General features: G+C 33.8%; 2 protein-coding genes, 3 non-coding genes and 1 pseudogene across 13 annotated transcripts; 2 read left to right on the top strand and 4 right to left on the bottom strand.

The window, feature by feature from the left end:
* Window positions 1–5442: 5442 nt before the first annotated feature.
* LOC145955369 (small nucleolar RNA R71) lies at window positions 5443–5549 on the bottom strand. The gene has a single exon (XR_014431983.1). It is a non-coding gene; the product is annotated as a small nucleolar RNA R71 (small nucleolar RNA).
* A 20169-nt stretch (window positions 5550–25718) lies between these two features.
* On the top strand, window positions 25719–26099 carry LOC145955030 (secreted RxLR effector protein 161 pseudogene; annotated as a pseudogene).
* A 2737-nt stretch (window positions 26100–28836) lies between these two features.
* On the bottom strand, window positions 28837–28915 carry LOC114917051 (small nucleolar RNA Z105). Its single transcript, XR_003805779.1, has one exon. It is a non-coding gene; the product is annotated as a small nucleolar RNA Z105 (small nucleolar RNA).
* Window positions 28916–28987: 72 nt separating this feature from the next.
* On the bottom strand, window positions 28988–29074 carry LOC114917052 (small nucleolar RNA SNOR75). The gene has a single exon (XR_003805780.1). It is a non-coding gene; the product is annotated as a small nucleolar RNA SNOR75 (small nucleolar RNA).
* Window positions 29075–30743: 1669 nt separating this feature from the next.
* Window positions 30744–36922, bottom strand: COR413-PM2 (cold-regulated 413-plasma membrane 2). Its single transcript, XM_020381065.3, has 4 exons — window positions 36664–36922; window positions 31784–31891; window positions 31467–31537; window positions 30744–31249 (listed from the first exon to the last, which is right to left on the bottom strand). The coding sequence occupies exons 1-4, from the start codon at window positions 36846–36848 to the stop codon at window positions 31002–31004; spliced, it is 612 nt and encodes a 203-aa protein (XP_020236654.1). The 5' UTR covers window positions 36849–36922; the 3' UTR covers window positions 30744–31001.
* An 11548-nt stretch (window positions 36923–48470) lies between these two features.
* Window positions 48471–53997, top strand: LOC109791951 (zinc finger CCCH domain-containing protein 25). 9 transcript variants are annotated; one of them, XM_083068414.1, is made up of 4 exons: window positions 49063–49181; window positions 49262–49322; window positions 49650–50138; window positions 52879–53997. In XM_083068414.1, exons 3-4 carry the CDS (start codon window positions 50095–50097, stop codon window positions 53279–53281), a joined length of 447 nt encoding a protein of 148 aa, XP_082924540.1. In that variant the 5' UTR covers window positions 49063–49181; window positions 49262–49322; window positions 49650–50094; the 3' UTR covers window positions 53282–53997. The 9 variants fall into 9 exon arrangements, 6 of the variants coding, with proteins under 6 accessions (XP_082924539.1, XP_082924540.1, XP_082924538.1 ...); XM_083068412.1 differs by having other exon boundaries at window positions 49262–49385; XR_014431559.1 differs by lacking the exon at window positions 49650–50138 and having other exon boundaries at window positions 48471–49181.
* The last annotated feature ends 18092 nt before the right edge of the window (window positions 53998–72089 follow it).

The following is a 72089-nucleotide window of genomic DNA, read 5'->3' as shown; positions in this document are numbered from 1 at the left end:
TGTTCATAAGAATAGAGAGAATAAAATATAAAACAAAATATATAGTTAATTTGAAGATAACATGAAGTATATAACGAGAACATCCAGAGAAGGTATGTAGTGATGGGACTGAGATCCCAAACGAAAAGTGTCTGAAATAATTAAATCAAGCAACCGTTCATGTAATTGAGAGTCACATGTTGCTTTCATGCTCTAACCACAATCCTTCAACATTAAGGTAGTGTTTGTTTCCGCTGATTTATTGTTCACGACAAACGAAAGGCGAGGAAATTGTACGTTTGTTTTTACTGATTTACGAGGAAAGAAAGGCGAAGAAAAGTGGGAGAAGGGGCGTTGGCGTCTTCACATTTTTGCGAAGAAAAGAGATGAAAGCCACGTAAGATTTGAGAAAACTCGATAATACCCCTATTCCATGCATGCAGAGACTGTGCCATTACGAAGCATAATCGATTATCGCAGCCCATAATCGATTATGGGGCATACATAATCGATTATGGTGGCACATAATCGATTATGGGCCAGCATAATCGGTTATGCATGGTACATAATCGATTATGTGTCATACATAATCGATTATGTGGCATATTTTCGCTTCCAGGCGTGCCCAGAACGTGCCGTTCCAAACTACCAAAACAAGAGTAGTTTAGTAGCCTAGAATAGGCCGTTCCGAAACTGGAACGGGCCGTTCCAAACTAGTAAATTGGCTTAAAAACCCTAGTTAAGAACGGACCGTTCCAAATTGGCATAAAATGCAACCCCAAATTTGTAATTTAAAAAATTTCTTAATTTTTTAATTGATAAAAATTAACTTGTACAATTAACAAATGTATATTCATTTCATTCTAATTTATGTCAATCATTTATCAATTTTTTTAATTTATTAATTAACTTTCAAAAAATTTATTGTACATTTTTTTTATATTAAGAAAATTTTATTATTTAAATATTGACATCAAAAAGTAGAAATATAAAAATAAAATAAAATAATACATGTTTATAAAATTAAAATAATAACACTTTCATAAACATTAATAAAATAATGTTAGAAAATATAATTATCATAATATATTTTGTTATTATTATTTATTATTATAAATATTATTATTATTATCATTATTATTAATATTATTATTATTTATTATAATTAGTATCATTATTATTTATTATGATTCTTATTATTTTTCTAATATTTATTATTATTATTATCATTATTTATTATTTTTTTAATAAATTATACCTATTAATATATTTTTATTGTAATTATTATTATTTACAATAAATAATATTATACTCATTTTTAATCCAAGGGTAAAAGTGTAAATTACATATTCATCTATTAAATTTTTAATTTTTATCTATCATTAAATTTAAAGCAAATATTTAAATTAAATTATTTTTAAATTAAGATTTTATATTTATTTTTTTAGTTAAAATTTTTATATTTTATTTTAATTATAATAATTATAAACTTTTTTTAACCTAAGGGCAAAATAGTAATCTTACAAAATCATCAATTAAAAATTTATTTTTATCTATCACATCAATCAATTCACTCACAAACTTTCTCTACACTTTCCACTCACTTTCCCTTAATCCAAACAACCTCACTTTCCACTCACTTTCCCTTCAAATCCCTCCTTTTCCACTCTTCCTTTTCCATCCTCAAATCCAAACAAAGCCTAAGGAAGTAACAAACGTTTTTGATTGGCTAAAATGAAGGCAACATCAATAATATGGGTGATTTCTCTGCACAAGAAATTGATACACAACTATACGGATACGATACACATATCGGATACGATACGTATCCGATATAGTGATACGTCAAATTAAAAAAATATAGGATACGAAATGTTTAGGATACTTATTAAAAAAATTAAATTAATATATATAAAATAGTAATTGCAAATAAATATTCAAAAATCAAAATTAAGAATACATTTCTTGCTTTTTAATTTTTAAACATTACTAAAAAAATTATAAATTATTTTTTATTGTCAAGAAATAGGAATAATATCAATTTCATCCCCTCCTTGACCATTATCTGTAAATAAGACAGCTTTCATTTCTGGTTCATCAAGAGATAATGATGTCACTTCAAGATTTTCAACACCATCAAAGCTACCCAATGCATCTCCACCAATGTCTCACATTCTAGTACTCCATTGCATATATATTCTTCACTTTTCTTAGACAAGAGTCGCAAATTAGTATGTACATAAACCAAGTCTTCTGCTCTTTTAGGATTCAACCTATTTCTTTTCAGGGAGTGAATGAAGGTATAAGTACTCCAATTCCTTTCGCAACAAGATGAAGAACTAGGTTGTACAAGAAGATTTAAAGAAAGCTTTTGAAGGAGAGGGGCAGAAGAACCATGCATTACCCACAAGGATTTAGCATCTAATGTCCATCTATCTTCAATTGAGTCAAAAGAAGCAAAATTATTAGCTTTTGATGAAAAATCAGCATATTCAAGAGAAACTTTTCTTCTTTCTTCAGTTGTTGTGAAAAGCTTTTTTAAACATTTATTTCTTTCCATAGAAATTTCTTCATCCTCATGTGGGAAAATTCTATATGGAGCCTCTAGAAACCATTCATCACTATAGTACCTGTGAATAAATAAAAAATTTAATAAATAAAAAAATTTAGTAACTATCAAATTATTTATAAATAAATAATAAAAAAATAAATATTTAATAGGCTAATTTTACCTAGGATTCAAAGAGTGAGCCATGCAGTGGAGAGGGGTGCAACTCTTAGTCCACCTATCAATTAGTATAGAATAAACAACTTCATAAAATGTTGATGTATCATTTAAGTCTTTTCTTTCATATTTATATATAGACATCTTTACTTTTTCTATCATACTAGCCCACATCTCATAAACCAAATGAAGTGTGGGACTATCTGTGTCACAAGCCCTAAGCATACTATAAATAGGCTTGATGAAATTAAGAATATATGTAATTTTGTCCCACCACACATCATTCAAAATAAATTATTTTGCAGCTTGGGCCTTACCCACATCATCTTCTCTATAAGAGTTCTATTCTTCACTAATAACCATCGATTGCAAAGCACTTTTCAAAAGTTTAAATCTCTTTAACATCACTAGAATAGATGCAAAGCGTGTTTTAGCTATAGCAAGCAATTTTAGAGGTGAAAAGTGATTAAAAATTTCCAATCTCATTGAGTGATTCATGATAAAGTTCCTAACAAAAGAAACATCATCAACAACTTGAGTAATCCAATTACATTCAACATAAGCTACCTCATTCCTTTTAGTGTTTTTGGCAGCACATATATTCTTCAACGCAAGGTTCAATGTGTGAACAACACAAGGAGTCCAAAAAATTTTAGGAAAAGAAATTTCAACAATCATTCCAGCAACTTTGCATATAGGAGCATTATCTGTTATAATTTGGACAACATTTTGTTTTCTGATGTTGTGTATTTTACTCGTATTTTAGCACTTTAATTCACAAGAATTCATAGCATAATCATGCATATCTTTCATGTTTTTAATAAATTTTTATATCATTTTCCTATTTTATGCTTTTCTTGGTATGTGTTGTGTTTTCTCTGAGCAGGATCAAGATTTAAGAATTAAAGAGGAAATGCTGAGCTACAGGGAAAATCACGGCCGTGATTCTAAATCACGCCCGTGATTCACCAGAGAAAATCACGGCCGTGACTCCCAATCACACCCGTGAACGCCACTGACCCTTCATAGATGTGCTCCAGAGAAGATCACGGTAGTGATTCTCAGTCACGGCCGTGATTCACTTCGCGTCCCAGCTTTTTAAGTTTTATGTTTTATTTTTATTTTATCTTTGTAATTTTTATTTTGGTAGTTTTACCTTTTTACCCTTTTAGGTTATAAATTAGATGAGGTTAGCCTAGAACGGGGACTTTTGGTTTTCGGAGACAGTTTTTTGGTTTTTGACACTTAGAGAAGGTTGGGCGCCTGTGCCATCGACTCGAAGGTTTGCTTTTCTTTTATTCTTCTTTTCTTGGAGAACTACTATGAACTCCTGTGAGTAGTTTCCCTTTTTCTGGGATCAGGGCTTAGCCTCTGAGAACCTCTTTATTAATGCATTATTCAGTTTCTTAATTTTATTCCAATTCTTGATTTGTTCTTTTATATTTTATATATGAACTTTAACATTATTGTTTTCATAATAACATTAATTAAGGATGAACTGAGAGGAGAACTTGATTATAATTATGATAAACAATTAATCTTAATTTTCATAATCATAGATAATTAGGGATGAACTGAGAGGAGAACCTAATTATCGGAACCTAAAGGAACAGACTTGAGTGTTAAATCACGAGAGTTGATTTAAGCTTTCGAGGAGTAATAGATTAACAAAGATCTTAATGGGTTTAATTGAACGTAATTACCACGAGAGTAGGGATTAATTTTAATTAAACACGTCCTCGTAGCCTGAGAAGGTGCAAGGATTAAATTAGGTTAAGACTACCTTCAAGATGGAATAGAATTAATTAATGAAAATAATAATTCAATATTGTTGGAACTCTTTGTGCGAACCCTAGATTCCCGGAAATCTCCTTATCTTATCTTAAAGTTTTATCTTATTCATTAATTGCATTACTATCTCTTTTACCAGCGAATCTGATCTTATCATCTCAAAACAAACATTCTATCTGTTTTAAAATTCAAATTAAAATACTAGTAATTCTAGGTCAAACACGTAGTCCCTGTGATTCGATATTTATTACTTGACGACAACCGTACACTTGCGGTTTTCCACACAACAAGTTTTTGGCGCCGTTGCCGGGGACTACGTCTCTTGATTTAAATTACAATTATTTTAATTCGAATTTTTTTTAAAAAAAAAAAAAAAAATTTAAATAAATAAATATTTTTTTTTAGTGTTTACTTCTCCAATTCAGATTTCACGGGTCACTTTCTTTTTTTTTTTTTTTTGCAGTGCCTTAGGGTTAATGCAAAAGAGATCTCTACGTCTTGGGAAACCAACACCACTTGATCCTGAGATTGAAAGAACTCTCCTGAGAAGGAAAAGAAACCTTTCTAGAGAATTTGACATGGCTGCACAACGAGATAATTTACCGCTTCGGGATTACTCTGCACCCGTAGCTCGTGGGATACCTGGAGGGGAGATGCAAACTGGAGCTACTGTACCAGCTTCTCTGGTGAATATGCTCAAACAGAACACCTTTGGAGGACTACCATCAGAAGATCCTAATGACCACTTAGAGGGGTTCTTGGAAATCTGTGAGACCCAGCAATTTGATGATGAAGTTTCTGATGGAATGCGACTCCGCTTATTCTCACTCACCTTGAGAGATAAGGCAAAGGTGTGGCTAAGAACAGTGCCTAGAGAAAAGATAGCAACTTGGGAATTATGTGAAAGAGCTTTTCTAGAGAAATTCTTTCCTCCTTCTAAAACTAAAGAATTGAGGAAGAAAATCACTAATTTCCAACAAGGCACTGGAGAGACTATTTATGAAGCATGGGAGCGGTTCAAAGGATATCTTCAAGCATGCCCACAACATGGCTTCAACCGTTGGCTTACCATCCAATTTTTCTTTGAAGGATTGGACCAACAAAGCACCATGATATTAGACTCAGCAGCTGGAGGATCTTTCATGGGGAAACCTATTAATGACTGCATGATTATTTTGGAAAATGTAGCCTCAAATCACAGCCAATACAGTGAAAGAGAAGTCACAGCAAGGAAAGGAACTCCGGGGCGATATGAAGTGAACAATATTGAGTTACTCTTAGCAAAATTTGATACTCTTAATCAAAGATTAGACAAGATGGAAAAAGCTAAGGTTAATTCAGTGGCTACAAATCAAGTATGTGACCTTTGTAGGGAACAAGGGCACACTGCAGTAGATTGTACCTCAATTTTTACTGGAGAAAAAGAAGATACTACTGAACAGGTGGTAGCTTCTCATAATTTCTATGACACTCCTCGAAGAGAGAAGAGTAATCCATATTCCAACACATACAACCCTGGTTGGAAGAATCATCCTAACTTTTCTTGGAAGAATAACCCAGTTCAAGGAACTAGCAATCAGCAACCTAATTTCCGTCCGTCCAATCACTTCATTAATGGGGAAGGAAATCCAGTACAGACACCCTCAATTCAACAAAGTGTTTCAAGATTAGAAAACCTTATGGAGAATTTTGTCACTAATCAAAAACAGACCAATGATTCAATGGCAAATTCTATTCAAAACCTTGCTGTCAAGGTTGAGAATATTACTCTCCACAGCAAGATGCTGGAAAATCAAATTGCACAGTTGATGCCTAGTTCAAACAATTCTCCAGGTAAGTTCCCAGGTAAAACAGTTGCAAACCCAGCTGAAAATGTTAATGCTGTTACTTTAAGGAGTGGGAAGAAATTAGACAGACCTGTGTCTAATCAAAATGATAATATTGAGATTGAGGAAGACGCTTCTCCTATGGTTGAAAAACCCGAAAAAGAGAGATTAGAAAAAGAAAAAGTATCTTCATCAAAGCCTCAAACTGTTTATCACCCCCCAATTCCTTTTCCTCAAAGGTTAGCAAGGACTAAACTTGATAGACAATTTGAAAAATTTTTAAATATGATCAAACAAGTGTATGTAAACATTCCATTTGTAGAAGCTCTACAACAGATGCCTACATATGCTAAATTTCTTAAGGATCTTTTAGCTAACCGAAGGAAATTGGATAATAGAGAGACTGTTACATTGATCCATCATAATTTGCCCAAAAAACTTAAGGATCCTGGTAATTTCTCTATACCTTGTCTCATTGGAAATCTAAGGTTTGAAAAAGCCTTATGTGACCTTGGGGCAAGTATCAGTTTAATGCCTTTATCAATTTGCAAGAAATTAGATATGGGAGAATTAAAGCCTACAGCAATGTCAATCCAGTTAGCAGATAGATCTATAAAATATCCCATAGGAATTTTAGAAGATGTTCCAGTTAAGATAGGTAAATTTTTAATTCCGGGAGATTTTGTTGTTTTAGAAATGGAAGAGGACAAACAAATACCAATCATACTAGGTAGACCATTTTTGGCTACAGCAGGCGTGATAGTAGATGTCAAACATGGAAAATTGTCCTTATCCATTAATGATGAAACAATGGAATTTAATATTGCTAAATCTGTTAGACAACCTTCTCTTGAAAATATTTGCTGCAGGGTTGATATATTGCCTAAAGACATGGAGGAAGAAGTCATGAGATCTATTTTGAGGGATCCCTTGGAGAATTTTCTAGTTGGAGGAAAGCACATAGATCTTGAGGGGATTCAACCTAATTATGCTTGCTTGATCGATTCAAGTCCCCCGTGTAAAGAAAAAGATCCTCTAGTAGAAAGTCTTCTTGAGTCTTCAACAGATTGGGGTTAGGAGGATATAGGATGTACGCATTTCATTCATTTATTCCAAAAAAAAAATAAATAATAATAATAATAATAATAAAATAAAATTTCAGAGTTCCAGAGAGAATCACGATCGTGATTATAAATCACGGGCGTTGTAGACCCCTAAAATTGTCCGGGTCGGAAATAAAACTCGAAGACCCTCAAAGATCGAAGGAAAGTCAGCCAGAAGGACTCCTAGAAGACCATAGGATGGCTATCTGTAGGTTTAGAGGTCTTAGAGTAGCTTAAAATAAGGAAGTGGAGGGAATGAAGCCCAATACGGCCGTACTAAACTTAATACGGCCGTATTGAAGCTTCAACACGGCCGCAGTGAACTCAATACGGCGTATTGAAGTTTCTGAAACTTCAATACGGCCGTACTGAAATCAATACGGCCGTATTGAAGCTTCAATACAGCCGCAGTGAACTCAATACGGGCGCATTGAAATTTCTGAATTTCAATACGGCTGTATTGAACTCAATACGGCCGTATTGAAGTTCAAAAATTTCAATACGGCCGTATTGATTCCATAGCCCGTATTGCGCCTGTTCCCTATAAATATGGCGTCATTTTGACGTCATAGGACACTTTTGGAACATAGTTTCAACCCTCTCCTTGAGTATTCTGGGGTTTTTGAGCAGTGTTCTGCCCTAGAAATCACTCGGAGAGTTGATCCGACGAAGTTCTTGAGCCCCGAGCCATTTTGCTTGAGGATCGAACCTAGTCGAAGGGAAATCCTCCGGATTTCCATAGTTAAAATTTTATAGGAGGGAGCGAGCGGGCTTGTAGAGCGAGGGAACGCCAAAAAGCTTCCCAGTTTTACTTGATATATAAAAAGCACGCTTCAAGAGGTTTCTTTTCTAAAAATCCCTTCTTTTACTGCTTTCTGTGTGCATATTAAACTGTCATCATGTAGATAGTTAATTTATAATTGCTTAGAATAAATAGGGGTAATTTAGTAATTTTGCACTATTATTTTTAGAAATAATCTGTCATAGGGAACCCGAAAGGGGCGTTGTGGGGTGCTAACACCTTCCCCACACGTAACCGACTCCCTTACCCGACTCTGGTTGTAATGGCCGAAGTCGATTTTTGAATCGATTGCCTTAAACTTCTTTTTCCAATGTTTTGAGTAAAACATTGGTGGCGACTCCATGAACCCTTCCTTTTTATGAAAACCGCTAATCCATGGAGGGTCCCGCTTGGGATTAACATGGATTGGTGAGACATTTAATAAATAAATTGGATAAGATCGACAAGGTCTCAGTTTGAGAACAAGTCGTTCTAATAATCCAATACATTTTCAAAACTAAAATAAAAGCGAGCTCGACCGTCTTCGCGACCGCCGAGGCCCGTTTGGGCCGGTGGCGACAGATGGCGACTCCGCTGGGGAAGCCTCGAGAGTCAGTCCCATTTAGTGACAGATTGTTTTTAACAAATAATAGTTAAAATTACTTCGTTACCCCTTGCTTGTATGATAACATGATTTATTATATGGCTTTAAATAACTGTTGTATGTTTAAATTCCGCAATTGTTTGAAATACAAACTGTACACAAACCTTTGCACACAACAGTTTCCTCTATACCCGGGGGCATGAGTGATTAACCATAGGGAGTGGATGTTAGTACGGCCGGTTGTCGAATGGGTCTATAGGTGCCCGTAGACCGTTGTCGGAAAGCATCACTCAAGGTGATAACCATGAACTCGAGTCCGACAGTGCGTTGGAGCTTTCCATCGACCTACGATGAGAGGAATTGGGTCCCTATAATGGGGGCACCTTGGGGGCCTCAGACCGGTGAGAACAGTTAGATCCACCTTGAATATGCACTTTTCTGCAGGATACCCCTACCTCGTGATTCGCTCGTGACTGTTCGTGGATGAGTGAATTGTTTGTGCATTGTTTATGTGAAATTGTTTGAGCATACATTGCATTTCTTTAAACATACAACATTCCTATTCTTTTAAAATAAAAATAAATAGGAATAAGGATCTTCCATTGCATGGTGTTAACATCTACCTTCATCACATTCATGTAGGTAGTTTCCCTTTTCACCCAAAAAAATACAAAAAACAAAATACCAAAAAAAAAGGAAAAAAAGGGTTATTTATCCAAACCAAGAAATATCATGCATCATCTTAGGGACATCCTAAAAACATGATAATGCTTAGTTGAATAAACACAAATGCATGCATATTCATCGCCATCATCTCATATCATGCATTCTTATCAAAGATCATGGAGGGATCTAGGTTTGCATTTCATACATCCCTCCCAATAAATCATTAATAAACATTAATAAAAAGAAAGAATTAAGCGATGCGTATGTTCAAAATGGATCGCACGCCATTTGTTATTAAGTGTAAGCCAACAACCGCGCCAAGCGAGCGCACGTCAACTCCGTTGTTGGTAATCAAGACAGACGAAGGGAAAGGTCCAACGCCATTAAGGATCATCGCTCCAAGGCCTTTTCCCTACGAATCAAATAAGGCTGTGCCATGGATATACAACATCCATTCTTCTGTCGACAGCGATATTTCCAACATCGCTGGACTTGGGGGCATGACTAGGAGTGGCAGGATCTACACTCCCGAAGATCTTCATGATAAAGCCCCCAAGAATAAAGAAAAAAGAAGAAAAGAAAACCGAGGAAAAAGAATCCGAGGAGGAGACAGACGAGCTGTTAAAATATATCTGACAGAGTGAGTACTCCATCGTGGATCAACTTCATAAGACGCCAGCAAAGATTACGCTGTTGTCTTTGATCCTAAGCTCCGAACCGCATCGGCAAGCTCTGTTAAAAGTCTTGAACGAGGCATATGTGTCACACACTATCTCCCAAGACAAGTTTGAGGGGATTGTTAGTCACATCACGGCTAGTGATCACCTCACCTTCACCGATGAAAAGATCCCCGCTGAGGGACCAAATCACAACAAGCCCTTGCACACCTCTGTAAAGTGCAAGGAGTATCACATCGTTAAAGTCTTGGTAGATAATGGATCTTCCTTGAATGTGATGCCAAAAAGAACGCTCAAGCAATGGACAATCAAGGGAGTCCAAATGCGCCCGAGCAACATGATCGTTCGAGCTTTCGACGGTTCTAAAAGAGAAGTAGTGGGAGAAATCAATCTTCCAATCCAAATTGGACCCACTATCTTCAACGTCGAATTTCAAGTGATGGACATTACTCCGGCATACAGCTGTCTCCTTGGCCGACCTTGGATTCATGATGCGAAAGCTGTACCCTCTACGCTCCACCAGAAAGTCAAGTTCATAGTGGGTGACAAACTGGTGACCGTGCAAGCTGAAGATGACATACTCATCAGCAAGCCATCCAACATACCTTATGTGGATGCAGCAGAGGAAGCTTTGGAAACCGCCTTCCAAGCATTGGAAATCGCCAATGTTGAGACATTTCCCCGAGAAATGAAGAAGGTAGCTCATATGCTCACAAAGAACGGATACTTGCCAGGACAAGGATTAGGCAAGGACTCCCAAGGAATCCCGGAGCTACCCATTATCAAGGACAATCCGGGGAAACAAGGGTTAGGATACAACCCTGTTAAAGATCAAAGAACGAAGAGGAATCAAGATCCTTCTCGACGTTCTTTAAGCCAGATCTTTAGGAATGCTGGTTCACAAACGTCAAGGCCAGCTGTCGTCATCAAGTGTCCTTTTCCTTCTAATAGGGATGTGTAAATTCAGTGACTATTAGAGATCACTCCTCGGGGACAGCCCGACCCCCGAGCCTCGATAGGGCACATGTTTCCACTGTGATTATAATAAAATCATTCATTATTATTTCTTATTGCTTCTTTTCTCGCTCGCAATAAAATTCTAAACCACGTTATTTAACCCTGTTTGAATAAACACGAATGAGGTTAAAATCGTCTTAATAAAAATAAACCCACATCATTTTGTGTGGAAGTGTGCACGACAACTTGGAGCACCTTTTCTTGGCCTCAATAAGTGCCATCATGGATAAAAAGAAATCCTAAAGATAATAAGCTCGGCAGGAAACCCAAAAAGGGGGCTGCGCAAAAATAAGAGCAAAAGACCCGCTAGGAATCCCACAAAAAGGGTAACCTAGGCAAAAGTTAGGGTTACAAAAAATAAACAAAAAGAAAAAGCCCGCTAAGACACCACAAATGGGTGTTTTAGGCAAAAGTAAGGGCCATCAAAAAGAAAAAGAATAATAATAAATCCATGATGGTACCATCAATCGAATTCAACAAGGGGGCTCAAGAAAAGCTATCCAAGTTGTCAAAGCACAATCATTAATAACAAAGATGTGCTTAACTTCATAAGTGTTTAATCAAACTAACCTAAACACTTGAGCCTACCATTGGCCAGCCATTCTTTCAAAATCCATTTTTCGAAAATAAAATAATCCCCTCTAAAACACAAACTTTTGAAAACATATATCCTTTCCTTCTTTTCTCTCTTGTCCCAACGATTTTTTAATAATCTAGTGGAAACATGGAGATATAGTGGTCAATAGGAGGGTTGACACATCTTCTAAAGGAAGGGAAGGATCATTTGGTTGATGACACCAAAATCTCAATGTAATATGCATCATTCCTCGGTTATAGAAGTCGGCAGCGCACAGTCCGTCTTGAGGAATGGCAGAATCCAAACGTAAACGCATCGGTTAGTTCTTTTGAAAAATGAATCAAATAGAATTAGGTGCATCATACATCATACATGCATACAGATGATAGGTGTACTGGAAGATCACTTATTCTCTGTTTATTGAAAAAAAACAACAAAAAAAAAAAAAAACAAAAAATATAAACTTCAGAAAAAACAATGCGCCCGTACCATGTTCAGTACACCCGTACTAAAATCAGGGTTATGAACAAAATTTCAACTCAATACGGGCGTACTGAAATGGATGCGGCCGTATTGGCCATAAAGAAATTTTCAAAGACCTCGTCATGAGGCAACCACATAAAAAAAAAAAAAAAAAAAAAAAAAAATTACTTGTGTATGACAGCAGCAAGCAAAATGCAAAGATTCAGAAAATCAACAGCATCATACAGAATAACTGAGCCTGGAGAGGCTTGCCGAAAGAATACTCTCAAAATAACTGAGCCTGGAGAGGCTTGCCGAAAGAATACCCTCAGAATAACTGAGCCTGGAGAGGCTTGCCGAAAAAATACTCTCAGAATAACTGAGCCTGGAGAGGCTTGCCGAAACAATACTCTCTCAAAATAACTGAGCCTGGAGAGGCTCGCCGAAATAATACTCTCTCAGAATAATTGAGCCTGGAGAGGCTTGCCGAAATAATACTCGTACAGAATAATTGAGCCTGGAGAGGCTTGCCGAAACAATACTCCCACAGAATAATTGAGCCTGGAGAGGCTTGTCGAAATAATACTCCTTCAGAATAATTGAGCCTGGAGAGGCTTGCCGAAATAATACTCCTACAAAATAACTGAGCCTGGAGAGGCTTGCCGAAATAATACTCTCTCATAATAACTGAATTTAATTTCTTTAGCACTTTTAATTTCTGTACAGCAAAAGCCAAAAACATAAAAAAGGCAAAATACAGAAAAAGCCAAATCAGAAGAAAAGGCAAAATACAGAAAAAGCCGAAAATGAAAAAAGGCAAGGATATAGAAAATCCAACAAACAGTTTGTACAGAATAACTAAGCCTGGAGAGGCTTACCAAAATAATACTCCACATCCTCCACAGTATGCAGAATAACTGAGCCTGGAGAGGCTCGCAGAAATAATACTCCCCAGAGGGAACCTCAGCTCAAGCTCACGGAAAAATCCCCAGCGAGAGCTATCAAAGCAAAATCGACGCAATCCCCAATGGAAGTGCGATCATCCAAACAGTATATACAAGTCAAAGGACTTAACACTTCCTCAGTGGAAGATAGCTCTCCGACTCAAAGCGCTGAGCGAGGCTAAGCCTGTAGAGGCTTCCTAAATAATACTCTGGGATACAATAAGATCCCCAAAATCCCCAATCGCCTACTCAAGAGGCATCCCTACAAAAGGAGAAAAAATAAAAAAATCTCAATAAATATTCCCCAAGCGGAATGCGGCATCCAGCCAAGCACCGAACATCAAGATTATCTGCCTAACAGAAGAGGCAGTCAAGAAATGAATGACAGAATTCCCTAGTGGATAATAGCCTACACAGAGGCTACAAAATCAGAAAATTGAAAAGAGTCACCCGAATAAGGACAACCGGGATACTCCACCAACGTCAAAGGACGTCAGCCAAACATAAGGCATCGCTCAACTCAAAGAGAGAGCATCTGTGTCCACACCCCAAGGATTCAGAAATTCCCCATGGGTACCAACAATGCAATGCAAGTTGGGGCACAGGAACCTATGAATGACTGCACATCCCCTAGACGGATCCCTGCGTTATCCAGCCCTCAGCGGCACAAAATCAGAAAAAACTGACGAAGCAGCATAGTGGACTGTGGAGACAAAAATCATCTCAAATCCCTGGAGAGGGTAAACTCGCATTGCCGAAGTGATCAGAAGACACGGACGCAGTCCCTGGAGAGGGCAAACTCAGCTGCCGATGTTAAGACGCAGTCCCTGGAGAGGGTAAACTCACCTGCTGATGTTAAGACGCAGACCCTGGAGAGGGCAAACTCAACTGCCAAATGTTAAGCGGCAGAGCCTGGAGAGGCGGTACTCAATCATCAGGGTGATGTTAACACACTGGTGTCTAGCTTCCGGCTCGGGCGTCGAGTGAGGCTAGGTCTGGAGAGACGGTACTCAACCATCAGCGTCATCAGAGGTGCGTTGATGTCCAACTTCCGGCTCGGGCGGCGAGTGAGGTTGGGCCTGGAGAGGCAATACTCAATCATCAGTGATGTTAAAACACTGGTGTCTAGCTTCCGGCTCGGGCGTCGAGTGAGGCTAGGCCTGGAGAGGCGGTACTCAATCACCAGCGTCGCCAGAGGCACGTCGGTGTTCAACTTCCGGCTCGGGCGTCGAGTGAAGTTGACCCTGGAGAGGGTAAACTCAGCTACCGAGGATGTCAGAAGCGCCGAGGTATGCACCCACCTGGAGAGGCTACTTTACAATTTTCCACCGGAAGACATTACAAGTCAGAAGGTCGGCACATCACCCGGACAATTGGGTCAACTCCTTTACTTGTCAGCCGGTACACCAAAAGGCCGTCCGACTAAGTAAAGGGGGGGGCAGCTGTAGACCCCTAAAATTGTCCGGGTCGGAAATAAAACTCGAAGACCCTCAAAGATCGAAGGAAAGTCAGCCAGAAGGACTCCTAGAAGACCATAGGATGGCTATCTGTAGGTTTAGAGGTCTTAGAGTAGCTTAAAATAAGGAAGTGGAGGGAATGAAGCCCAATACGGCCGTACTAAACTTAATACGGCCGTATTGAAGCTTCAACACGGCCGCAGTGAACTCAATACGGCGTATTGAAGTTTCTGAAACTTCAATACGGCCGTACTGAAATCAATACGGCCGTATTGAAGCTTCAATACAGCCGCAGTGAACTCAATACGGGCGCATTGAAATTTCTGAATTTCAATACGGCCGTATTGAACTCAATACGGCCGTATTGAAGTTCAAAAATTTCAATACGGCCGTATTGATTCCATAGCCCGTATTGCGCCTGTTCCCTATAAATATGGCGTCATTTTGACGTCATAGGACACTTTTGGAACATAGTTTCAACCCTCTCCTTGAGTATTCTGGGGTTTTTGAGCAGTGTTCTGCCCTAGAAATCACTCGGAGAGTTGATCCGACGAAGTTCTTGAGCCCCGAGCCATTTTGCTTGAGGATCGAACCTAGTCGAAGGGAAATCCTCCGGATTTCCATAGTTAAAATTTTATAGGAGGGAGCGAGCGGGCTTGTAGAGCGAGGGAACGCCAAAAAGCTTCCCAGTTTTACTTGATATATAAAAAGCACGCTTCAAGAGGTTTCTTTTCTAAAAATCCCTTCTTTTACTGCTTTCTGTGTGCATATTAAACTGTCATCATGTAGATAGTTAATTTATAATTGCTTAGAATAAATAGGGGTAATTTAGTAATTTTGCACTATTATTTTTAGAAATAATCTGTCATAGGGAACCCGAAAGGGGCGTTGTGGGGTGCTAACACCTTCCCCACACGTAACCGACTCCCTTACCCGACTCTGGTTGTAATGGCCGAAGTCGATTTTTGAATCGATTGCCTTAAACTTCTTTTTCCAATGTTTTGAGTAAAATATTGGTGGCGACTCCATGAACCCTTCCTTTTTATGAAAACCGCTAATCCATGGAGGGTCCCGCTTGGGATTAACATGGATTGGTGAGACATTTAATAAATAAATTGGATAAGATCGACAAGGTCTCAGTTTGAGAACAAGTCGTTCTAATAATCCAATACATTTTCAAAACTAAAATAAAAGCGAGCTCGACCGTCTTCGCGACCGCCGAGGCCCGTTTGGGCTGGTGGCGACAGGCGTGATCTTCTCTGGAAAATTTTTGGAAAACCCCAGAGAGAATCACGACCGTGATTATAAATCACGGGCGTGATCTTCTCTAGAAAATTTTTGGAAAACCCCAGAGAGAATCACGACCGTGATTTCCAATCACGCCCGTGATTCCCTGCTGACGCTCAACAGATACAACCCGTGATTTTTGAAATTCCCCTTTCCCTTATATATTTTTCCCCCTCCTTTTACATTCTCACTTCTCTCAAACTTACGAACTCTGCCCATTCTCTCTTTTCTTCTCTCCCAAACCCTAGCTTCTCACTTCTTCTTCCTCTTCTTCCCTCCTCCTCCCACATTCACTCCTTCCGTTCATCCATGGCTCCCAAGCGCACCCGTACCGTTGGTTCGTCCTCCACCGCTTCCGATACCCACAGTTACGAGGAAGAAGAAAGTGAAATTCCGCACCTTCCTCCGAGGTTCTATCGGAACGATGAACAGCGTGAGCGGAACGAGGTATTACGCTTCCGCACTATCCATCCTACCAGGTATCTCGACTTCCCATTTATTCGTAAGTTGGGTTTACGTGCTGATATCAATTTCATGTTAACTAACATTGGGTGGACAACCTTTGCTACCATGCATAATGATGTTGTTTATCCTCGACTAGTTCTTGAGTTCTTGAGCTCTCTCCACACGGAAATATTATCTGGGCCAAATTGTTCTGAAGGTTTGATTTCTTTCCGTATGTTTAACCAAGAACACGAATTAACCCTGGCTCAGTTCAATAATATTTTTGGATTTCCCACTGGAGGGAGCACGAGAACCCCAAGTTCTTTCAACCCTGGTTCTTTTTGGTATAGTTTGACAGGTACAAGTAATTGGGTCGCTGGAAAATGTAATTCCTCTGCTTTCCGCCATCCCGCCATCCGTATTATGCACCGCTTTATTGCCTCTACTGTTTTGGCCCGAGGTGATTCTGAAGGAAAGGTTCGTTTGAGCGACCTTTTACTTTTATGGGCTATGATGGAAAACAGAGAGGAGCCTATTGATTCTGGCAGTCATTTGGCACGACAGTTCCAGAGTATTTCCAATACCAGCCACGGTGCGATTGTGAATGGCGGCCTCATTACCACTATAGCCAAACACCTTGGCTATCACGCTTGGCTGGACCAGTTAGAACCACTCCCTGGAAGCCGTACTATTAATTTTGCTACCTGCTCTTCTATGAACTGCATTGCGAAAGATGAAGATGATAAATACTACTTTGTAGTAACCCAGTCGGGAGTGCACCACCAGTTACCAAATCCAACATACACCGTGAAGAACCGGGCTACACGGCAGTTTCCACTGGAGCCATTAGAGGACCTACCTCCAGCAGCTGAGGAAGCGGCTCCTGCAGATGAGGAAGCAGCTCCTGAACAACCCCCTCTACATCCTGGACCTGAGGTGGACAATGCTGCTATCCTGGCAGCTATTCAATCAATGGATAACCGGCTGAAACAAATGGATGAACGCCAGCAGCATTATAATTACATGGTTGATCAAATGTATCAATGGCACATTCAACGGTATCCAGATGATTTTCCACCACAGTGAGATCTTTCTTATTCCTTATTTTACTCTGATGCTTAGGGACAAGCATTCCTTTCTGTTGTGGGTTGGTTGCATATTCATGCATTTTATAATTTTGTCAAAATAATCTATCATGCATTCATTAGCTCTTTGCTTCGGGACAAGCAAATCTTTAAGTTTGGGGTTAGGAGGATGTACGCATTTCATTCATTCATGCAAAGTAAAAAAAAAAAAAAAAAAAAAAATCATGCATATATACATATTCAGTTAATCCCAGCTTGAATTTGTGTTTGAAAAGTAAATATTTTTAATGAAATTGTTCGTCTTTGAAAACACTGAATGTGATGAATTGAATCTTGAAGTCTCAGAACAAAAGGTTGAAAAATTAGCTGGTTTTGTGGCTAGCACTTGGTTCTTAGTATTGAGGCTTGAAATGATCGAGAATTATAAAAATAGTCTCTTGAAGATAAATTCTTTTTAATTCGTGCTTAAAAGCTTTTGGGGGGTAAAAAAAAAATAAAAAAATAAAAAAATCACCTAGCACCCCTTTGAGGTCATAGGTTAGAGGGAGAATATTCTTAACCTTAGAAAACTAAGGGAACTAATTAGCTACTGAGGAATTGTTTAGTAAAATAGCTAGACCCCCTTTGAGGCTACGTGTTCTTGAAATTATCATCCTCTCTACACTGATTGGCTACTGGGGAAATGTTTTAGGTGAGACAAAAACAAAAATAAAAATATTACCCCTATTTGTGTCACAAGCATTGAAAAATTATTTCTGTTAAATTATCTTTGTTTGACTAATGAGCTTTACAAGATTTGACATCATGAAACTCTTAGAAACTAAGAGTTGGCGCTAGTAATGAAAGATTAAGATTCTAATTGGACCTTGTGAGACTAAGAGTGAAGATTTTAAATGCTCAGTTAATTCTTGATGATTTTTTTTTTCAAAGTGCTAATTATTGTTTGAGGACAAACAAAAGTTCAAGTTTGGGGTTATTTGATGTTGTGTATTTTACTCGTATTTTAGCACTTTAATTCACAAGAATTCATAGCATAATCATGCATATCTTTCATGTTTTTAATAAATTTTTATATCATTTTCCTATTTTATGCTTTTCTTGGTATGTGTTGTGTTTTCTCTGAGCAGGATCAAGATTTAAGAATTAAAGAGGAAATGCTGAGCTACAGGGAAAATCACGGCCGTGATTCTAAATCACGCCCGTGATTCACCAGAGAAAATCACGGCCGTGACTCCCAATCACACCCGTGAACGCCACTGACCCTTCATAGATGTGCTCCAGAGAAGATCACGGTAGTGATTCTCAGTCACGGCCGTGATTCACTTCGCGTCCCAGCTTTTTAAGTTTTATGTTTTATTTTTATTTTATCTTTGTAATTTTTATTTTGGTAGTTTTACCTTTTTACCCTTTTAGGTTATAAATTAGATGAGGTTAGCCTAGAACGGGGACTTTTGGTTTTCGGAGACAGTTTTTTGGTTTTTGACACTTAGAGAAGGTTGGGCGCCTGTGCCATCGACTCGAAGGTTTGCTTTTCTTTTATTCTTCTTTTCTTGGAGAACTACTATGAACTCCTGTGAGTAGTTTCCCTTTTTCTGGGATCAGGGCTTAGCCTCTGAGAACCTCTTTATTAATGCATTATTCAGTTTCTTAATTTTATTCCAATTCTTGATTTGTTCTTTTATATTTTATATATGAACTTTAACATTATTGTTTTCATAATAACATTAATTAAGGATGAACTGAGAGGAGAACTTGATTATAATTATGATAAACAATTAATCTTAATTTTCATAATCATAGATAATTAGGGATGAACTGAGAGGAGAACCTAATTATCGGAACCTAAAGGAACAGACTTGAGTGTTAAATCACGAGAGTTGATTTAAGCTTTCGAGGAGTAATAGATTAACAAAGATCTTAATGGGTTTAATTGAACGTAATTACCACGAGAGTAGGGATTAATTTTAATTAAACACGTCCTCGTAGCCTGAGAAGGTGCAAGGATTAAATTAGGTTAAGACTACCTTCAAGATGGAATAGAATTAATTAATGAAAATAATAATTCAATATTGTTGGAACTCTTTGTGCGAACCCTAGATTCCCGGAAATCTCCTTATCTTATCTTAAAGTTTTATCTTATTCATTAATTGCATTACTATCTCTTTTACCAGCGAATCTGATCTTATCATCTCAAAACAAACATTCTATCTGTTTTAAAATTCAAATTAAAATACTAGTAATTCTAGGTCAAACACGTAGTCCCTGTGATTCGATATTTATTACTTGACGACAACCGTACACTTGCGGTTTTCCACACAACATGTTTTCCTACTTCTTTTATAACTTCTATCATCTTATCAACCATATAATGTTTGTTTTTAATTTCATCATAAGCATTAATAGCTTTTAAAAATATTGGACCCCCTTCACTTGTAGCCATAAAATTAATTAAAGGTCTTCTTTGGACATTTATCCATCCATCAAATACTATGCTAACACTTTTTGCATTCCAAGTCGATTTAATAGGTTTAAGCAACCTCTCAACTTGTGCCTTCTCTTATTGTAAGAGAGTTGTCCTCAAGGCATTGTATCCAGGAGGGAGAAAACCATTAAGCATGTGATTTGCAGCAAATGAATAAGAATTCACATAATAGGGATTTCTAGCAAGGTTTAAGGGCAATTCAGAAGAATAAAACATTTTAGCAATGAGAGCTTTGAGATTATCTCTATTTTCTAAATTAAATGCTTTCTCCAAAGGATCAACTTTTCTCTTTTTCAATAAAGAACTCAGATGCATTTTCTCTATAGGCAATGGGACATGCTTAAGTTTCACTTTATTTTCAGTCAATTCAACAATTGATTTCAATTCAACCAAATATTGATCATTTACACTTGCAGACACAGAAATTCCAGTTCCATAAATCCTCAACAAATGAGCTTTAGCTCTCGAATAAGAACTTTTATAAACCTTTTGACAAAAATTACAAGACCAACTCTTATTTCCTCCCCCTTCTAAACTTTTGTCTAATATGCTAACATAACACCAAAGAAGAGCATGATCATCTTATACAACATTAGCATAAATGAACTTGCTTGGAATTTTATAATTGATATTAGAATCAGAACCAGCAGAAACATTTGCTGTTAACATTATAAATAAATAATTTTCATGCTTCTGCAAAAAAAAAAAAAGTATATCTATGTTAAATTGTTAATTGTTAAATAAATTATACAACTTAAAAATTTTAATCACTCTGAATCATAAAAATATAAATTATAAAATATTAAGTAATTTCACAAAAGGCACTATAACTTGAAAATATTAAAATAATAAATTAAATATTGTCAAATATTTTTATTTATAATTTTATATTAATATAAATATAAATTATATAAATATTGAGCATTTAAGTATTTAACTTATTTTAATATTATAATTTCATCTAACTTAGTATATATTGAAAAAATTAAAATTAAGAAAGATAATTAATTTAAAAAAAAAACATTTATGTGAGATTGAAATTTTTTTAGTTTAAAAACTAAAAATTAAAAATTTGTTACAATTTTTTTATACATTTTAGAGATACTAAAAAAGAAGTAAAAAAATTATAATTATTATTAATTTACAATTTTACATAAAATTAAAAACTTTTTAAATAAATCATAAAATTAAATGTAAAAAAAACGGCGAGTGATTATCCTAAACATGTATAGCTGCTAGAATAATTATCCCTTTTTTTAATAATCATAAAATCATCATAAAATTAATAATTTTATATAACACATTTTATATTTTTAAATAAATCATAAAATTAAATGAAAGTAAATACAACACAGTGCAATAGTGCACAACACACATTGCACACTTGTCATTCAAAAAGGAAAAAAGTGAAATACATTGTTGATTACATTTACACGCAACAACAAAAAGCAAAAAGCCAAAGTACTTTCCACCAAAAGTCAAGACCGGAGACTCGAGAGAAATATGGGTGCAGGGTGCGCAATGCTCAAAATAAAAAACAGGTTTCACAGGTTCCCCCTCTCACTGTGCATGCTCTTTCAAGGTATCAGAAACTTTATAGGAAGAATAATGGAGAAAAAGAGATGATATTATTTGAAAAGGAGAATGATTTTTATTATTATCATTCATACTTATTGAATTCTCATTACACCTATATGTAACAATCTAGTCTTCTAAAAATAAGGAAATAAAGGAAAAAAAATGTTGAAAATAAATAGAAGATTCTACAAATATTTTCCTCTAATTAGGAAGATTTTTCTCTAATTACAACAATATTCTTTACCTTGATCTCTAGTGTTTGGCTGTTTGCTAAATCTGATCTAGTGCCCAAATGCTGCAATGCATCCTGATCTGGCTTTGGAATGTAGAAAGTTTTGGAATTTCATCAAAGGATCTTCGTCTCAAATTTTTGTGTTTTCTTGCTTATTTATGCTTGATTTTTGAATACTGAATTCGTATAACAACAAATCTATAAAATATTTTTTTTTTCTTTTTTTAACCAAATCATTGTAGATACAGTTGAGATACATATCCTTAACATATTGAAACGTATTTGTATTGGATACATATCCGATATGGATACGAGATAAAATTTTATGTATCCCTGCTTCTAAGCACCACAATATTAGTTGTACCATTGTTCTAGTTTTCTTGACTGGCAATTTTTCTATTTTATAATGATTTTATTGTAATAATCCTTGCTAATAAAATGGCTGCAAGGTACCAAGTGAATATATTAATTGAAAGTATCAAAATACCGTGTTAAAAAGTCTCTTCCTCTCTCTCTCTCTCTCTCGTATTTCGTTGTGTGAGTGATTTTAGTTAAAAGTTTTTATTTGATATCAAATTGGTATTAAAGCTGGTTAGATCCAACATTGGTTTTGTAAGTCTGTGAGAAGGTTAGTGTCAAAGAAAAATTTAGAGAAAAAAAAATGATATTGAGTATGTGAGGAACAAGATAGTTCTCACCTTACCAAATTTTGGTCTATTTTGAGAGAGAGAGAGAAAGAGAGATGGCCACAAACTACCATATTATTTGGTCTGGTCCTAAACTAGATGGAAAACTAGATTATAATTATTGGGCATTGTTGATGTCCACCCATTTGAAAGCTCACAATATTTGGAGCTTTATTGAACCAAGCTTACAATAAGGAGTTGATGATACAACTCAAAGGAAGGCTTAGTTGGCACTTACTCAAATTCACCAAGGTGTGGATTATGTAATTTTTGGCAAAATAGCAAATGCCAAAACAACGAAAGAAGTGTGTGACATTTTGAAGTTGTCATACAAAGGAGTAGTGAAAGCTCAGAAATCCAAACTGCAATTCATACGTTGAGAATATGAAAGATATGAGATGTCTAATCCAGAAATTGTGGAACAGTATTTTTCACGGGTAACAGAGCTTGTCAATAGGATGAGGGATTATGGAGAAAACATCCCTAAAAGCAAGGTAGTGGAGAAAATTCTACACACCATGTCGATGAAGTTTGATCATGTGGTGACTACAATAATTGAGTCCCATGACACAAACACCATGATGGTTGCAAAGTTGTTAGGTATCATTGAAAGTCATGAAAACAAAATCTTGAAGAAAACTAAAAAAGCAAATGAAGAAGATTTGATGAGCTAGGTGAATTTTACTAACATAGCATTATCCAGCCAAAGTGAAGACAATACAGGTCGTGAAGGTGGAAACATAAATTTTAGAGGTAGGGGTTGTGGCAGCTTCATAGGAAGAGGTTGTTGTAATTTCAATCAACAATGGAGAGACAACAATTTTAGGCCACCTAGTCAAGGAAGAGGTGGACACTATTTCAAATCTACCAACTGTTGAAGAGGAAGAGGTAACAACTACCAAGAAAAGGACAAATTTCAATGTTTTTCACTGTGGAAAGTTTTGCCACAAAGCAGCAAATTGTAGATTTCGACAGCAGACAAATGTTGCACAAAACCAATACTAGGATATTGGTGAAAATTCTAATAATCCACAAAGTCTATTTCGGGAAGATGAAAACATCTGGTATTTAGATACTAGGTGTAGCATTTATATGTGTGGGAAAAAGGAATTATTTTCTTCACTATATGAAACAATCACTTTAATTGTTAAATTTGGCAACAACACCGATATTCCAATTTTGGGAAAGGCCAAATCATGATTAGATTGAAAGATGGTTCATAGAATTTCATCTATGATGTTTTCTATGCTCTTGGTCTTCATCATAATCTATTGAGCATGAGACAATTATCATAGAAAGGATACAACATGCAATTCATCGTAGGAATTGCACGTTGATTGATAAGAATGGGAGATTTATAGCCAAAGTAAAAATGACTCCGGATCGCCTATTTCCTTTGAAAATTCAACATGAAAAATATCCTTGTTTGAGTTCTATCATACCAAATGATGATTGGTTGTGGCATATGAGTTTTGGACACTTTCATTTTTTTTGGATTAAATTATTTGTCAAAGAAAGAATATGTTTCTAGATTATACGTTGTAAATTTTCCTAATATTGTATGTGAGACTTGTCAATTGGAAACGAAGCACAAATAATCATTTCCAACAGGAAAGTCATGGAGAGCAAGAAAGCCACTAGAAATTGTTCACTTAGACTTGTGCACGATTGAAATCCCAACATATGGTGGTAGTAAGTATTTTATTACCTTTATTGATTATTTCAGCAAAAAGACATGGGTGTATTTCTTAAAGCGAAAATCATAAGCTTGTGATGTCTTTTAAGTTATTTAAAGTGTTTGTGGAGAAACAAAGTGGCTACAAGATTAAAGCATTAAGAACAAATAGAGGACAAGAATACCTTGTTTGTGCAAATTTCTTTGAGCAACATGGAATCCATCATCAAATAACAACCAGATACACTCTCCAACATAATGGAGTTGTAGAAATGAAGAATAGGACAATCATGGACATGGTGAGATACGTGCTAAAGGCTTATCGATTGCTTGGAGAATTTTGGGCTGAAGTTGTTGCTATTGTTGTTTATATCTTGAACAAATGTCCAATAAAAGAGTGTTCTTAACAAAACACCAAAAGAAGCCTGGAGTAGAAGAACACCCTCTATTAAGCATTTTAAAGCTTTTGGGTGTATAGCATATGCCCATGTTTCTGATCAACTCAAGAAGAAGTTTGATGATACAGGAGAAAAATATGTGTTCATTAGCTACTACACAAATTCAAAGGCATACAAACTCTACAATCCAGAGACATAGAAGGTGATCAATAGTTGAGATGTGGTTTGATGAAGAAGGAAGGTGGGATTGGTCTCCAAAAACTCAAAAGCAGCCAATGGTGATTTCAGATAGCTATATCAAGCAGAATGGACATGTAGACCTAACACCTGATAAGCCAGAAGCATCAAGTAGACCATAAAGGCAATAGAGACCACCAACTAGATTAGAAGATTATGTTATGGGTAATGATAATGACCCATCTAATAAAGAAATTATCAACTTTGCTTTTACTTTTAGATTGTGAACCAATGACTTTTGAGGAAGCTGCCAAAGATAAGAATTGGAGAAAATTTATGGATGTTGAGATTCATGCAATGGAGAAGAATGAAACATGGGAGCTAACAAATTTGCCAGTAGATAAAAGGCCAATTGGAGTAAAGTGGGTATACAAAACTAAGCACAAACCTAGTGGAGAAATTGATCGCTTCAAAGCGAGGTTAATGGCAAAAGGATACAAGCAAAAGTCAGGTATAGATTATTTTGAGGTATTTGCTCCTGTTGCGAGATTAGATACAATTCGTATGATTATATCTACCTTGACTCAAAATAATTTGAAAATTCATCAAATAGATGTTAAGTTTTCTTTTCTAAATAGAACTTTGGAAGAAAAAGTGTATGTTGAACAACCTGCATGATATGAGATTGAAGGCAAAGAAGACAAGGTCTACAAGCTGAAGAAAGCATTGTATGGCTTAAAGCAAGCACCCAAGGTGTGGCACAAGAAGATTTATTCTTACTTTGTGCAACATGGATTTCAGAGATGCCCATTTGAACAAACTTTATATATTAAAATTGTTGATCCAAATGATATACTTATTGTGTGCTTTTATGTTGATGATCAAATCTTTATTGGCAACAATTCGAAGATGATTGCAGAATTCAGGGAGGTTGTGATTAAATGTTTTGAGATGACAAATTTAGGCTTAATGTCCTATTTTCTCGGCATTGAAGTCAATCAACAGAATGATGAGATTTTCATCTCCCAGAATAAGTAAGCAACAATTATTTTGAAGAAACTCAAGATGGAGGATCCAAAGCCAATCTCTACGCTAGTTGAAGAAAAGTTAAAGCTGACAAAAGATAATGATGAAAGAAGAGTTAATTCAACATACTATAAGAGCTTGATTGGAAGTCTCAGATACTTAACTACCACTAGAACAGACATTATGTTTGGAGTTGGATTGCTTAGCAGATTCATGGAAGAGCCACGTGTTTTTCATTTGCAACAAACAAAGAGAATTCTCAAACATATCAAAGGTACTATGACCGAAGGAATTTTTTATGCTAATAATAATGATGTAAAGCTTGTTGGATATATAGATAGTGATTGGGCAAGAGATATTGAGATAAGAAAAAGTACATCAGGATACACATTTCATCTAGGAACAAGTGCAGTTTCATGATCTTTGAAGAGAAAACCAACAATTGCACTCTCAACAACTGAGACAAAATATATAGTTGTAACAAGTTGTGCTACACAAGTTGTATGGATAAGAAGAATGCTTGAACCGATGCAACAGATCCAAGATACTACCACGCTGATATTCTATGATAACAAATCTATAATTGCACTTTCCAAAAATCTAGTTTTTCATGGATGATCCAAGCATATAGACATTCGATTTCACATGATCTGAGAATTGGTCACAGAAAAAGAAGTAGTGATTAAATATTGTCCAACTAAAGAACAAGTCATAGATATTTTTACAAAACCTTTAAAGATTGAGTTGTTTACAAATTAAAAATATTTCTCAGAATGACAAAGTTTGCAAGCCTAATTTAAGGGAAACAATGTCAAAAATAATTAAATTAAGAAACCGCCCATGTAATTGAGAGCCACATGTTATTATGCTCTGATCACAATCGTTCAACATTGAGGAAGTACCAGACATTTTTGATTGACTAAAATGAAGGTAACACCATTAATATGGGTAGTCGTATTTTTCTTTGCACAAAAAATTATAGGCACCGTAATATTAGTTGTACCACTGTTCTAGTTTTCTTAACTTGTGGTTTTGCTATTTTATAATGATTTTACTGTAACAATCTTTACCTATAATAAGGTTGCTAAGTGTCAAGTGAATATATCAATTGAAATGAAAATACTGTGTTAAAAAGTCCCCTCCCCTCTCTCTCGTAATCTTTTTAGTTAAAAGTTCTTATTTGATATAAAAAAAGAAATGATGTCACATAAATACCGCACCACCACCACATTTTCAAAATTTTTGTTTTCATTAAACTTTGGCATTTTTTGAAAATATTTTAAAATAATACATTTTTTTAAATTAAAATAAACATATTTTCAATATCTTCTTAATTTTCAATGGAAATGAAAATAGAAAATGAAAAAATTAAATAAAAGTTTTTTCATGGTCAATATTATAAGTTTGACTATACCTTTAAGTTCTAACCTTGTACCGGTCAATGTTTCCAACACATGACACGTTTTTGGAACATTCATGTGATCACTCTTTGTGATAAAGGCTTTATACTTTTGTGACAGTTACTTAGAATAAGAAAGATAATTAGATAGAAATGTTGTGAGCAAGACCTAAATCGTCTCCTTATATAAGTAGGATCATCAAGAACATGTGAATAATTAACAGGGCAATTACCTTCAACATGTGTGTCTTTTGCCAAATTTAGCAATGGCTGTGTCTTCCAACAAAATTTGGCACCGATTCTAGTGATTGGATTTGTAGAGCAATATGTGGTCTCTTAAAGTAGGCTCAAAGTTCAAATTTTTTTTTTTTTTAGGTTCTTCGATTATAAGCACAATATGCTTAGGTTCTAGAAAAAGTGGCTCCTCTAAAGAAACAAAAATTATGATAGGAGAGAACATAGAAAGGTTCAAATGTGTTGCTTCACTTGAATTCTGGCCCTAAAGTGAGGCATTTGAAAAAAATGATTGATGCTCAAGGAATTTGGTGTCATAGATGAGCAATAATACTTGTATCCCTTTATATAAGGACCTTCAAATTCGAAGTCTCAACGAATAAGTGACATTTTATTTATGTCACTTTAACATGTTTTATTTTCACTTAAATACTTTTTATGAAATTTTCTAAAATATCACTGATCTTTGTATTGCTAAGTCAAGATGAGTTATTGATGCATGTTGTTAGTTTACACTTAAATAACTCCTGAATCTTTCTTATTTAGATGTACTCAAGATATACACATTTAGGGTTTAGGGTTTAGATCATTTCCCTTTTATCAAAGAACTAATTGATACCATTCATGAAAATTGTCCTAATAAGTTTATGCTGAGTTATTTGAAAGGACGGGTTGAAGTCGGCTAGATATTAGGTGTTATGTTTTGCAGCACCCAAGGATTTGAAGGAAAAATTTCAATGTTATCATCAGACATCATGGTTTTTCTTGTTTTTAGCCAAGGTGACGTTAGATTTTATTTTTTTGATTACTAGGGAATAACCTAGGCTCGAGATTCCATACAAACAAAAATTTTATATAGAATTTGGATGAAGACTTTTAAAAAGAAAATTATGGCCTAATAAATATAATTTAATAAAAATCATTCGACACTACTTTCTTGTTTGTAGATCTTTAATTTACCTTTTAAGTGAGATATTCTAATTTCCACAGTGAAATTTGGATCAAAATTTTTGCAAGGAAAAATTATGGTATTAATATGGTAGACCATTAATGTAGAACCTAAACTTGTATAAAAATAAAAAGACTCAAGTTCATATTCGATTAAAAATAAACAATACAACAACATTTTCAATTGATTACACTCTACTATTTTACAAATTAAAAATACACTCACAAACATGCTATTTTATGAAATAAAAAATAGATCGAAACTAAATATTAGAATAAAATAATCTTTAAATTAGACAATTAATTTTTCTAAATAAAAATAGTTCTCATTTTTTATAATTTTATTTACTTTATTTTTAAACTTTTTATATTTTAAAATAAACGTTTTTATTTCTTATAATTTTTCAAATTTTCTTCCTAGAAAATAAAAATGGCTCAAAAGTGCTTGAAACAAAATCATTGAAATCTCGATACATAAAATACAATCAATATCATCACAGCCGCGAATTCTCTCAACTCGAAGAAACAAACTAAAACAAAGCTTAAAACAAATTGATCAGCAATTAAGAATGGCATTCAGAATGAGTAGGAGGATAGTATTCATCATATGAATAATCATATGAAAACATTAAAAAAAACATCATCACCATGCCGAGATGAAATTTAAAACAGAAAATAAAATCGGACAAAAGATATTAAAAAAGCGTAAAGGAAAGAAAGAGTGGAATCCTCTCAGACAAATGCCTCGATTTGTCGTCAGAATTGTTAAGAATGGAAAATCGGACTCGTCATCATTATATGATCATCACCGAGAAAACCACACCTTCGTATAAGTTTTACGAAATCGATTCATTCAAAATTAAAAATATAAATCAAATCAAATAAAATGCACGTATACGAGACAAAAAAAAATGAAAAAGACTTGAAGATAGAGATTAGAGAGATGATACGATGGCAACGCTACTGCGCCGTGAAATGAGAAAGAGAGACGCCCGTTTCGCTTTTATAGGCGACTGGGATCTGAGGGAGGACTAAGGGTTTGGCAATTGGCACAGTTATTATAAGGGTTTAATGGGTCCATGGATTGGGCCCTGTAGTTTCAATGGACCTAACAAACGGTTGAACTCATTGGGCCTCCGAAGTTATCTGTTACACAAAACTTTGGGCTTTGACTTAGGGGATTAGAAAATTGTGATTATTGAGAAAAAAAAAAGTATAACAATTTGTTTTCCTTTTAAGTTTTTTGTTGAAGGAAGAAAGTCCAAAAACTACTTGATTTTTGGAATCTACTTTCTTATTTACTAGAGGGGCCGATGTACTTCTTGTCTCTAATAATTATACACAGATAAATATTAAAAATTATAGAAGATATAATAATTTTCTTTTACATTCAAGAGTATAAAAGTCTACTAAAAAGTAGAGACCAAAAGAGTGATTACTAAAATGTATTCCCTTTATAATAGGTATAGATTAAGTCATGTAATTTCTATTATATTGAATATCTATTTTATTTTTTATTTATGACTTAAATATATATATATATATATATATATATATTAGTGTAAAATGAATGAGTTTTGAATTCAATCCTATAAAAAAATATTTATTTATTTCTCATTCTTGTAAAATTTATAAATATTATTTTTAGTCTTGTGAAATGAATAAATTTTGGTTTTAAACTTTGTAAAATATTTTTGTTTAAATTACCTTTTTAAAATTTAAAGTTACTATTTTTTTACCTAACCATTATTCTAAGATAAATAAAAATAATTATTTTAAGAATATAAACGAATTTTTAGATTGTCTAACAATTTTCATGATATTGCTAACTATCCTAAATAATACTTAGAATTGTCACTTAATCTTTTAATAAATAAAATATAATAAAATATAATAAAAAATGATTAAGTAAAAGATAAGGACTAAAAATAATAATTTTAATTTTAGAGAAATAAAAAAAATCCAGGGACTAAAATTAAAACTAATCAATTTTGCATGGACTAAAAATATATTTGTCTTTATTTATAATTTTTATTGATTTTCAAACACTATTGGTTAAATTTAATTATATTTTAATTGATTCAAATAAAATTGAATTTAGATTCTTTAAATAAGATTTTGAGTTCAGGTGAGTCATTTGACTAGAAAAAAGCATTATTAAAAGAGATACCCAATAAAAATAATTATTTAAGTTTTTCTGTAAAATTTAATTATCGATCACACCTGACGGGCGATATAGTGACTGAAAAATTAAATTATATTTACTTACTTCTATTGATTATATAAATGTGTATGCAATAGAATATGGTGCTAGAAATTAGGTGCAAAATTATATTACCCTGATTCCAGCAAGCTATAACCCATCATGTGAAACCAAAACAAAGAAGCACCATGCCGACGTACGTTAAATGGAACCATGTTGCCAAATTCAAATTACAGAAACGTACGTTCAAAAATGGAAAACCAGACACGCACGCACAGTATTGAGTAGAAATTTTGCATCAGTTTTGTTCGTCGTTAAAATTTCAGGATTGCAATTATGCTGAACAATATTTCAGGATAATTTACTATAAACTCTGCATTTGTGGGTAAAAAAAAGTCAACGGAGTTCTTTTGTCTATGCTGCTATCAAACTCCACCATCTACATATTTATTTTCCTAACAGATTACACATCGATCATAACCAACTTCTATACTATAATGCTTATACTCTTTTTTTTTATGTAAAAAATGGTTCATAATTAATGGATAATGAATGCACAAATAGGGTACACTATGAGGAGGAGGATGCCAAGAGTATTTGAAATTCCATGTTTCTGTGTGAAAGAGTTTCTGAATCCACCAGAAGCCCTGATGTGTTCTTGTAGTAGGTAACAACCAATCAAAAGATCAACCGCTAATCCAATCCAATTATTCCTCAATTTCAGAGCAAAGATGTTTGGGGCCACAATCAAAATTAGGATCATTGATCCAGGTATTTCCAGCCAATCTGCACAGGTCCATTCCAAATTAACCAATTAAAAAGTATTTATTGAAACAAACAACTTTTCTCAACAATATAGATCATTCAGCTAATGATGTATAAGGGTGTGTAGTTCAAAAAGTGACAGGTTCTGTTGAATGAGATAGACTTAACCGCAACATGCAGATATATTACCCTCCTTTAAAGTATAGTTAATTTTTAAGCATTGCAACTTGAAGCATACCAGGAAAATGTCTAGGGAAGAAAAGCCTCAACACCACTGTGACGAAGGCAATCCATTTTCCAACTTCCCCTCTGAACAATACAAATGAATTTTCAGTCAACCAATCGATTTATAATTGAAAATCACATGAAAAGGGGTTAGAAACCTTGCATTAACTAATGATATATGATTAAGATAATTATAAAAAAGAAATAGCTAGCTTTTGAAATTTAATTATATATAGGTTTAATAACCCAAATTTTACAAAAGAAAAAAAAAAGAGGAGAAATTAATTACTAAATTGGATAAAAAGAAAGAGAAGACGAGAAGACAAGTACCTGAAAAATTGGAATAGCGACTCCGGAAAACTGAAGAATATGTAAGGCACTAATAACGCTGTCAGCATATTTGTCCTCCAGTTTGTGCTGTCTAGTATAAGTAAATAACTGAAACAAATATTTTCCAAGCCAATTTAATTAATAAGTTTTTTCTTCCTTAAACTATTAATAGAGCAATAACTTGACAATTTTATTTGTTCGGATCTCCTAGTTCTATATATTTATAATATAAACACTGAGTTACAAACAATTACATGTAACTGTAAAACTAATTTCATACGTTATCAAATTAGTGTGTTTATTTATGTATCAATCATTTTTTCATACAACTTTTAGTTGCTATGACCATAATTATTGAAAAATTCTACAATCTATTATATTTTTTTTCTTCTAAAAGTTCTAAACAATTCATTTTCACTCATTATCAATGTGTATAAGTAATTCTACATTTTATTATATATCTATCCTAATTCATCATTTCTCATTGTCGATTTAAACCTAAAATTCTCCTTTTCATGACTACTCAAAATTTTTATCTCCATTTGATGTTATAATTTTTGCTATAGAAATCTAAGGTAATATTTAAAATTCTTTCTCTTATTTTACTCTTTATATTTTTTCATTTTCTCATGTTAACTTTTCTCTAATTTAAATGTTCTAAATTTTAATTTTCATCTTATGTTACAATGCTCATTAGAATTGAAGGTGATATTCACAATTTGAGGTTTAACAAGTGACCTATGAGTTCTTTTTCACTCTTCATAAAATTTTATTTCTAAATGATATCTTAAAGACCTTTTGTAAAAGAAAAAAAATTCTTGTATGTTTCTTCGATCTTCGCTTATGTTTCTTTAGGTTTTGTGAAACTATGTTTCTAAATAATTTAAGCTTTGTGGTAGTTTATATTCTTTAGAGACTATTGAAGTATTGTGACGACTAACATTGTAAGTTTCATAAAAAATAGAAGATGATATTCATAATTCTTTATCTTATTTTGTTGTTTGTAAGTTTATTTATACCTGACTCAGAATCTAAAAACATTTTGTTGTTCTCTCCGATGAATATTCTAAATTTTAATTTTCTTCTTATGTTCAATTCTCACAAGAAAAAAATTGAAGGTGATATTCACAATCCTATCTTATTTTGCTCCATAGAAGTTTTTTTTATCCATGATTTGGAAAAAAAATTGTAAAAAAAAAATATATTATTCTATGTTACATTTTTTTTTGTTTTCCACATTTTTTTTAGGTTTTGTGAAGCTATATTTCTAAAAATTTAGGCTTTGTATGATTTTAGATGGTTTAAGGACAATAAGAGAATGGTGTTCAATAAGGAAAATTTGTTTTGCTTATAAAAAAGAATGGAAAACTAGAACAAGATATATATGAAATGTTGAAGTCATCAATTTCGGAATACATCTAAACAAGATATTCATTTTTATTATCCTATGATAATTGTATGAGTGGTATGATGCATCTTTGTATTTTTTTTAATCATCATGCATTTTTTATATAAAATATTCTTTAAAAATAGAGGTGTAAGCGGGTACGAATAATCCGCAAACCCAAACTGACCCAAACCAACCCAATAAATTCGAATAAGATTTTTTTAATGTTCGGGTCAAATTCAACCTAACTCGGCCAAAACCTGGCACTGTACAAGTCGGATAACGGGTTTTGTATTTTTAACTCGTTACCCGACCCAACCCGATTATATATAATAATAATAATAATAATAATAATAATAATAATAGTAATAATAATAATAATAATAATAATAATAATGGTTGAATGATCAAATATTTTTTAAAAATAGAGGTGTAAGCGGGTACGAATAACCCGCAAACCCAAACTGACCCAAACCAACCCAATGATTTCAAATCAAATTTTTTTAATGTTCGGGTCAAATTCAACCTAACTCGACCAAAACCCAACATTGTACAGGTCAGATAACAGGTTTTGTATTTTCAACTCGTTACCCGACCCAACCCGATTATATAATAATAATAATAATAATAATAATATTGATAATAATGGTTGAATGATCATTTGTTTAGGATAATTAATACTCACTATCACTCTTACTTAATTAATAACGAGTTTTATATTTTAGATTAGTAGTATTGTAACAATATAATATATTTTTTTAAAATTTTATTTTGTATTAATTAATGTTGATTATTTTAGTTGATAATGATGTAACAAATTAATAAATTTATTTTAAAATTTAATTTGTATCATTGTTTACTTTATAGGTTGATAACATTAATTATATTTGCAACAATATCAAATTATCTACATCTATTTTGACATATTTAACTTCTTACAAAAAGAAATAAATTTAATTATGTTAACTTGATTAACCCAACCAAATCCAATTAATATATTCGTGATTGAGTTGGATTGTATTGAGTTTTAAAAAAGAATTGCACAAACTAGACCCAACCCGGCCAACCCGTTAAATTTTGATTGATTCATTCAAAATTAACCTAACCCAACCTGCTTCCACCCCATTTAAAAACATACATATGTCAAAAACAAAATAATATACAATCAAAATATCTCATAATGCACCTTCGATTTAAACCTCAAATTGGTCACATTATTTCTTTTTAATTTGCATATCATAATTAACTAGTAGATTCTGTTTGTATCAAAATCAATATTCATTTTTATTCTACATTGTTAATTTTGTTATATTAATATCAAACTCCCTATATTTGTTTATATGACTTCTCTTTACAATTTGTAAGGGTGATATCATGTACCCTATTTTTTTTCTTTAAAAAATTATCATGTATTTTATTATAAAATATTTTTTAAAACTATATAATTATGTCGAAAACAAAACAACATACAATCAAAATATTTCTAAATTCACATTCAATTTGTGCTTCAAATTTAAAATATTATTTCTTTTTAGTTTAACTTACATATGATAATTAATTATCACATTCTATTTATATCAAAATCAATATTAAATTATTTAGTAAATCAATTTTCAGCCATGTAGTTAAAGAAACAAATTGAGTTAATTTTATTTTACAAATTAAGCATAATATATATTTAATAATTTTTATTAAGTTAATTTTTTAATAACTGATATATTGATCAAATTAAGTTTCTTAATAGCAAATCAATTATAAATATACCACTCCTAATTACATACAATTGAAAATTAATTATGAATAATAAATAATTAAAACAACATTAAGACAAATTTTTCATATAATTATTACGTTTCATTATGACATAATTATCTAAATTAATTGATATTAATCAAATATTTATTACAAATTTTAATTTCAAAATAATTATTAAATTTTAAAGTATCAGTTACTCGATACAAATTTTAATTCAATTATTATGATTCATTATGACTTAATTGTCAAAATTATTATTTTTAATTAATTATTTATTACAAACTTTAATTTTGTTATAATCTACCTTAATGTATGATACATATATACATATAGTTAAATTAACTTAAATTAGTCACTATTTTAAAATAAATTTCAATTTAATAATACAACACCTCAATCATTGGAATGAAGCAACTATTTATTTTAACAGTACATTATTATTATCATACTAGTACCAAAATTAGTATTAACTCTCATTAGACAAATAAACACATGCTAAAAAAAAAAGTTACAAATCAAGGATAGAACTTTCTGACTTTCTGATTCTAATCAAACATAGAACTTAGTAATATTTATTGAATTAATTTTTCTAATAATTGTCATATCAATCAAATTAAATCTTTTAATTACAAATTAATTATTAATATATAACTGCTAATTTTGAAAATTTAAATTATTAGTTAATTATAACAAATTATTGCAACATTATATGTAAATTAAATTTTTTTAAATATTAATTACTCAATTCAAATTCTAATATAATTATTATGTTTTATTGTAAAAACAAACGATATTTATAAATCAATCAAATATTGTAGCAGTAATTTTTTCTATATAACTACTTTTACCAAAATCAATGAATTGTTGATTAGCTTTAATTTACAATATTTTGAGATTAGTTCAATTTGATCAAAAATCTGTTAAAAGGTTGATTATAGAATTGTTTTAACATGTAAAAAATTATTAAAACAAAATAACTTACACATTTAAAAAAAAACTTTAGGGTTATGTTAATAAAAGCTTTATAAAACTTAAAAGAAAGTTTTGTCACTAAATTTGTTATAATTGAATTCATTTATTATATAATAAAGCAATATCATCCTAATATTTAAATATAATAATTATTATATTTTTCATCTTTTAATTTAGACATTATTAACTTATTTCATACACTCATATATGAAGTAGATGTAATTATATCATATTTATTTTAGATATAAATCTTATACTCTTTTATTTCAATGCATATTTTATAATTATTTAATTTTATATAATATTTTTGAAATACTTTTAATATTTTAAAATTATATCTAATACATTTATATATGAATCCGGTCAATATCTAGTTATCAAATAATGATGCAAGATGCATGCATTATTTTATTTTGGTGTGGCAAGAGATGTCATTTTCTGTGCCCATTGTTAGTAAAGGGACTAAATTTTTATTTTACCACGATCGAGCTTGTTTGCATGCAATTTGAAAATATTTTTACCGAAAATAAAAAAAGAGTATGAGAAGTTCTTAAGTCTGTTTATACTTGTATCCAAACATACTATAAAACTATTTCATTGTTATTCTTTTCAAACTAAAATATCTTCCAACAAATAATCAAAGATTACTTTCTTTATAGACATAGAGAATTGAAGTAGGTTTGTGTCTCTTATTCTTTGTTAGGAATGATGAAATAATTAAATACTTGTCAACATATTGAAAGAAGGAAACGTAATGAAAACTCACATGGCGGCAAAGGAAGCGAGCCATTTGAAGAAAGAAATGCCAACGCCTTTGCTTCCGAGGATTGTGGCATCGTGGAGGAGCTTCTTGGCCGCAAGCTTAAGCTCATTTACGTCGGAATCGATTAAACTCGAAACAACCCTTTCCCTTTTCATAGCCACATACTGTTGCAATAATATTCTGCCCATGCTGCTTCGGATCTGAATTCTGAACTCACTCACAATGTTTGTATTTTTAATAGGAGTAGGAAATGAGAAAGATAAAGGTACTTAGGGGAGTTATAAAGTGTGGAATCTTAGTAATTATGTGAGGTCCTAATTAAAAGTTTCAACGAATGGTCAGGGAATGTAGAACGATGCGAACTTTCGGATCCTCAATTCCTTTATTTTCCACCTGTTGTTTCCTTGGTTTTGACTGTGATTTATGGCTTTACCATGTCATCATGTTAAGGGTTTGTTTCACTTCATTTGCAACCATGCACCATAATGCCACTTTGTTTGACACGTTACAATAACAACAGTTTATTGTCGATACTCTTTTAAGAATCTAAAAAAATAATATTAACCACAACTAGTATATATATTACTTCTGGGTTAAAAGTATAAATATTGATTGATAACAATCAGTGGAAAAATTTATATTTTTTATGGAAAAAAAAATTCATAAGAAAAGTTATATTACCGACACATACAAATCTGTCGAAAAATTTAATTTTTGATGGATTTTGTCAACGGATAATTTTCGACGGATACAAATTTATTGAAAAATTTATATTTCCAACTGATATATCTATCGGTAATTTCTGACAGATTTATCCATCAATAATTTTTTACGGATAAATCTGTTGGTAATTTTCGACAAATATAAATCTGTCGAAAAATTTATATTTTCGATGAAAAAGAATTTATAGGAAAAATTATATTACTGATGGACTATTTCTGACAAATTTATATTTATAAAAAATGTAAGAAAATTTTACGAAAATTGATATTAAAAAATATTAATAAAATTTTAAATATTTATATATAGAGAGAGAGAGAGAAGGAGAAATCAAATGACTCACAAAGTAACTCTTGGTAAAGTTACTTCGTATAATAACTCATGGTGTATGCTGAATTTCATTGATCCAACTGTTAAACTAAAATTTATTAACATTTAATATAATTAATATAGAAAAAATTGATTAGCTTTGGAATAAATTATTTGCTAACAATATAGTTGAAAAATTAATTATTTTAAATTATTTAACTAGAATTTAATTTATTGACAATTTACCATATGATTTTGATATTTTTGTATAACTAATATCTGGATTTAAATTTGATATGAAAATATTATGATATAATTAAATAAGATTTTAAATTATTATTTTATTAATGATTGATAATTAAAAAATAAAACAAGGATAAATACATTTTTTGAATTTTATGTCTTAGATTTAAGATAAATAAATACATTAAGTTAATTAATAATTTATTTAAAATGTTAAAAATTTAATTTATAAGTTTGTAATAAATAAATATTTATAATTTTATAAATTATATTATCATTATAAATTATAAAAATATTTTAAAATATATAAATTATTATTTAAACTTTTAAATTTATAATAAATAATTTAAATTGTATCATAATATTAATTTTAAATAGAAATAAGTATATTGTTAATTATAAAAGTAAGTATATATACAAATAAAGATTAATTGGTAATATAATTATTATATATATTATTATACTTTTATAATAGTCTGGACACACTGGAATGAGAGAGATCCAGAGATAATATAAGTATGAGAATTTATAGTTGAAGATGACTTAAATGAAATAATTTGTATTACATATACTAACAACATGTATTTATTTTTCGGTAGCTTATCTCATCAAAGACTAGTACAAAATGGGTAATTTATGTCGGTTATTTTAAGTTTTTTACGTCAGAAAAAGGTTCGACGTTAATGAGGGAGACGTAAATTTATGTCGGTTGTGATAGCCGACGTAAATTTATGTCAGACATTCCCAAGAGCCGACGTAAAAAAGTTGTAAACAAAAAAAATAAAAAATAACAAGTGCAAGCAGAACAGTTTCAATGAAGGCTTCAACCATCCAATGAAGGCTTCAACCTTTTCTTGTTCACCACCCAACTTCTTTCAATAGAAGAATCCTTCAATTCAATTGCTTCAAACTTTTCTTGTTTACTAAGGAGAATTCTCAACCTATAATTAAGCACGAAAATTGGTTGGCCAAGCCTAAGCTTCCGTTTGAGGATTTTCCTAGCATGATATTTTCTTTTTTTCGTAACTAATTTAGGTACAAATTTATTTTCAAGCCTGACTTGTGGTTTCTTTGTTTTCTTCAAAGGGTTTAAGATGCGAATCTTATCAAGTGTGTCTATTTTGAGGCATTCTCCTCTTCTATCTCAACTTGGTTGTTACTTATACTCAAACACACTAAAGGTCACTTCTTCATCTTGTGCCCTCACTTTCAGTTTGCCCCCATCCACATCTATGACTACCTTGGTTGTTTTCATGAACAGTTTTCCTAAGATTCGAGGAATTTCCACATCTTCAACAATGTCCATCACCATAAAATCAATAGGAAATATGAATTTATCTACCTTGACCAAAACATCCTCAACCATACCATGTGGAAGTTTAATAGATCTATTAGCTAATTTTAAGGTCATTCTAGTAGGCCTAACATCCAAATCTCCTATTCTTTTAAGCATTGACAATGGCATAAGATTGACACTAGCACCAAGATCTATCAAGGCTTTATCAATAGAGAGACTTCAAATAGTAATAGGTATAGTGGAACTACCTAGATCTTTTGACTTTGGCAGAAGTGGCTTTTGGATAATAACAATACACTTGACATCTAATCTCCTTATCAATAAACCTTTTCTTTTTAGTTAAAATCTCCTTCATAAGTCTTGCATAAGTTGACATTTCCTCTAATGCTTCTACAAATGAATATTGATCTGTAACCTCTAAAAGATGTCTAGAAACCGAGCAAATAAATTGTCTTTCATTGTCTAGTTTCAAGTGGAAACCATGTGCGGCTAGAGGATTGTTTCATTTTGGCTAGATGATGAGCATCAAATGTTTTTATTAGAATTTACAGGTGCATGCACTGAGGATAAAGTGGTATTTGGCGTGTTCCAATAATAATGGCGGTGGGAGCACCTACAAAGATACCCTGACAATCAAGTTAAATAGCAGTCTAAGGTAAGTATCAAATTAGGGTTAGAATGATACCTGGTCCCCCATAGGTGGTTAATCCCTTTTCTTGATTTTTAGAAATAATATTGTATGATATCTTGGAGATATATTCCCATGATTGTGTGGGGGATATTTGATGAATAGAGATATTGTTCCTGATATATGTTCCAAAATTTTCGAGGATATGAAGTTAGAATTATCCTTTGATCATTGGAGATATAATTGCCAAGTTATCTTTTGAATTAGTATGGACAAGCTCATGAAGCTACTCAATTTGTTCAAACCCACTACAAGCTCAACTCGACTTGTTCGAGTTGGATGGTACAAAAATGATATTTTTCAAGTTTAAGAGTTAAAAGAAAATTTACTCCAAATTTTTTAAAAAAAAATTTAAACCTTAATTTATAAGAAAAAAGATTATCTTTTTAAGGAGAAAAAGGTATGAAAACCGATCAGAGTGATCGGGACAAAGAAATAGGATGTCTTATAAGAGAGAGAGAGAGAGAGAGGAGGGTCTTACAAAGGCCAAAGTCATTATAATTGTGGTTGTTAGGATCGATAGATCATATCATGTACTTAGTCAATCTATTATTGTTTTAAGGTTTGTGAGAGAGAGAGAGGAGGGTCTTAAAAGGCCAAAGTCATTATAATTATCATTGTTAGGATCGACAGATCATATCATGTGCTTAATCAATCTATTATTGTTTTAGGGAATATAATTAGTATAAATTGATGTAATCATCCACGAGTACATCACCATCAAACTAGCCTTTTATAAAAATAAAAATAAAAAATAGCCTTTTGAATAACGAGGTACGGAATGTTCATAAGATTGTAGATGAAATCAAGTGGGCGTTGCTGAGCTTGCGAAGTACGTAGGGCTAAAATAATAATTTAGATGGCATCAACCATTCAAGCTTGTGCTGTAAAGGGTTCAATTAAAGAGGGAACAATGATACTCAAAGACACATGATTGTATAACCTTTATATACGATTTTTCTATTTTTTAAAGCAAGCTACATACTTCTACATGCTTTTGACGTGAAGCTAGCTAAAGAAATTAATTGACAGAAGATTATTCATTATTATATACCAGACATAATATCATCCGTGCAACGATTTAAAGGTAAAAAATATATATATATATATATATATATATATATATATATATATATATATATATATATATATATATAATCTAGACGAGAGCCTTATATGTTATTAACATCATTATAAAACTCTTATCATTAAGTATAATTATAATTAAGATTTCACGACCGAGCTTTCCCGCACCCTTAGCGTACTTTCTTAGGTCCTGTTACTTTCTTAATCATAGCTATATTAATAACAAGAATTCTAATTCTAACATTAATAACAATAAGGACCGTTCAAAAGGATCGTTAATCAAATATATTTCTGATGCACAGGTTCCATTTTCATGGCAAGTGCAGAGCATACTCTATATCTAATAGTAGAGCAAAGTATTCTCTCACGGAAGGAAGTCTAAGACATAATTACAAGAATAGAGTTTTCAGGAAAGGAAGAAGTGTTTAGAAACTCATGATAATATAAAACAGAAGTTTTATTTATGGTTGAGGTTCTCTGCCTCTCAACATTACACAAGCCTCTCTTATATAGAGGAGCTGAGCTCCCGGACTTGAAACCCTTATGAAATAAGTTTAAGACCATTACTATTATGGCCGACACTATAGTACAGTGACTCATCCCTATGGTACAATGTTTCATACCTAATGACTCATCACTGACCTGTATTGGCATAAAACGATAAATACACGCAGATACAAAACAACAAACAACAATTATACACGGATGCCTAGGATTCCTTCAGACTTGTGATTCCTCGTGCTTTGTGTGATGGTCAGAGATTCCCATCAGTCAGTCTTTGAAGATAGGCTCATGACTTGTTGATAAGTTTGGGTCTGATACTAGAATTGGAATCAGAAGCTGAGTTGTAAACTTGAGATAAGGTTGGACTGTCAAGATGATGTACATTATCTTCATGCATCAGAATTTGTCCACGTGTATCAGCACTTTCAAAAATGAGCTGTTCTGCTGGAGTTGAATTGACTGGGGGACACACTTTCTTAGCAACACTGTAATAATGTATATCTGGCTCAGGAGGACAAATGATATCCAGTGGTTTTAAGTTAACACATGTAGAACTTCTGTTAATAACTTCAGCAAAAGTTCCATTTAACCTGTGAAGTTCAATGATCAATTCGCTTTGATAAAAAGGTGGTTGGTCTTCTTGAGTAAACATGTGAAGATTGGGATATGAAGACCACATTTGAACTTGGTTTTGTGTCCATAATAATTTCGTTTTTGGATGCTTAAAATATGGACGATGAATAATGGCAATGGTAACCATTCTCTCTAAATTCCATTGGCTAGGATCATGATGTTGTCGAATCCTTCTTTTTTCACCTTCTAGGTCTTCAATCCATTTTTGTATGGGTTCATACTAGGACAGAAATTCCCATAGTAATGAACCTTCATTTTCTGTGTTCTGCAGAAAAGCAATCATTTCCTGGGTAGGAAAGATTAATGGATATTGATGGAGTAAAGAGACACTCCACAAATACCACATGTCATCTTCGAGAAATGTTTTTCCCAATAAAATGCCAAAGATATTTAAAAAGGGTGTGTCTGGATTAAACTAGTTTGGTTTGGGTGGAATATGGTGTTTGTGTAGGGAGGCTGCCAAATAAGAGAGCATGTGTTGTCTGGCAAAATTTTGCAAGGTTGTAGGAGAAACAGGGAAGTCTGGTGTGATTTCTGGAGGAAATTGTTTTTTCCAAGGGTTAGGTTGAGAGGATGAGGATGATGGTTCATTCATTAAGATCATTGGATAAGTATAACCAGAAGATATTATACTTATATGATGTTGTTCAGGTTTTCTTGGTCTGGAGAGGTAACCTGGGATAAAGTTGTCTTTTCCTTTGATATGTTTGACTGTAAAGTCATACCTGGAAAACCATTCCTTTAACCTGAGTATCTGTGCATTGGGAGGAACCCTGTTTTTGAATTCTAACATTCGTGGGAATGCAGAATTGTCTAGTTGTATTTCAAACTGATGTCCTCTGAGATGGAAATCAAATTTTTGAATTCCATGTTTGACTGCTAGGGTTTCTTTAAAGATGGTGTGATAATGTAGCTCTGAATCTTTAAACTTCCCGCTAGCAAATCCACAAAAAAACTGTTGTCCTTGAACATCTTCAATCAAAATCGCACCCCAGTAATGATCACTTGCATCTGTTTGCAAGATTCTTTTTCCTTCGCCTGGTATTTTTAGCGGAGGAGGATTTGGAGCAATCTTCTTCAGAGTTTTTACTGCTTCTGTTTGGGCTGGTCCCCATGGAGGGGGATTCTTTCTTAATAGCCTTGATAATTGTGAAATGTGAGGAGCAATGTTGGGAATAAAGTTTCTGACATAATTAATGATTTCCAAAAACTGTTGAATCTCCTTAACGGTCATGTCTTTCTCTGGAAATTCTGGGAGTCTTTCTACAATATGAGGTTGAGGGACATACTTGCCATAAGAAAAATGCATTCCAAGAAAATTAACCTCTTTGACTCCAATTTCAGATTTCTTTGATGAAAGCATTACTCCATATTGTTCACAGATTTGATGGAACTGTTGTAGGAGTGCTTTATGACTTTCTTCTTTAGGAGAGAATAGTAGTATGTCATCAATGTAGATCAAAACACTATGCAGAATAGGTTCAAAGATTCGAACCATAGTCTTCTGAAACAAGGAAGGAGCAACTTTCAGGCCAAATGGAAGGACTGTCCATTGGTAATGAGCATTGGGAATGCAGAAAGCTATTTTTGGTCGATCTTTAGGATCTAGGCCTATTTGCCAAAATCCAGATTTGAGATCGAACTTTGAGAAGTAGTATGCATCCTTTATGTAGGCATGAAGTGAATATATCTTTGGAAGATGAAACTTGTCATCTTTTAGAAACATGTTCAGAGGCCTATAGTCAATGACGAGTCTCTTCTTGTTTCTGGCTTGTTCAGCTCTTTTATTCACATAAAATGCCGCACATGCCCAGCTTGAGTTAGTGGGCTCAATGAGTCCTTGTTCTAACAACTGTTGACATTCTTCTTTGGCTGCTTGGTATTCACTTGGTGACATTCCAGGATGACTAGCTTTGGTTGGATTGATATCTTCATTCATCTTGAAAGGAAGTTGAACAAAGAATTCTTTTCTTGTCCACAAAGGTTGTGGATGTTTGAAAAGATCATGACTATCAGTACATAGTTTTTTGAGCTGATCTCCAATTTCTTCAAATCCTGGAGGTAGTTCTGCAAGTGAGAACATATTTGAATTTTTACAGAAAGGTTTAAATTCTCTTTTATACTTTAATCCATGAGCAAGAATTTGTAACTTGGTGCTCTAGACTAAAAGATCTCTGCCAATGAGAATATCCTTTCCATGAAGACTATCTCTAATTACCTTCATCCAAATTATGCAATCTGGGAAAAGCTTAATCCCAATTTTGGAAGATGTAACTAGATCTGTTTGATAAGTCTTTCCATCTGCAGCTATAAATTTATGAACTTGAGTCGTCCATAATTTTGAGGGTAGTATTGCAGGGTTGAGCATTGTTCTAGATGCGCCGGTGTCAATAAATGCAATAACTTTGATGGGCACATCATATTTTGTTGGCAAGATGAATGCTTCAATATTTGGTAATAATGGAATTTCTTTTTCCTTTTGAAAACATACCTCTTCTGTTTTCAGTATTGGAAAATGCTTGCATTCATCATCAGTGTAATCAGACTGTTCTGAGGAGTCATCAGTATCTCCTTCTGAGTGTGTGATGCCAAAGACAGTTAATTCGTCTGGACTTTCTTGTTCATCGAACAGGGATTCTACATCTTCATCTTTCAGCTTGAGTGTGCTTATTAGCTTTGTGGCCTTTTTCTTGTTAGGACAATTTTTTGAAAAATGCCCCTTTTGTCCACAGATAAAACATCTGCTGTTAGATCCTTTTCCTCTGAAGGGTTTCTTCTTAAAGAATTTGAATTTTTTCCTACCCCTCTTCTTAAAAGATTTAAACTTCTTTTTCTTGCTGGATCTATCTTTGCAATGAAAACTGGAGTCTTTGCATTTTATTTGCAGATATCCCTTCTTGCACACTTGCTTATACTTGGGCTGCTCATCAATCATCTTTTTGAACATTCTCTGCTGATTGCAGATTTTGTCCAAAGCAGCAATGCTAGTCTGATAAATTTCTCCCATAGTCATCTGGAGAACATCTTTATTTGATTGTTGCAATATTCTCCACATCTCTTCTTGTAATTCTTCTGGGAGAGAGCTAACATATGTATTTTTTAGACTGGCATCATTCATACCATTATGTTGGTAGAATCTTTGGGACATTCTTTGATAGTGCCGATCAAGATCTTCTTTTTCGAGAGAACAGCATCTCATCTCAAAATATTCTCTTCGAATAATTTGATCAAGGAGAGTTGATTCTCCAAGGAAGTGATATTGGAGTCCTCCAAGAAATTCATCAATAGAATTTCTATGAAGATTATCTTGATTTACCCGTCCCAAACTCATGTACCATTCTTTCAGGGTACCAGTCATGTTGGCACAAAATTCTTCAATAACCTTATATTGGTCTGCATCAGGATGAACCATTTTTGCGTCTAACCATGCTTTGAAGTCCAAAAATTTCTTTCTCCATTGAGATGGTGGTATATGATCTAAAGAGAATAGTGGAGAGCCTGTTGGTACAGGAGTATTAATCTCTTTGATATGCAAGCCATCTCTTTCTGTTGCCATCAATGATCTAATAACATGGCTGACATTTTCTTGGAAATCTGTCTCAGTTGTTGTCTCTGTTAACTCAAAAGAGTTTTCTGAAGAAGTGTATTTAGATATAGAGAAGTCCTTATCAGATTCTTCTTCTACATCTGAAATTCTTTCTCCATCTGTGTTCACCATCAATGATTGAGTAAGAAATTCTTCTGTACATTCTGGGGAAGATGTTTCTACTTCAGTCTTCTTTGTTGATGGTTCTGGTGGAGGCGTCTTTTCAGGAGATTTTTCTTTTCTTTTTTCTGTTCTGCTCCAATCAAAGGGATTAGTAATCACAGGTGTCCTTTTTGGTGGAAACAATGGAGTAGACATGCTTGTGCCTGATCCTGAACTGGTTCTTGGGAAAATCCTTGTAGGTCTGATGTAGTATGGATCATCTTCTAGAATAGTAGGATGTTTCTTTTCTTCAACAAGCCTAACAAGCTCTTCATATTGTTCTTTAGCTTTGTCTAGGCTTCTTTGTTTGTTGAGAACTTCCATACTAAGTTTATGGATTCCCTTGACTCCTGCAATTTCTCTTTCAAGTTGTTCAATTTTTTCTTTCAGCTCTTGATGGTAACTTTGTAATTTGGTAGACAGAAGTTTGATGTCACGATCCATAGATATATGCAACTTTTCGATCTTCTGATTTATTTCTGTTAGCCATGTATTTTGGGCTACAGCATTTTCTGTCTGCCAATTTAGCACTTCCTCTGCTTGAGAAAGAGCTTTCATTCTGCCATCAGTGGTGACTTCTGTCTTTGTGACAAAAGGTTTGACATCTGCTCTTGTAGTTGGAGTGGTTCTCCTTTCGAGTGGTGGAAATTCTTCATGAGAAGCCATCATGCAGAACTCCGTTCTTTGTACAGGAAGGACTATACTGTAATGATTTTTTCTTGGACTACATCTTTCTGGGGGAGGCCAAGTGATCAGTGAAGGTTCTTCAGGAGGTGGAGGAGAAGACTTTCTTTTTTCTCTCCTAAGGATTTCCAGGACCTGATCATAGATTGGCAAGGGCTTTGGAGGTGTCTTGAAAGCCACCCATGGTTGTCTTTTGGGAGGAGGCTTTCGTTGTTGTGGTGGAGGTTTGCACCTATCTTTTCTATCTGAATCAGAATCATCTGAATCTGAGTCATCTTCTGAATCATGTCCCTGATCCATCCAACAATCACAATCGGAGTCGCACATTTCTGGTGCTATGTCCCACATAAAAGAATAGATGGGAACAGTTGTTTCCCTTTCTCCAAGGGAGATCATCATGGTGCTGAAAACAACATTACTTGTTGAAGCTTTAATAGGATCTTTCTTTTTGAAGATGGTTTTAACAGAGCCATCTCTTAATCTTTGGTAGGAGTATTCAGTAGCAACTACAGGATTCTGACCATTCTTGTAGCTTTCATAATTACTGATCCATTCTCGTGGAATCAGTAGTTCTAGATCTCCTCGAGAGATCTGTTTGGGGATCTGGACTATGGTAGGTACTTGGTCTTCTGAGTTGGAAATGACCATCAATGCATTTTCATTAAATTGTGCTTCTGTGGGAAGATCATAATAGTGATCTTGCACTCTGAAAATTAGTTGATGGTGTAGAGTGGCTGCCAACGCTGTTTCTTCTTGCGGTGCTCCAACGATCTGTACTTGCACCTTGAATCTTTTTGGGAGAGTTGGATCCTTTAATTGGACATTAAAGTTTGGAAATATTGTTAAAACAACACTTCCAGCATTTAATATTGTCAAGACAGATCCAATTACAACATGCTCATAGTGATGAAAGGTAGAGTCTATAAGAGAGACTCTTGCGGTGACTGGAAGACCTTTTCTGCCATGTAAGGTTAAGACTAACCTTACTGCTCCAAAGTGTAGAGCGACATATCTTTCTCTCTACCAGAGCTTTACCAGGGATGGATTTATTTCTAAATCCACATATTGTTCTGCAGGGGTTGCTTTTAGGGCACACTGGTCCTTCTTAGTGGTTTGAATAAACTCCTTTACTCCAGGTCGAGGAGTAGACACTAGCTTTCAAACATTCCAGATGAAGGAACTTTTATGGCGTCTAAAGACGTTGTAAGGGCTTAACAGAGGTGGTAGAGCACTCTCGATTTGAGCATCCTCTGGAACTCGGGAATACTCAATCAAGTTTTCAAGTTTATCTGATAGGGTTTGTTTACAGGACTTTGGGATTGTAAGGTTGATCTGTGAAGAGTGGGTTATAGAAGGTCGTGGGTTATCTGTTTGTAGGTCGCTCATGTTGTGTAGATCTTTCCTTACTCACTTTCTTCTATGTAATTATACCTTATACCCCCATTCAAAAAGAGAGAAATACTTTGCTTAATGCGTTTTGGCTCTGATACCAATATGGACGAGAGCCTCATATGTTATTAACATCATTATAAAACTTTTATCATTAAGTATAAAACTCTTATCATTAAGTATAATTATACTTAATGATAAGAGTTTTATAATGATGTTAATAACATATGAGGCTCTCGTCCATATTGGTATCGGTACGTTAATATATATATATATATATATATATATATAGTTATAAATTTATTAAAAATATCTATTAATATTAATATATTATCAGAATATTTTTTATAATATAGTTTATTATAAATGCTTCATCATAAAAATATTATGATAATATATTAATATTAACATATATTTTTAATAAATTTATAACAATATATATATATATATATATATATATATCAAATGTTATAATTCATTGAATTAGTAATTTATTAAATATTATATAGACTATATTTTAATGTATTTTTTATATTTTTTGAAAAATTAATTAATTAAAATGATAATTCATTTGGTGATGTAACTTGTGACAGTGCAATACATAATTAATTATACGTGAGAACGTAGAGGTATGTTTCTGTAAAAAACATATTTTAATTAATAATTACTAATATTTTAGTATATACATATGTTAAATGTTTATTATAGATAAATAAAATTTAAAATAATTTATGTATATAACTAAATATTATGTTTAAATATATAATTATATTTAAAATTTGAATAAATATTTTTAAATATAAATTATATTTTAGATTTGTAATAAATAATTTTGATAATTATTTTAAAATATTAAAATTTAATTCATAAATAGTTATAATAAATAAAAATTAAATTAGATATAAATTTTAAAAAAAATTAAAAATACTCTCACATAATCATTTGTGTTTTATATATAGATATCAAATGATTTTTTTAATCCCACTTAAATGTAAGTATTATACTATTATCTTGTAATTCTTATATTTCATTAAAAAATTAATCGATGATTTCGTGACAATATTGTTGTTTATAAAGGAGTGCTCGTTATTATTTCTCTTTGATATTTTTTATTTTAGGGGTTGTACTTTGATATGTAATTTGAGAAAATTGTTCATGGGCGAACCTCGTCATGTGAACAACTATTAAGAGTTGAAGAATGAATCTGTTCGATGGATTAGGTTTGTGCTTTTTTTCAGTTTGCTATCCCGAGGATGAGAATTTTCTAGATGCAAGTGTTAAGTTTAAAACCTTTTGGCAGGCCAATGGTTTTGTTTTCAACTGTGCGAAGTTGGATTCCCGAAGTGTCATACTTAATTCTCGTAGGGCTTTCTGAATGAAAGAGCGATTTCATCATTATCTTTTGCTTTCAGTTTGAAGGCTAAGTAATTGTTTCATTTTTTTTTAATCTTGGAAGTAGGAATATTAAGCTTCTCAATCAGAGAGCAGTTGATTTTGAAATTCAAAACATTTATTATGTGAGATGCTGGTGATTTATTGTTGTACTATGAAAAATTATGGTCTTGAGGGAACCATGAATGTGCATAGTTAATAATTTTATGATTACAGAGTCTTTCATTAAAGATGAGATTGTGGGAATCCGATTGTTTGTTTAATTGTTTTCTTGTTATGTTAATCTTTGTGTGTAGAGAATAGAAGAGTACGATAAGGAGTGCAAAATTTGTGCAAGGTCTTTTACTGTTTTTAGATGGAAACCTCGTCGAGATGCAAGATATAAGAAAATTGAGATTTGTCAGACATGTAGTAAATTGAAAAATGGTTGTCAAGTGTGCCTTCCGGATCTTGAATATGGACTACCAGTTCAAGTTTGGGACACGACTCTCAATATTGATTCCAATGATCCTAATCCAAAAAGTGATATTAGAGCATGTCCAATGAGGGTTGCTTATAAGCAACCCCCTATGTCACATTACTGCCACATCAGCTCTAGCTCACTTTATGAGTTGTTTAAATTTTAGCAAAGTTGTTTCTACAAGCAACTCTACTAAAATTTAAGCAACTCATAAAGTGGGTCAGAGCTGATATGACAGTAATGTGGCATAGGGAGTTGCTTATAAGCAACTTCCATTGCAGATGCTCTTAATAGGGAATATTTTGCTGAAGAGCATGACCGTAGGGTATGTTTTCTCTATGTTAACTGATGATAGTTGAACCTAATTTATGATTGGAAAATAATGGTGTTTTGCACTTGTAATTGTTTCAAGAATCAAGGTGCTGATTGTTTGCTTCTATGGTTATGGTTATTGTTTCAATTTGCACATAAAAAATATGCTTTGACTTACAAGATTTGTGATATTTATTTTTTATTATGGGATCACACCTTTGCAATTGATTCTATGAGGAGTTTCACCTATGGACTACAATTTCTGAAATTTTATTGCCAGAACCAGAATTATTTGAATTGTCTCATATCTTAAAATCCATCACAATGAAACCTTAGTTTTAGTAAATTTAGGGCATGCAAATTATGAATATACTGACACACAAGTAGATTTAGACACCATTTTTTATTCAATAAAACTTGTTTTACTAGAGAGAAATAGTGAAAAGAAGTGAAGTATAACGAGGGAAAACAAAACAATCAAGAAAGAACAAGATCACCTAGTCTCTCTTTTTGTATGTTGGTAATGGTAACTCCCACAAAGTAGTCATTAGCAATTTAGCATAGCACCAAAGACAAACCATATGTAACCCTCCTAAAACTAAGCAGATAAAAGAGGCCCTTAAGACTGCTAAAGTTGCACACTGTTACAAATTGTTGGCATAAAGTACAGATGCTAGGGTACTGTTATCTTCTTCAAAATATGCTGACATCTTAATAGTCATCCTAAACATGTTTTCCTGTTATTTATTCTCACATGCTTTATTGCTTCTCAAACGTTGGTCTTGATTATTGCTTCTTCAAAATATGCTGACATCTTAATACTCCTCCTAAACACCATTGATGGAAAAATACTTGGTCTTATTGCCATGTGATGGATTGTTTGCAATTGCAAAATGGATTTTCTGTTGCTTAGGATTTCAATTGGATTATCCTGATTTACCTCCATGTCTGTGCATGTTTTTTTAAGTTTGTGTAATCAATAATACTTGCTGCAGCAATATGTTCTACGTTGTTTTAGATGACAAATGATCATCTCCTATTAACTTAGCTTGATTCTTGTACTTTCTCATAATCTGAGTGTGCACATCTGTCATAATCTAGGTGTGCGCACCTGCATAATGCACAATCCTCTTAGCTGCCTTCTTTTATCCGATTGGATAGACTAATGTATGTGTTCAACTCTGATATTCTTGAACCTTTTGGTTTATTTCAATTTGAGTTGTGTATAGTTTCCCCCTAAAGCAATATTCCTTGTCTGATCCCTGACATGATTTACATTTTAAAAGAATAAACTTCATAGTAGTAATGAGTATAGGGTCAGTCCATGTTATTTTTATGAGTAAATTATTATGTTTGTGACTTGCATGTTTTTTTTTTTTTTGTAATATTTTGGAGTTATTTCTATGGCTTGTAACCGCTCATTTTCTTGCAAAGAGCCATAACATTCATTTGAGGAGCAATAAAGTTATTTACTTTATTAAATGCAGATATCCTCAACCATGGCACTCTGATTTTCACATTCTCATTTGACAATAGCTATTAGAATTTAAGATTTTCTTAATTAATTTTTTTATAGGCTAGAACTGGTATAGATTATGAATCCTTATATGGTAAAGTACTCCCAAATGATACTATCCTAAAGCTTCAAAGGACTACATCGTGTTACAAAAGAAACTGAGCACATATTTGCAGTTTCTACATAAGGGGTGAATGTACTAGAGGAGCTGAGTGCCTTTATAGATAGACATGAGATGCCTGTAACTGGGGAATTCTCACAACAAAATATTAAAGATCGTTATTATGGGTATTTATGGTTAAATTGACTTCCTTATTTGCTTATGACTTCTTACTTGATCTCTCTTTCAATTGCTTTTTTTTATTCCTATTTAGTTTTTCTACATATTGTCATTGGTGCTGGGCAACAACTCAAGCCTTTTTCATTTCTGTGATGGACTTAGTTGTTGATTTATTAGGCATGTGCTTGTTTCCATTGTGGTTGTTCTTTGCGATGACTTGATGCATAGCTAATTTAACAAGCTTGTAGTTTTTCTCTCATTTTCCAATGAAGTCATATGACAGTTATGCTTTTAGGAGTTGTATTTTAAAATATAATCATACCTTATTCCATGAAGTGGGTTGGATATACAAGTCAAAACTATTATTTGACATTAACATTTGAGGAATCTAAAGTCAGGAAATTTTATTGATTGCCAAGTTACAAACTACCATTTACCTAAAATTTCATTTGCCCATTCCTTTGTTTCCTTCTATATGTGGCTAAAGTTGTGTATTTTATTGTTATTGGTTTTTAGTGAAATGGAACGGTTTATGTTGCCTTTATGGTCTTTGGCCTGTAATATATCATACTTCTAATAACAATTTTGTTCATACTTTTACTACATGTCAAGATGCAGTAAAAGGTTTTTTTGACATGGATGAAGGAAGATTCTTTATAGTATGTTATCTTTATTTCTCTATTGTAGCCAAAAATTATGTAGTAGGCAATCAATAGCCATCAAACATCTTATTATGATGATAACCTTTTGGTTTCTATATTTTTGTTCATCATGGGTATAATGTTCATTCTTTTCAATATCATTCACCTATGTGCTACTTATTCTTAGTTTTCTCTGCATGATTCCTTGTGTACAGATATTGATGTTATTCTTAATTGCGTAGTTGGTGACATTTTTAATATTGCTTTATGCTTTTGACTTTGTTAACTTGGTGTTTATGCGTTAAAAAATGTTCAGGGTGAATGATTCAGGGGCTTTGAAGTTACTTGGCAAGGCAGGAGAGGTGACCACTCTGGAGGCTCCAAAGGATGAGAGCATTAAAACTCTTTATGCTAGTGGACTTGATGCTAGGGTCATTGAGCAGGACTTGCAGGATCACTTCTATGCCCATGGAGAAATTGAATGCATCAAAATGGTTCTCCAATGGGCTTGTGCTTTTATAACATACACAACTAGAAAAGGTGCAAAAAGGGCAGTAGAAGAACTCTCCATCAAACTATTTATTAAGGGCCTAAGGCTAAAGCTGATGTGGGGCAGGCCTCAGACATCAAAGCCTGAATCAGATGGCTCTGATCAAGTAAGGCAGCAGGCATCCGCTACTCATAGTGGATTGTTGCCTCGGGAAATTATATCTCAGTAGTAGAACTAGGACCAAACCCAAGGAATGCTTACTACAACAGTCCACCACCTTTTCAACAAGAAAGAAGCTATTACCCATCAATGGATCCTCAAAGAATGGGATCTCTTATTCCATCACAAGATGGTCCTCCCAGTGGGCCTTCTGGGTTTAGGGAGAACAAGCCCAGTTTCGAGAAGCAGCAAATGCAACATTATCCTCATCCAATGATGCCCTCTGCACTTGGCCAATATCATCATTAGTATTACCCTCTATATGGTTATATGCCACTGGCTTCTCCTCCTTATCATCAGTACCCACCACCTCCATATAATTCTGCAGCACCTCCATCCTAACCTCCACCCCCAAATCATCCTTATCAACAACATTCTATGCAACTAGGGTCTTCACAGACAGAGACTGGACAAGCTGCATCTGTCCTAGATAAAATTGGAACATCAACATCAGGGTCATAGTCGCAATAAAATTGCCTATGCTGATGTTTCTTGTTATGTATTGTTCAAAGTTCTTCCTTAAACTAACCATGTTGACAAGGAAGTTATTTTCATTCAAGCTGTCAATTTACTATTTCTACTAGCTTTGTAATTGGATTTTATGATTTTGTAACTCTTGGCTTCCTGGTTAGATCATAGTCATGCTCAGCTTTAGTATTACTTTGCATCGAATGCTGATGTCACAACTTATGTTTTGGTTATACAACATTTGGTAAAGTTGGCCGATTGGTTTTATACTGATAATCCAATAATTCATTAAAAATGTAGACGATTTTATAACTTTCTATTGCTAAGGGTTGTATTTTACTTCTATTTTGAAAGAAGCATTAATTTGATCTTTGATTTACTGTTGTATTATTTGCTTTTACAAAATCGTAGGATCAACACTTACTATAATAGGCGGTTTCTTTTATTATTTTTTATGATACAGTACGGTCGTGGGCACTTATTCATAAAATAATATATGAATGATTAAGATAATGAGGGCCAATAGGGGCTTTCATTCCTTAAGTGATGGAATCATGCCAAGTCCAAGAATACCAAGAAGTGATACATTGAAGGACCTAAAAAGAATGAGTTAATTTTGAAGGCCTTTCATATGATTGTATATAATAGTTTTTTGTATAAGTTTATTTTGTCTTTATATTTGTGAGACATTTTCTTTCTTTCTTATAGGATATTCCTTTTTGATTTTAGGGTATGTTATTTGGAGTCTTTTTCTTGATTTGACCTTGTATTAAGGGTCATTCATTTTCATATTTTCAGTAGTAGAAGTGGGGTGATAAATAGTAAGGTGTGTTGGTGCAACTAGTAATTGGGCTAGGATTGGGCCTAGGCTAAATTTTACATTTTGAGCTTGTTTTCCTCCATATTTTCCAAGGAATTAATTTAGCTAGGTCTCATAATCATTTGGTGAACCTAACTAAACTAATTTTAAGATTTTTGGATTGGATCACATGTTGGAACAAGCTTTGGCTGCCTAGCTTTTTTCTTCTTGGCCGAATTACTTGGCTTACATTGCACACTTGGGAAGCCTGTGCTACAAGCTTTTAACTTAGTTTATTTTCCATGTTTCTAAGTTAAAAGCTTGCTCCACAAGCCTCCTAAACCAACTAGGCCGGTCAAGTTAAGCTAATCATGGTTCTTTCTAACCATAGTTAGCCCAACTTGCACCACAAGTTTCCCTACTCTATGTAAGTTTTTCTTCTACCTTTCTAATCACTTTTGATGATATATGAGTTTAGAATTAAAAAAATTCTCTCTCTTTCAAGAGTCCTAGACCGTGGAGAACACCTTCTCCTTAAGAATCTTCACAAAGGAATCCTTCCTTTGTGCCTTGGTTCATCAAACCTCTTCTTCTCCTTCAAGAAGAGTGTGCCACCATTGTTGCTTCCTTTCAATCTTTTGGAGCTTGAAGATTCAATCCATGTTCTTCCTACAACCTCAAGAAAAGATTGGACTTGAAGATGGAGATAGTTGAAGAACAACCATCACTTCAACTAGGCGTGTCCATCATTTTTGGTATCTAGAGTCATGGTTGCTCTTGAGGTTATATGTTCCATTATTTTCCACTAATTTTCGGTCATGTGTTGTCTTCTTCATTGTCTTCTCATGTTTGCTGTGTAGACCTAATTTTTGAACACATTATTAATAGATCTACATGTCACATTAATTGTTTGGTTTATATCTTGCTTGTTTCCTTAATCTTGAACCAAATACGGTTGGTGCTTATAGGTTCTTGTGTTTGTGCCTTTTGTTTTGTTTGAGTCCTCTCATTATTCTTCTAAATCCATGAACGAACATTGTTATTAGTATGTGTTTTGATTTTTGAATCATGAAAGTTTTGTCTAGAAGTCATGTGTAGTCCTTTTTACATGTCATTAATTCCTAGAATAGCTTGTTGAACTTATTTTGTGTTAATATATGTGATTCGATCTTATGAACATATTCTTGTGTGACTGACCAAATGTTCTTTTTTACTTGCATTCTTGAGTTCATATTTGCTATCAGTTCTAGCAAATTCTTAGAGTTAGGTTTCTATGATGTTTTCTTAAAAAGTTTGTCAATTTTTTTTATAAACACTACTTGATTCCTAGGTTCTTTGTGAATTTGTTTTGGCTGAATCCTTTGCATATTTTTAATCATTCATAACAGAGGTTCAAAGTGTATTGAAAGCATTGGAAAAACAAAAGAAAAGTGTGCTTGAAATTTGCTAAAAATTTGTGCAAAAAAATTTTGTGAAGCACTTGTAAAACACAAGCACCTATAAACCTCTTTTGAGAAACATTCTTGAAATTCTCTTGACTTGAATCCGAGACGTATATCTATGTTAAAATACATGAAAATCTTATTTGAATAAAAACAGAGTGAAAAGAAGTTACAAAAGAAAATAAAAGAAAAAGCCAAAAGGAGTGAAGAATGTGTTGAAACTAGCTCTCGAATTTCTCATTGTTTGCAAATATGTCTAGCCATGTTTACTTGTTAATTTCATCTTGTTTGAATTTTCTAATCTTTTAGATTTTTTTTTGGTAATCTACTCTAGAGCCTTTGTCAGGATTCCATTTGAAGTGCTTGTTATTTTTGGTGCCTTAAGTTTAGCTTGTCTTTTGTTGGCATTCTTTCTAGTTTTGTCTTATCTTGTTCACCACTTGGTGTAGCTTCCTTTAATTATGTTGTTTCAGCTTTTACCATATTATTCCAGCAACTACTAGGTGTGTTGAATGCTTCTTTGAAGGATTGGAAGGCCAAGGTACAAGAGTTGCATCTTAAGATGTTTGTAGAGGCCTAGGAGATTGATTTCTCCTTGTGTGGAAGACTCTTGTTAGAGACAAACACCTTGAAGTTAATCACCATCAAGATTACTTCAAAAAGAGGAGAGAAACACTTGTGAGGAGTTGCTGCAAAGTTTAGTGGCTGGACTGGAATTGAAGGAACCAAAAAGATTTGAAGAAAATTTTTTGTGAAGGAATTAGAGACCAAATTTAGAGATGGAAATTTTGTCGTCACAAAATTTTCCTCACCAAATTGTCTCTAAATTCTATCTCTAATTAGTGGCTGATTTTTTTCTTCAAATTTGGTGTAGCCACTTCATTTAATTTCATTGTAATTTTCATTTCATTTGTGTACAAGGCCTTTAGGAGTGTCTTAGTGGTGTCTTTGGTGCATCTTTATATCTCCCTAGTGTTTTCAATAGGGTAACTCGTTAAGTACTTGGTGAGAGTGGTCCTTGAAAGCTCTTAGTGTTTTTCAAGCTCCCACATAGGTTTATAGTTTTCAATGCCTAGTTTATGTTTACAGTCATTTAATTTTTTTTGCAAGTTATGTTTTAATTGCATTTTTCTAATTGTGATACTTAGAAACTTGTTTGTTATTTTCTCTTTTGAAAATTTTTGTAAAAATTGTTTTGTGCAAGACAAGGTACAACGGGGTTTAGTAATTTCTACTTGAAGAGGTTTGGTTATTAAGTGACTCCTTGTAACTCACTTCCTTCCATAGTTCAATTTGTGTACTTAGACTTCCAAGTGCTAAGTCTAGCACCTAAAATTCTTATTTTCAATAAAAACTATTTTTGTGTGAAAAATATTTTGTCTAAAATTTCTCACCATTCTAAATATAGTGAAAGTGATAACTCACCAAAAAGTATTTCTTATCTTGCTAAAGAGCTTAAATTACTTAAATTATGGAGGAAGCAAGAAGCCATTTTAAAAGAGAAGGAAAAGATTGAAAGAGGGGCTCAACTTGCTATCCTTGAAGAGGAAATGAGACTTCTTAGGCAAGAAGAAGAAAAATTGAAAGAAGAAATGAAAAGAAAAAGAATAAGTAGGAGCACCCTCTCACAATACTCTTCTCCTAATGAAAGCCTTAACGTAGGCGACCATTATCAACCTACCCGTAGGAGAGTCATTAAACCTAGGGAATCCAAGGTGGATCTCCCATAATATTTTGGAAAGGATGATATGGAGGCCTACCTTGATTGAGAGATGAAGGTAGAGCAACTCTTTGCTTGCTTTAGGGTGAGTGAAGAAAGAAAGGTGCCACTTGCAACCCTTAGCTTTCAAGGGCATGTAATGTATTGGTGGACCTCCTTAGAAAGAGAGAGGCGCCTCCATAATGACCCTCCTATCTAATATTGGAATGATCTAAGCAGCGCATTTAGGAGAAGACATATTCCCTCTTATTATGATAGGGAGCTTATGAATAAGCTCTAAAGGCTCCAACAAAGGGATATGACTGTTGAACAATATAGGCAACATATGGAGCTATATATGATGAGGGCATGTATAAAAGAAGAGGAGGCCACCATAGTAGCTATGTTATTTAATAGTCTTAACTTAGAGATTAAAGATCAAGTGGAGCTACTACCTTACAGGGACATAAATGACTTGATCCAACTTTGTGTAAGGGTAGAACAACAATGTTTGAGAAAATCCTCTTTTAAAAGAGAAAGCTCCCATTCTACATCTTATAAGAAAGACTATAAGAGGGAGGGAAAATCATTTGAAAAGAAAAATGCTATAGAACCCTCCAAGGAATTAGCTAATGATAAGGGAAAAGGGAAAATTACTCCATAGACCAACACAAGGACTAGTGACATTAAATGTTTTAAGTGTTTATGAAGGGGTCACATTGCTTCTCAATGCCCTACAAAGAAAGTCATGATCTTAAGGAGGCATGAAACTTATAGTAGTCAAGAAGAGACTATTACCTCCTCTTCAAGTGAGAGTGAGGATGAAACAAAAAAAGCAAGAGTCTAATGTGGAGTTGGCTTATCCTTATGAAGGAGAACTTCTAATGATTAGGAGACTCCTTAACAATTGATGGAACTACTTGAAGAGTGATTGGCGTTCTCCTTCAAGCTCCACCTTCCATGTCCTTTCTTCTCTTGAGGTCCTTGACAACAATGGCGGAAGCAACAAGAACAAGCTCCAACGCTTGTAGAAGCAACTAGGTTGTTCGATTTCTTCCTTGAAGAGGAGGAAGAATTGGTGAACCAAGGCACAAAGGAGGAACTCCTTTGTGGAGGTTCCTAGGGGAGAGTGATTCTCCACGGATTCTAAGACTCTTGGAAGAGAGAATTTGTGAGAAAATTCTGAATTCATTAAGTCCAAAAGTGATTACAATGGTGAAGAAGAGACTTATATAGAAGTAGGAAGCTTGTGGAGGAAGCTAAGCTTAACCATGGTTCAAGAGAATCATGGTTGGCTTACTTGACTGTCCACCATGGTTTAGGAGGCTTGTGGAGTAAGCTTTTAACTTAGTAGCTTGGGAAGCAAGCTAAGTTAGAAGCTTGTAGCACAAGTTTCCCAAAAGCATTAAGATGAACAAGCAAATCCAACCAAGGAAGGGATGGGCGGCCATGGCTAGTTTTCCATACTTAATCCAATCCAAAAAAAATTGGAATTGGTTTAGTTAGGTTCACCAATAGATGGTGAGGATTAGCTAAATTAATTCCTTGGAAAATATGGATCAAAACAAGCCCAATATGTCAAAATTGGCCTAGGCCCAACTCTGACCCATTTACTAGTTACACCTACATACCTTGCTAAATGCTACCCCACTTCTACTATTGAAAAATATAAAAATGAATGACCTTTAATACAAGGTCAAATAAAGTAGAAGTCTCTAAGAAACCTGTCCTAAATACACAATAGAGTCACATATAAAGAAAGAAAGACAATGCCTCACAAATACAAAGGCAAAAACAATGAACCTATACAAGAAAGACTATGTAAAATGAACTAGGCCTTCTCTTCAAGATATGGTGGTCCATATGAAGATTACCTTGGGCTTAGAAAGCTTATTAACCTTCAAGCTATCTAATCCCTCCTGTATGCTCCTAGCCATAGCTCTGTTAAGGGCCCATGGTCCATCAACAATCAACCTAGTGGTACTCTATCACAAATAGAGAACATTTTTCACATTAGATGCAATGTTTCAAACAAAGCATGTTCTCTCCTTGTAGATAGTGGCTCATGGTGCAACTGTTGTAGTACTAGGTTGGTTAAGAAGTTGTTTTTAATTACTATGCCACATCCTCAACCTTATCAATTGCATTGGCTCAATGAGGATGGAGACATAGTAGTTGACCAACAAGTGAAGGTCAAGTTTTCCATTAGAAAGTATGAAGACCAAGTTTTATGTGATATAGTACCAATGGAAGCTTGTCATATTTTGTTAGGAAGGCCTTGACAATTTGAAAAGAAAACTATGCACAATGGTCTTACTAATGAAATCACCTTCACACATAAGGAAAAGAAATTTGTGCTTCATCCTCTCTCACCTCAACAAGTGGTTGATGATCAAGTACAAATGAAACTCAAAAGAAAAAAAGAAAAAGAAAAAAAAAAGTCATTTCGCTTAGGGAAGATTAAAGAGGAAGATGTATTCTCTAAAAGACTTGTGCGTAAAGAGAATTGTTTTATCACTAAAAATCCTTTGAAAAGTATTCTCTTCATTCATAAAGACCTTAACTCTTACCCTTATGTTGCCATTAGTCATGAAGTGGAGATTAAAAAACAATATCTTTTTAAAGAAAAAGAATCTCAACTTCAAGATTTAGTGAAGAAGAAGTAGACTTCACTTAGTCCCACCTCTTGTGCTACTTCCTTGGTGGTGCCCAAGGTAGATAACCCTCTTTTCTTTACGACCCCTTCTACCTTAGTTGTTCTAATAAAGCAATCAATTTTTGGATTATATTGTTTGATAGATACAACTTATAGTGTCATATATTCTATGTTAGATCTTAAGAGAAGTTCACATTCACTTGAACTTAATTTAACTACTTCCCTACAAGATAAACTTAGATTATATGAGTCTTCAAGGCTTCTTTTGATACTTTCTTCATCCGGGGGCATACAAACAAGGAAATGGACTTCCATTATCGAAGGAAAGAAGCTCCCGAAGCATGGAAACAACAGGACATGACATCAGAAAGCCTAAAGCCCAAATAAGCTAGTTTTAGTAGCCTGGAACGGGTTGTTCCAAAACTGGAACGGGCCGTTCCAATTTACAAAAAGGGCCTAAAACCCTAGTTTGGAATGGGCCATTCCAAGCTCCTAAAAAAAAGGTTAAAACTTTAACTAGAACGGGCCGTTCTTAAACTGGAACGAGCCGTTCCAAGTTATTAAAAAGGCCTAAAAATCCTTGTTTGGAACGGCCGTTCCAGTCTTGTCAATTGTGTTAATCTCATCTCTGGAACCGGCCGTTCTAGTTTTAGAACGAGCCGTTCTGGTTACAAAATTAACACAGAATGGTCAGATCCAGAACTGGCCGTTCTGGCAAATTTTTGATGTCTATAAATAGATAGCTCAGGCACAGTTCTCAGGGCCACAAAATTTCGTCCAAGACTCCTTAGAGCTCAAAATTTCTCTCTCACTCTCCTATTGTATTTCTTGAGTTTTGTGAGGTAATTGTAGTGTGAAAGGTTGTTATAAAGCACCTAAAATCTCCATAGTTGAAGATCTAATAAAGCTTGCTACGAGGTATTACTCATCAATCTCTTGTTCCATCTTTCTCTTCCTTTTATTTCAAATATTAGTATAATAAACGCAATCATGTAGACATCTTAGGATTCATCGTGTAATTTAAATTTCATGTAAATAATCATTAATAAAGGGGATCTAATATTTAATTTATTAATTCTTATCTCATTAACTTCATCATAGGGTACTGATTGAGGGCGTTGTAAGGGTGCTTAATACCTTCCCTACAGGTAACCGACCCCCGAACCCAATTCTGGTTATCAAGGCTATTATTGGATTTTTAAAAACCTTTTCTTTTTTCCAATGTTTTGAGTAAAACATTGGTGGCGACTCCATGAACCATTTTCAAAACCATTAATTAGGGATTAGTCTAGTTTTCGGGCATTCCCTAATTGATGAGATCTTTAAAAGGATGTCTAAACCACAGGTCGCAAGATCATAAATTTTTAGGTTGCAACAGATGGCGACTCCACTGGGGAAGTTTTAAGAGGGTCAGGCCCAAATAAATGATGAAGTTAATAAAATAATAATAATAATTTAAATATTTTTCCCCTTTACTTTGTTTGTTTTATTTGTTTTGTTTTAATATCTGTTTGCTTGTTTAAATTCTGCACCTATTTGAATAAAAATTGTACACAAACCTTTGCACACAACAGTTCCCCCTACACCCAGGGGCGTGAGGGTATTAAACATAGGGAGTGATTGACGTACGACCGACCTAAGTTTGGCCTTGGAGCCTGCGAGCCTTGTCAGAAATCACACTCAAGGTGATAACCGGTTACTCTAGCTTGAAATACTGCGACAAACCTTAGAGTTTTCCAGGTGAAGGCGATAGAGATATTGGGTCCCTATAATGGGAGAACCTTGGGGGCCTTAAGACCGGTGAGATTAGAACTATCTTATACAAAGAACTTTTCTTACAGGGACCACAAACTAAGGATTTGAACGTGACTGTTCGCGGGTGTACGATGATTGAGCATATGTGTGTGCATTTGTTTGTATTATTTTGTTCTAATAAGATGGATTGGAATTTTAAAATATGCAAACGGATAATAAAGAAATAAAAAAATAATAATAAAAATTTTATACCCCTTTGTACATTCTTAGGTCATCATTCCATTAACATCATATAAGTAGTTTCCTCTTTTTAAAAAAAAAATGAATAAAAGAAATATCGTCTCCATGCATCATTTCCCTTTAGATAATAGAATCATGATAAAGATCAGGCAAAAGAAAAAATGACATGCATTCTAGATTGGCTCATTAATTTCTTTCATTTTATTTTATTAGCTAAGGAGGATTAGGTTGCAGTACGTATAGAAAGTTAAGAAAAGTGAATGCTCTAATATACGACAGTATCTGCGCTCTAAAGAAAAGCCCAAATTATTTATAAAAAAAATACTATGGTTGGGCCCTTGCTTTAATATGTTTGTTAAAGTAAGTCTTCTTAGAATCTAATATAGATTCTCACTTAATACTGTCAAAATTTATTTGAGCATTCACAGATAAACAAATCAATGAGACTGATATTTATTATTCCCAACTTTCTCTACATTCTGCATTACATTCATTTAGAACATATCCCTCCTTGTAAAAGAATAAATGAGAATAAAAAGGTAAATTAACATATGTGCGTTAGTCGAAAGTAATGGAAAGTAAGTCATGCATAAAAAGTTTAGGGTAAAGAACTCCACAATCATTAAGATGCAAACTCTTGCCCCAAGAGAATAAAGTCGTGTTATGCAACCGTGAAATCCAAGCAAAATAGGAGAAATGACTAGGAATGGATGGATCCACACTTCTAACGAGTTGTAAGCTAATAAAGAGAACCTGAGGAGGACGAATCCCTCAAACACTAAGGAAAAGTGAATAGAGCATTCTCGAAAGGTGATTTCAACAAGAAAGAAGCATTGCTTGTTAAGAAGCTGTTAGAATGAAAACCCGCAAAGGGCGTTGTAGGAAAAAAAAGCAATGTTTGTTCGAGCTGAAAATCAAGAGACAACTTGAATGTTCCTCTTGAGAAGCAAACTCCATGGAAAACTTTATCATCGCTTCTACCTATTCCTACTTCTTAAGAAAGGCTCAGAATATGGGTTGAAAATACCTTTACGAGAGAAGAAGCCAAAGGACCTCCCTCTACACGAGATCTTCTAAAGCGCTCTCCCTCTACACGAGATCTTCTGAAGCGCCACATCCAAGCAAGTGGAGGACTAGCTTTACAGTTAGATGAGATAGGCCTCTCTAAGGGGAAACCTCCTTCTTTTTCTTTGTGTACAAATCACGAACTTGAGGCATGCCTGGGCCCTCAAGCTACATTAATTGGGCACGTGTAAATTGAAAATTCTATTTTAATGTCATACACTTTTCTACTTCATTTCTCTTCTCCCTTTTATCTACGCTAAGCCTCATCAACAAACCTTAAATGAACAAGTACATTTGAAATAAGGACATCATTAGAAACAATGGCTTAATACGCAATAAAAAAACACATAAAGATCAATCAAATTTGGCATGACTTGTGATGGAATAACACTAAGGCCAAGAAGACCAAGAGGTGATATTTTGAAAGAGGCAAGAGGAATGAGTTAGTTTTGAAAACCCTAAGAGGAGTGGGCCTACTTTTTGGCCTTAACTCCTACGTTTTTATTAGCATAAAATTTATTCTTATTTCCAATTTTACCCTTTTCTTTAATTTTCCAATTTTACCCTTGTATTTTGGGGTATCTTAGTCATAGGATTTATTTTCTTTTGTATTTCCCATTTTACCCTTGTATTATGGTGTGCTTTAGATCATAGGTTTTTAATTTTGGGCTAAGGTATATAATTAGGGAGCCATACACATTTTTGATGGTGTTTGGACCTATTTTTGGACTTAGAAAGGCTTAGGCCCAAGTGAAGGGCAAAGGTTGCATGGTCTTATCATGCACCTAGATGTAGCCTAACTAAACCCAAAGATTCCATCCTTGGCCACCAAGTTGCATCTAGGGTTAATTTGGGTTTCATTTGGCATTGTAAATTTTAGCCAATGCAACCATAAATGCAACCCTAGATGCCTCCCACTCCTATAAATACCCTAAGCACCACACCTTGTAAATACTTTGGATATTGAATATAAAGAGAGCCTTTTGTGCCTTTATATCTTTCCTTAGTCACCCTTGACTAATTCGGCCACCTCCCTCCCATCTCCACCTTGAGAGAAACAACCCTAGAAGTGGCCTTCATCATCATGAAGTGAGCCAACCCTAGAGTGACCTTCTCAAGCATTTCTTCAAACACCTTCTACCCAACCTCCATTTTCGTCCATTCCATCATCATCCACCCTAAAACCTTGTGCCACCTTTGAAGAACTTGATCCTTGGAGAAGGCGTCCTATTCTTTGTTGATCATCTCAAGTTCATGCAAGTAAGGATGCCATCATGTAGTATCTAGAGCCAAAAGTTCTTCAAGGGTAACATCTAGTCCTTTTTAAATTTTTAGTCATGTTTTGAGTCTTATTTCTTGTCAAAATTGTTGTGCTAAAGTGGGTCATCATCTTACCATATTTTCATGATCCATTTTTCTTCTATCGTGTGTTGATTCATGCTATCTTCATCCTTATGAATCATCTTGGTGTTTTAGGCTTCTTTGCTTAAGTTCTACCATTTTTTCTTTTAAGTTTGAGTTACTGGAATTTTTGGGTTGCATGTGAAACATTGGTGATATGATATATTTTGTTTTTTTAATCCATTCGGTTTTGTCATTAACTTGTCTCTTTTGAACCCACCTTGAAAAAAATTCTAAGTATTCATGCTTAAACCTTGAAAAGATAAAAAAAATGACATGAATGCCACTTGTTTGATGTAATGGCCGTGAGTCTATAATGTCCTTTAGAGAGTCAATCATGCATGCTAATTAGTTCTAGCATGTTCTACTTCACTTAAAATATCATGTGTGATTAATTTCTTTGCACATACTTGCTTAAAATTTTCGGCCAATTTTGTGTATTCCTTGGTGTACTTGTATGCCTACATGTTGTTTGATGATTTGAGTGTGAAAATGATTTCTATATGCCTATTTTTTCTGCTGGACGTGGGCTATTAAAAACCTAAGAAAAACACTCAAATCTTGTCTCATTGAGCTATTGTAAGTTACTAAGAGAATACTCCAAAAAGTTGCTAACAAAACCAACAAACACAAGTGTAAAACCCAAGCAAAGGAAGAGTATAAATTCAAAAAAAAAAAAAAAGAGATTGTGGCTGGACTTTGAACATAAAACCGAGACATATCCAAGCCTATAAAAGGAACAAAAGAATCAAAGACAAAAGAAAAAGGGAACCTTTGCTAGACTTGTGGAGTTTTGGACCAAATTTTCATACCTTGACACTTGGAGTTATTTTGGACTTATGGACAAAGCTTAGCCGAATGAGACATTTAATCAAACATGTTAAAATGCATCATTTTCTTTTAAAGCCTACTTGTTGAATTCTATTCTAGTGCCATTCTAGGACTTATTCTCTTGTGTGCTTACCTTTCTTAATGTGCCTTAATTTTAGTTTTTGTCTTTCATTCTACTCTTAAGTTTGTCTCATCAATTCCACTTGAGTTTAGCCTTTTTAATTGTGCTTTTTTAGTTTTTTTTCTTCCTTGGCCTCTTGTACTCTTGGGTTTTGGTTTCTTCTTGACCTAGGTGAGGAAAGCTTCTAAACACCACACACTCTCTTGGTGGATTAAGTGGAGGGGCTGTCCGAATTGAGTTCAAGGTTCTTTGGAAGATCACACCAAATCAAATAGTGCATACACATTGAGAGGCTAACTTTTGGGTGTTCCTTGTGAAGGGGTGGAGAATTGAAGACTTGAAGACTTGGAAACTTTCTTTACTACTTGTTTTCTTTTGTTCAATTTTCAGCCTCTTGTATTTGGGCTTTGTTTCTTTTATTTTGGGTTGTAATTGGCCATTTTAAACCTCTTCATTTTTTGTGGTAGTTTCGTGTAGTTTGAAGGTGATTTGAAAACCTTCACCTAGGAAACCGACTAGCATATGCTTTAAGTGCTTTCCTTTGCATGCTTTAAAGCTTTGGTAGTATATTTTCCTAGGACTTTACTTTGTTTATTTGTGTCATTTAGAAGGCTTCATTTGCCTATTAGGGGGGCGTGCACATCACACACCTTAGTATTGTGAAAATTGTTTTTGTGAGAAAAGTGTGAAAAAGCTTAGTGATTTTTACTTGAAAAGGCTTGGGTTTTAAGTGATTCTTAATAGTTCACCTCCCTTGATAGTTCACTTTGTACACTTAGGCCTTTTCATACCAATCTTGCATCTTGAAAACCTTTTTGTGAAAACCTTTTTATCACTCATTCTTTATGAAAACCTATTTACCAACCTTTTGAAAACAAATTTGTGAAAACCTTTTCTTGATTAAAGATGAGTGATCATTCTAGTGTACATGGTCATAATTCTTGTAGTACTAGGTCTAGTGTTAGAGATGAGATTAGAGAGTTAAAAGAGTACATAAGAAAAAAGAAGAGGAACACATAAAAAGAGCAGAAGAAATTAGAAAAAGGGAAAAAAAATGCTAGGAATAAGGAGGAAATAAAAGAATTACTTGCAAAATTTGTTGAGGGGAGAGAAACTAGTGGATCCAAACCTAGGATTGTCCCAACTAGATCTCAAATAGGAAAAGAAGTTAGAGTCCCTAGGAGTATGCATGAGGAAGAAATACAACAAGAGAGGTAGAACTTAGAAGAAAAGAAAAAGAAAATAAAATAGAAAAGAAAGAAAAAATAAAGAAAAGTATAGAGAAAGTTCAAGAGTGGTTAGAAAATGAAAAACAACAAACAATACTCTTAGAGAAGAGTACGGAGGATAATGTTTCTTCCTAAGGGCTTATGCCTAAAGAGAGTCACTTTACCATTGAAAATGATTTAAAGACTCCCTTCATTCATCAAGACCTTAACTCTTTCTCTCACGTTGCGACTAGTCATGAAGTAGAGATTCAAAAACAAATCCTTTTTAAAGAAAAAGAATCTCAACTTCAAGATTTAGTGAAGAAGAAGTGGACTTCACTTAGACTCACTTCTTGTGCTACTTCCTTGGTGGTGCCCAAGGAAGATAAGCCTTCTTTCTTTAAGACTCTTTCTACTTTAGTTCTCTTCATAAAGCACCCAAAATTTGGTTTGTATGGTTTGTTGGATACATCTCATGGTGTTGTATCTTTTATTTTTGATCTTGAAGGAAGTTCACACTTATTTGAAATTAACTTGGTTACTTCCCTACAAGAAAAAAATAGATTATATGAGTTTTCTAGACTCCTCTTAATACCTTTTTCTCATATGTATCTAAAAAATTATGCAATATAAAGTTGTTTAGGTAATTTTTTAGTTAAATTTTCTTTATTTTCCAATACATACCTAGGTCACTACATTGGGTACCTCCAACAAGATATTTTAGTTTTTAGGACTAATGCATTAGTGTGCTATAGTTTTAGTCTTCTTACCTTTTTAGGTTTTAGTTATACACCTAGACTTCACCATGGGGAGGATCCTATCATTAGCATTAGAGAGTCTACTCCTTTTAGTTTAGGCAAACATTTTAGAATTTTTAGAGGAACTCCTCTTAGGATATACTTTCCATTTCTATCATATACTATTGCCTTTAATGCCTATTTTTATGTTTTTGTTGATCATGATACCCACCATGAAGAACCTCTTGATTTGAGGTCAAATCCTTTTCAAGAGGGAGGGAATGATGGAATAACACTAAGGCCAAGAAGACCAAGAGGTGATATTTTGAAAGAGGCAAGAGGAATGGGCATTCACAGATAAACAAATCAATGAGACTGATATTTATTATTCTCAACTTTCTCTACATTTTGCATTACATTCATTTAGAACATATCCCTCCTTGTAAAAGAATAAATGAGAATAAAAAAGGAAATTAACCTATGTGTGTTAGTCAAAAGTAATGGATGTAGACACCCAATTTCGTCCGGACCAACAAAAGCAATGAAATGGACGTCTATCATCAAAGAAATGGAGCTCCCAAGCATAGAAATAACAGGGCATGACATCAGAAGGCTAAAAACCCAACTAAGATGGTTTTAGTAGCCCGGAACGGGCTGTTCCAAAACTGGAACGGGCCGTTCCAATTTACAAAAAAGGCCTAAAACCCTAGTTTGGAACGGGTCGTTCCAAAATTGGAACGGGCCGTTCCAAGTTCTTAAAAAAAAGGCTAAAACCTACATTTGGAACGGGCCGTTCCCAAATTAGAACGGGCTATTCCAAGTGACAGAAAAGACCTCAAATCTTAATTTGGAACGGGCCGTTCAAGCATAGCAATTATGTGTTAAATGCACCTCTGGAACGGGCCGTTCTGATTTTAGAACGGGCCGTTCCAATATACCAAATTAACACATAACGGCCAGATCCAGAACAGGCCATTCTGATTTTGGAACGAGTCATTCTGGCACCCTTCTGATGCCTATAAATAGACAGCTTTGGCACAGTTCTCAAGGCTCCAAATTTCGTCCAGACTCCTTAGATCTCGAAATTTCTCTCTTTTTTTTTCTCTCTCTCTTTTGTATTTCTTGAGATTTTGTGAGGCACATTGTAGTGTGAAAGGTTGCCACAAAACACCTAAAATCTTCCTATTTTGAAGATTCAATAGAGCTCATACAAGAGGTATTTCAATTAATCTTTTTTTTAATTTATTTCTTATCTATAATGAATATTGTTATAATAAAAATAACCATGTAGACATTTTAGGGTTAATTGTATAATTTAAATTTTAAGGTATGTAAATAGTTATTAATAAAAGGGAATTTAATATTTATATTATTATTATTATTATTTATAATGTTAACTTCGTCATAGGGTACCGATTAAGGGCGTTGTAGGGGTGCTTAATACCTTCCCTACACGTAACCGACCCCCGAACCCAATTTTGGTTATTAAGGCCATTATTGGACTTTTTAAAAACCTTTTCTTTTTCCAATGTTTTGAGTAAAATATTGGTGGCGACTCCATGAACTCATTTTTCAAAACCATTAATTAAGGATTAGTCTAGTGTTCGGGTATTCCTTAATTGATGAGACCTTTAAAAAAATGTCTAAACCATAGGTCGCAAGATCAAAAATTTTCGGGTTGCGACAGATGACGACTCCACTGGGGACGTTTAAAGAGGGTCAGGCCCATTTAATTAATGAAGTTAATAAAATAAAAATATTAATTTAAATATTTTTCCCCTTTACTTTGTTTGCTTTATTTATTTGGCTTTAATATCTGTTTTCCTGTTTAAGTTCCGCATATGTTTGAAATAAATTGCACACAAACCTTTGCACACAACAGTTCCTCCTATACCCGAGGGCATGAGGGTATTAAACATAGGGAGTGGTTGACGTACGACCGGCCCAAGTTTGGCCTTGGAGCCTGCGAGCCTTGTTGGAAATCACACTCAAGGTGATAACCAGTTACTCTAGCCCGAAATACTGCGACAGACCTTAGAGTTTGCCAGGTGACGGTGACAGAGATACTGGGTCCCTATAATGGGGGCACCTTGGAGGCCTTAAGACTAGTGAGATTAGAACTGTCCTATATAATGCACTTTTCTTGCAGGGACCACAGACCAAGGATTTAAACGTGACTGTTCGCGGGTGTATGTTGATTGAGCATGTGTGTGTGCATTTGTTTGCGTTATTTGTTCTAATAAGAGTGGATTAATTTTTTTAAACAAGAAAACTGATAATAAAAATACAAAAAAATTGAGAAATTTTATACCCCTTTTATACATTCTTAGGTCATCATACATAACATCATATAAGTAGTTTCCTTTCCAAAAAAAATATATGTATAATACTTTTAAAAAAATATATGTATATTCGTATCATGCATCATATCTCATAGTTAATCAAAACATGATAAAGTTTAGGCAAAAACAAAAATGGCATGCATTCTAGGTTAAGATTAGGTATTAGCAACATATAGAGAAAGTTAAGAAAAGTGAATGCTCTAACATACGACAAAGTCCAAATCGATTTTATAAAAAAAATAATATGGTTGGGCCTTTGCTTTGATATGTTAATACTGTTAAAATCTATTTGAGCATTCACAAATAAACAAATCAATGAGACTGATATTTATTATTCTCAACTTTCTCTTCATTTTGTATTGCATTCATTTAGAACATATCCTTCTTGAAAAAGAGAATAAATGAGAATAAAAAGAGAAATCAACCTATGTGCATTAGTCGGAAGTAATGGAAAGTGAGCCATGTTTAAAAAGTTTACGACAAAGAAATCCACAATCATCAAGATGCTAACTCTTGCCCTAAAAGGATAAAGTCGTGTCGTACAACCGTGAAATCCAAGCGGAATAGAACTTGAGGAGGATGAATCGCTCAAACACTAAGTTAAAATGAATAGAGCTTTCATGAAAGATGATTTTAACAAGAGAGAAGCATTGCTTGTTAAGAAGCTACTAGAATGAAAACTCGCAAAGGGAATTCTAGGCAAAAAAAACAAAAAAAATCGAGAAGCAATGTTTGTTCGAGCTGAAAATTGAGAGACCGCTTGAATGTTCCTCTTGAGAAGCAAGACTCCATGGAAAACTCTATCATCGCTTCTACCCATTCCTACTTCTTAGGAAAGGCTCAAGATATAGGTTGAAAATACCTTTATGAGATAAGAAGCCAAAGGACCTCCCTCTACACGAGATCTTCTGAAGCGCCCTCCCTCTACACAAGATCTTCTGAAGCGCCACATCCATGCAAGTGGAGGACTAGCTCTACGTTTAGATGACTTACCTCTCTAAGGGGCAACCTCCTTCTTTTTCTTTGTGTACGAATCACGAACTTGGGGCATACCTGGGCCCTCAAGCTACATTAAATGGGCACATGTAAATTCAAAATTCTATTTTAATGTCATACACTTTTATACTTCATTTCTCTTCTCCCTTTTATCTACTCAAAGCCTCGTCAACAAACCTTAAATGAACAAGTACATTTGAAATAAGGACGTCATTAGAAACAATGGCTTAATACACAATAAAAAACACATAAAGATCAATCAAATTGGGCATGACTTGTGGATAAAAGTCCAAATGAAATCAGTGCAAGGGGTATCCCCCTTTAATAAAGGAATGAAAGATGATCACAAATGCTGCAAAGACAAAAGCCTGGCAGGAAACCCACTAAGGGGGCTGCACAAAAATTAAGGCAAGGTCCGCTAGGAGACCCACAAACAAAAAGGGTAGCCTAGGCAAAAGTGAGGATCAAAGAAAAAAGAAAATGTCCGCTAGGGAACACATCTCAAGTAACCTAGGCAAAAGTTAGGACAAATCAGCATCCCGAGCTGAAAACCGAAAGGCGGCTCGGGAAGATCATTTAATCAATATGCAATCCCAAGTCATCGCTTAACTTTGAAGGAAATAATAAGCTAATGTGGAAAATGATTTCCTCACTTTGAATGTGGTTGTTCATCAGCCTAAACCACTAGCCTACCCCGGCCAGCCATTCTTCTATAAACCATTTTTGAAAAAATCCTTTTTAACAAAAGTTTTACAAAAAAAATATGTATATATCCCCTTCCTCTCATTCCTCTTGACCTACATGGCATTAAGATAAATTTGAGAGATACACGGAATATGCACAGTGAACACTCACAAGGAAAAGATGGAGGTGTCCTAGAACAGAGTCTAGGTACACCTGATCTAAGGGCTAACATATCATATTCGGTACAAGCGAGAGGGCTGAACTACACAAACCTCAGGTTCAAAAAAGCAACACTAAATTCGACACGGCTAAAAGGCTAACAATCCATGTCACTGATCAATGCGCATAGATTAATTTCTTGAAAGTAAAATCAA

The sequence above is a fragment of the Cajanus cajan genome, chromosome 2, assembly GCF_000230855.2.
Source record: "Cajanus cajan strain Asha chromosome 2, NIPB_CcT2T_4, whole genome shotgun sequence".
Classification (NCBI taxonomy): domain Eukaryota; kingdom Viridiplantae; phylum Streptophyta; class Magnoliopsida; order Fabales; family Fabaceae; genus Cajanus; species Cajanus cajan.
Note: the sequence above shows the minus strand (reverse complement) of the source record. Positions and strands in the feature narration are given on the sequence as shown.

Bases quoted from the DNA above. Each gene is read 5' to 3' on its own strand.
- COR413-PM2 (XM_020381065.3), bottom strand. From the start codon at position 36,848: ATGGGCAGAATATTATTGCAACAGTATGTGGCTATGAAAAGGGAAAGG. The intron at 31,892-36,663 runs GTGAGTTTTCAT...TATTTGTTTCAG, and splicing joins CTCGCTTCCTTTGCCGCCAT to TTATTTACTTATACTAGACA. The intron at 31,538-31,783 runs GTACTTGTCTTC...TGTATTGTTCAG, and splicing joins TCGCTATTCCAATTTTTCAG to AGGGGAAGTTGGAAAATGGA.
- LOC109791951 (XM_083068409.1), top strand. From the start codon at position 51,877: ATGCCTGTAACTGGGGAATTCTCACAACAAAATATTAAAGATCGTTAT. The intron at 51,930-52,878 runs GTATTTATGGTT...AAAAATGTTCAG, and splicing joins ATTAAAGATCGTTATTATGG to GGTGAATGATTCAGGGGCTT.